At 44.0% G+C, this 72,089-nt stretch overlaps 1 protein-coding gene and 1 long non-coding RNA gene across 5 annotated transcripts; one reads left to right on the top strand and one right to left on the bottom strand.

The window, feature by feature from the left end:
- Nucleotides 1-39,441: 39,441 nt before the first annotated feature.
- LOC115479621 lies at nucleotides 39,442-46,544 on the bottom strand. Of its 4 annotated transcripts, none has more exons than XR_003943726.1 (4): nucleotides 46,371-46,544; nucleotides 40,911-41,883; nucleotides 40,043-40,111; nucleotides 39,442-39,931 (listed from the first exon to the last, which is right to left on the bottom strand). It is a non-coding gene; the product is annotated as an uncharacterized LOC115479621 (long non-coding RNA). The 4 variants fall into 4 exon arrangements; XR_003943729.1 differs by having other exon boundaries at nucleotides 40,911-41,415; XR_003943728.1 differs by having other exon boundaries at nucleotides 40,911-41,412.
- An 8,718-nt stretch (nucleotides 46,545-55,262) lies between these two features.
- On the top strand, nucleotides 55,263-70,653 carry LOC115480681 (microsomal glutathione S-transferase 3-like). The gene is made up of 4 exons (XM_030219511.1): nucleotides 55,263-55,536; nucleotides 61,653-61,775; nucleotides 64,608-64,680; nucleotides 70,477-70,653. The coding sequence occupies exons 1-4, from the start codon at nucleotides 55,405-55,407 to the stop codon at nucleotides 70,575-70,577; spliced, it is 429 nt and encodes a 142-aa protein (XP_030075371.1). The 5' UTR covers nucleotides 55,263-55,404; the 3' UTR covers nucleotides 70,578-70,653.
- The last annotated feature ends 1,436 nt before the right edge of the window (nucleotides 70,654-72,089 follow it).

Raw genomic sequence — 72,089 nt, 5'->3', positions numbered from 1 at the left:
CTTTCCCCGCCTACCGCGGTCACCTACCCCCCGAGGTCCGCTCCTGCCGGTTTTTTTAAATATTACTTCAGCTGGCGGGGGACCCCAACCCCCACCAGCCCAGCCGAGGTCTTTAACTTCTTCATCCTCGTGCTGTTAAACCTGCAATGCATCCTTCCAGTTGGACGGAGTTTGACGTCGCAGCACGTTGACGTCCTGCACGTACAACGTGCTGCGACGTCAAACTCCGTCCAACTGGAAGGATGCATTGCAGGTTTAACAGCACGAGGATGAAGAAATTAAAGACCTCGGCGGGGGTTGGGGTCCCCCGCCAGCTGAAGTAATATTTTTAAAAACCGGCAGGAGCAGACTTCGGGGGTAGGTGACCGCGGTAGGCGGGGAAAGGGTTGGCAGTAGGCGGGGGAGGGTTAACGGCGGTAGGGGGGTCCAGGGCAAAATCTGCGGGGGCCCAGGCCCCTGTGGCCCCATGCAGATACGCCCCTGGTCCAAGCACACAGGAGCAAGAGACAACAGACCAAGGGAGGAGCAGTCAGACACAGGAAGGGAAGGGGAGGGGTGGGTGTGGCAGCCCAAATGTAGGGGGCGGCCCGAGTAGGTGGTGCGGCATGGCGGCCCAGGTGGGGGAGGGGCAGCTGGCAGTCCTGCGCTGGGCCCAGCTGTGTCTCTCGGTGGTTCTGACTGGAACCACACCAGGTAGAGGGATCCCACAGGAGCTCCGTGCATTGAAACTGCAAGAAGACACCTCGTTTACTCAGGTGTCATTGTTCCTTCATAAATGTAATCTTCCCTCTGAGTTTTCTTATTTCACTCTAATTACAAAATATATAACTACTTCCTCAAAGTAACCACACTTATTTTAAACTACAAAATTCTTTTATTCATATACTTTTATTTAAATGCCTAAAATATAACTGTGTTTTAAAACTTGTCCCTAATCCTTACTCTCATTCGCTCCATCATACACTCCTATCTATCAGGCTCTCTCTGTCCATGGTACAGTTTTACAATATTCTCTTTGTTTAAACCCCACAGGGGGGCCACTGTACGCCATTCAAATATTAACCTTTGTTCCAGCCTTAACATTTTACGTAAGGTGTTACCACCCTGATTATTAGCGAATTCAGCCAGAAGCACAAATTTTAAGTCTCGCATAGAATGATTTTCCTTCACCCAATGTTCCACAAGGGCATTTTTTTTGATAGTCTGGCCAATATACATAAAAATCACATGGGCACTTGATGCATAAATCACTGCAGAGGAGTCACAATCAGTTCTAGATCTTAAATTTATCAATAGAAATCAAACAAAATAAAACATGGAAAAGAAAATAAGATGATACCTTTTTTATTGGACATAACTTAATACATTTCTTGATTAGCTTTCGAAGGTTGCCCTTCTTCCTCAGATGGGAAATAAGCAAATGTGCTAGCTGACAGTGTATATAAGTGAAAACATTCAAGCATTACTATGACAGTAAAATAGATACTATTGGAGATTCTACATAGAATGTTGCTACTATTGGACATTCTACATGGAATGTTGCTATTCCACTAGCAACATTCCTGCGCAGGCTTCTGTTTCTGTGAGTCTGACGTCCTGCACGTACGTGCAGGACGTCAGACTCACAGAAGCAGAAGCCTGCGCGGCCACATTGGTGATCTGCAAGGGCCGACTTCTACATGGAATGTTGCTAGTGGAATAGCAACATTCCATGTAGAATCTATAGAAATCAAACAAAATAAAACATGGAAAAGAAAATAAGATGATACCTTTTTTATTGGACATAACTTAATACATTTCTTGATCAAGAAATGTATTAAGTTATGTCCAATAAAAAAGGTATCATCTTATTTTCTTTTCCATGTTTTATTTTGTTTGATTTCTATTGATAACCTTAAGAGTGGACTAACACGGCTACCACACTCCTCTACTTAGATCTTAAATAAAATCTGCCAACCTTCCTCTGATTGGGAATCTCTACCCATTGAGTCTCTATTGCATGTTCTCCTATAACCAGCGAAGGTTCCTCCAGGGCCTGGCAAAGAGATTAAGAATTTCCAATAGGGTTAAAGGTAAGATACCATTAATAAGAACTGAGAGATTGTAGAATGTTGCAATGGGTTGGTAAGATTTCAAAAGTCCTTACTCGATTGTTGTGTTGTAGTCATAACCCCTGAAGACGCGATACAGCGAAACACCAATTTGTGTAGGGTGTGACAGTCGTTTGGCGAGGACAGGACCGTGAATAGGGGAGAGGAGACTCGAGGAGAATAATTTGAAGAACAGATAAGAGATATATGTAGTTGAAACCTGATGTGACTCAGTTTTATCACAAGCTTTGAATGTTGTGGCACAGACATGTGATCAAGTGTAAGATGTGAAGAAACAACTTTCGCCTTAGAAGATTGAAGAAAGGAACAAGGACTCTGTACATTGATATAGATACATATGGACTGATGCTGCAGAATAACGTGGTGAACATTCAGATAAGTCCGAAAATAATTGATAAAAATTATTGTACAAATTCCTTGGAGAATATTAGTGCAAAACTGTGCCAAGGACAGACATAGCCCGATAGATAGTAACGTACATAACATAGTAGATGACGGCAGAAAAAGACCTGCACGGTCCATCTAGTCTGCCCACGATAAACTCATATGTGTATACCTTACCTTGATTTGTACCTGTCTTTTTCAGGGCACAGACCGTATAAGTCTGTGCAGCAGTATTTCCCGCCTCCCAACCACCAGTCCCGCCTCCCATCACCGGCTCTGGCACAGACCCCGTATAAGTCTGCCCTCCCCCATCCTAGCCTCTCAACCACCAACCCCTCTTCCCCCCGCCACCCAATTTCAGCTAAGCTTCTGTGGATCCATTCCTTCTGCACAGGATTCCTTTATGCCTGTCCCACGCATGCTTGAATTCCGTTACTGTTTTCATCTCCACCACCTCCCGCGGGAGGGCATTCCAAGCGTTCACCACCCTCTCCGTGAAGAAATACTTCCTGACATCTTTCCTGAGTCTGCCCCCCTTCAATCTCATTTCATGTCCTCTCGTTCTACCGCCTTCCCATCTCCGGAAAAGATTCGTTTGCGGATTAATACCTTTCAAATATTTGAATGTCTGTATCATATCACCCCTGTTCCTCCTTTCCTCCAGAGTATACATGTTCAGGTCAGCAAGTCTCTCTTCATACGTCTTGGAACGCAACTCCCATACCATCCTCGTAGCTTTTCTTTGTATCGCTTCCATTTTATTAACATCCTTCGCAAGGTACGGCCTCCAAAACTGAACACAATACTCCAGGTGGGGCCTCACCAACGTCTTATACAGGGGCATTAAAACCTCCTTTTTTCTGCTGGTCACACCTCTCTCTATACAGCCTAGCAACCTTCTCGCTATGGCCACCGCCTTGTCGCACTGTTTCATCGCCTTTAGGTCCTCAGATACTATCACCCCAAGATCCCTCTCCCCGTCCGTGTCTATCAGGCTCTCCCCACCTAACACATACGCCTCCCTTGGATTTCTACTCCCTAAGTGCATCACTTTGCATTTCTTCGCATTGAATTTTAATTGCCAAACGTTAGACCATTTTTCCAGCTTCTTCAGATCTTTTTTCATGTTTTCCACTCCCTCCGGGGTGTCCACTCTGTTGCAAATCTTGGTGTCATCCGCAAAAAGGCAAACTTTACCTCGTAACCCTTCGGCAATGTCACTCACAAATATATTGAACAGAATGGGCCCCAGCACCGATCCCTGAGGCACTCCACTACTCACCTTTCCCTCCTCCGAGCAAACTCCATTCACTACCACCCTCTGGCGTCTGCCCGTCAACCAGTTCCTAATCCAGTTCACCACTTCGGGTCCTATCTTCAGCCCTTCTAGTTTATTCAAGAGCCTCCTGTGGGGAACCGTGTCAAAAGCCTTGCTGAAATCTAAGTAGATGACATCCATAGCATGTCCTTGATTTAATTCTCCCGTCACCCAGTCAAAGAATTCAATGAGATTCGTTTGGCACGACTTCCCTTTGGTGAAACCATGTTGTCTTGGATCTTGCAACTTATTTGCTTCCAGGAAATTCACTATCCTTTCCTTCAGCATGGAGTGTATGATGGAGCGAATGAGAGTAAGGATTAGGGACAAGTTTTAAAACACAGTTATTGTAGGCATTTAAATAAAAGTATATGAATGAAAGAATTTTGTAGTTTTGAACCAAAAAAAGCAAAAACACAGTGCAAGAAGGCTGCATCCGGGCCCATCATTGCAGCTTAGAGAGAACATTGGACCCAATGGGCCAAACTCAGTGAAAGGGCCCATGAGTGGACTCCATTCCCATTCCCTATTTGAATACAATTCCGCATCCGCTGTCTTAAGTGAAAATTTTAATGCATTGATGAAGTGGAGAGATGAGATCCATCGGCCCCTAGTTCTCTCTTTTGTTTCACCATTCCCATTCCAAGGAGAAATAATTTACTCTCCCAGGGGATCCCATTAACAGACTAATCTGTCTGCCTGTTCTGCTCAGTTTGCTTTCATGAATGAACCCCTTAGAAAAGAAATCAATAAAAGTGTCAGTCAGGTCAAGTAAACAGATGCGCTTTACTCTCCCAGCTTTACTTACAGGCTTCAGCCCCTTCCAGAGGGTGTTTTCCGAGAACCCGTTTCAGGATTTCCGAGCTGTTAAATTAACGCAGGCTCTCACCTAGGTAAATGTAGATTACAGTCGTCCACACACGCTACCGGAATACGTGTACCTAATTATCCTGAACCTGTTGCTAAATCAGATCTTAACGCCTTTTTCTTTCTGATGAATAGGGCTATGACCATTGGAGCTGTCTTTTTTGACTTGTAATTGCTAATAATCTGTTCTGGAGAAGGGGGTCATCTAGTGGTCTGTCTCTGGCTATCTTCAAATCTAGGCTAAAAGCCCACCTTTTTGATGCTGCTTTTAACTCCTAACCCTTACTCACTTGTTCAGTGCCCATGTTTTATCATTCCCACCTTAGTAATTCCCTTATCCCCTTATTGTACTGTTTGTCTGTCCTAATTAGATTGTAAGCTCTGTCGAGAAGGGACTGTCTCTTACATGTTCAGTGTACAGCGCTGCGTACATCTAGTAGCACTATAGAAATGATAAGTAGTGGTAGTAGTGTATGAGACTCCGGAATCTTGCTGTTCTTTGGGATTCTGCACAGAATCTTGCTACTCTTTGGGATTCTGCACAGAATGTTGCTACTCTTTGGGATTCCGGAATCTTGCTGATTAGATTGTAAGCTCTGTTGAGCAGGGACTGTCTCTTCATGTCCAGTGTACAGCGCTGCATACATCTAGTAGCGCTATAGAAATGATAAGTAGTAGTAGTAGTCTTTGGGATTCCGGAATCTTTGTTACTCTTTGGGATTCCAGAATCTTGTTAATCTTTGGGATTCTAGAATCCTGCTACTCTTTGTCCTTATCCCTTATTTGTCCTGTTTGTCCTAATTAGATTGTAAGCTCTGTTGAGCAGGGACTGTCTCTTCATGTTCAAGTGTACAGCACTGCGTACATCTAGTAGCGCTATAGAAATGATAAGTAGTAGTAGTAGTCTTTGGGATTCCAGAATCTTTGTTACTCTTTGGGATTCCAGAATCTTGCTACTCTTTGGGATTCTGCACAGCATGTTGCTACTCTTTGGGATTCCGGAATCTTGCTGATTAGATTGTAAGCTCTGTTGAGCAGGGACTGTCTCTTCATATCCAGTGTACAGCGCTGCATACATCTAGTAGCGCTATAGAAATGATAAGTAGTAGTAGTAGTCTTTGGGATTCCGGAATCTTTGTTACTCTTTGGGATTCCAGAATCTTGCTACTCTTTGGGATTCTGCACAGAATCTTGCTACTCTTTGGGAGTTCAGAATCTTGCTGATTAGGTTGTAAGCTCATTCAAGCAGGGACTGTCTCTTACATGTTCAGTGTACAGCGCTGCGTACGTCTTGTAGCACTATAGAAATTATAAGTAGTAGTAGTAGTCTTTGGGATTCCGGAATCTTGCTACTCTTTGTGCTTATCCCTTATTTGTCCTGTTTGTCTGTCTTGATTAGATTGTAAGCTCTGTCGAGCAGGGACTGTCTCTTACATATCCAGTGTACAGCGCTGCGTACGTCTAGCAGCGCTATAGAAATGATAAGTAGTAGTAGTAGTACTAGTGTATACATTATATGAAGGTACTTTCTCTGTCCCTAGAGGGCTCCCAATCCAAGATTTTATACCTGGGGCAATGGAGGGTTAAGGAAATTGCCTAAGGTCGCAAGCAGCTGCAGTGGTCATGAAAAGGTCACCAAAATTAAAGCCTACAGCACTAACCATTAGGTTCCTTCTCAACCAGAGATGCTCTGGGCCCTGAGTTCAAGAGTTTGGTCTCACACTGATTCTGCAGGACCAGAAGTAGATCACATCCTGCCAAAGGTATCCAGCATTATTTCCCATACAGAAGTGGGGAGTCATTATATGATGGTGTCGCCTATTTCATAAGGAAAGTGGGTTCCTTTTTCCCTCTGTAGAATAGTAGCTTAAAAAAAATCTTTATTAAACAAGAAAACATTTACAAAGCCCATTCTATAAAGCCAGAAAAAATGTCAGCATCATAATATAACTTTCAGTGTATAACCCCTGATAATCTTATACTTCCCAGAGCTATTTAACATCTGGGTGGGGTCAGGAGGACAGGCTAAATTATTGAGTAAATAAATAATAAATAAATAGACATGAACTCCCCACACAGACATATACTCTCCCCCCCCCCCCCCCCCCCCACTAACTTAACAGGACAAATACGAGTCCTATAATATGGGACAAGCACTTTTGCCAGCCATAACGCTTATGTAAATGCTTGAACTGATATGGCAAAGATATTTGCATAACTTATATGCATAAGTGCAAGCCCTGTCCATTGTACACCTACCTATGAAATATGCGCTAGACCATCCTGCTTATAATCGAACGAGAAAAACGCCCAAGTTCCGACCTAAATCGGGAGATGGGCGTTTATCTCACAAAACCGAATAAAGCGGTATAATCGAAAGCCGATTTTTGGACGTTTTCAACTGCACTCCGTCGCGGATGCGGACAAAGTTGATGGGGGCGTGTCAGAGGTGTGGCGAAGGCGGAACTGGGGCGTGGTTATCTGCCGAACAGAGATGGGTGCATTTCACAGATAATGGGACAAAAGTATGCGTTTTTAGCTAGAATTTAGGGCACTTTTCCTGGACCCTGTTTTTTCACGAATAAGGCCCCACAAAGTGCCCTAAATGACCAGATGACCACTGGAGGGAATCGGGGATGACCTCCCCTGACTCCCCCAGTGGTCACTAACCCCCTCCCACCACAAAAAATGATGTTTCACAACTTTTTATTTTGACCCTCAAATGTCATACCCACCTCCCTGGCAGCAGTATGCAGGTCCCTGGAGCAGTTGTTAGGGGGTGCAGTGGACTTCAGGCAGGTGGACCCAGGCCCATCCCCCCCTACCTGTTACAATTGTGCTGCTTAATGCTTAGTCGTCCAACCCCCCCAAACCCACTGTACCCACATGTAGGTGCCCCCCTTCACCCCTTAGGGCTATAGTAATGATGTAGACTTGTGGGCAGTGGGTTTTGAGGGGGATTTGGGGGGCTCAACACAAAAGGGAAGGGTGCTATGCACCTGGGAGCTCTTTTACCTTTTGTTCTGTTTTTGTAAAAGTGCCCCCTAGGGTGCCTGGTTGGTGTCCTGGCATGTTAGGGGGACCAGTGCACTACGAATCCTGGCCCCTCCCACGAACAAATGCCTTGGATTTATTCATTTTTGAGCTGGGCGATTTCATTGTCCATTATCGCTGAAAAGCAAAAACGCCCAGCTCACAACTTGGCGAATAAAACATGGACGTCTAATTTTTTCGAAAATACGCTTGGGTCCGCCCCTTCACGGACCCGTTCTCGGAGATAAACGCCCATGGAGATAGGCATTTCTGTTCGATTATGCCCCTCCATATGCACAGATAGGTACACAGATGCAATTATTCTAAGCACTATATGGCAAGTATCTTGCTAAAAAGAATTCTCCAATTTTATTATTTATTATTATTATTTATTAGGATGTATTTACCGCCTTTTTGAAGGAATTCACTCAAGGTGGTGTACAGTAAGAATAGATCAAACACGAGCAGGAGGCAATTAGAGCAGTAAAAATATTCGAACAACAATGCAAAGTATGGCATGGTCTACTACTTGCAATGATAACACAATATGTACTAGAACATTATAATTGGTAGTGAAGGGCAGGGCCGTGCCTAGGGTCTCTGGTGCCCCCCTGCAGACTATCGGTTGGCGCATATGATTTAAACAAATCTGAGCATATGACAACCAAGTACAGACTCCCAGCACCTGAATTCTGAAATTAGATTTAAGGCAAATACTTTTAAAACTTATTTTTAGCACTTTTAAAATTTCAGGTTCTCTTTAATTTGAATGCTGTTTCAAGCTCTGAAACTCACCCTAACTGAGGAGCTAGCCCCATACCGAAGCATAAATAGCAATCTGGTTGTATTCTCACGTAACTTGAAGAGCGTGCCTGCCTCAATTAAGACTGCTCCTTTGCATGAAAAGGGGAGGGCAGCGGAGATAGGAGAATCACAAGTTCAGGTGAAAGATTTTGCAAGTGAGCAGACGCAGGGCAGTGGCACCGCATCAGCACGGCCCTGGTGAAGGGTAACGCAAATTTGTGAGATATAGATGAGGAAGAATTAGAAAGTAAGGTGACTGATTTGAAGAAAGTTACACATGATGTCAGAGAGATGGTTAAATATTATCTCAGCTAGGGTAGGAGTGGATAAACATGTCCCGCTGCAGTATGTGCAGCCCGTGTCACTCCTTCTGTGTGTGAGTGAGACTAACAAGTTAGTTACTTCTTCCATTAAAAGCTTGGTTGAACAGTCAAGCTTTCACCTGCTTCCTGAAAGTGTAGGACGCACGTAGACACCTATGCAGCTTAGTAAAAGGGCCCCTGAGTCAATGTACAAGCTTGACTGCTTTTACCGATTTTACTTCATTTTATAAAAGGAAGAAAAGACCTCAGATGCTCGGCTTGTTGTTATAATCAGTTCAACAAATCTGCCATGCGAACTTCCTCACCGGTCTAAAAAAAACCTCCTCGGAATCAATTTTTAAAAAGTTTTTTGTAATATTCTTATTGATCCTTTTCTTTCTTTTCTTTAAATCTTTTTTTTTTTCTTCCCTATTGGGGACCTTAGAAACTGAAGGACACGCAGCTACTTCAGAGGAAATTCTTCTCTTCTCAGTTTGCTCCGTTTCACTACATGCTTCCTCAATCGAGACGGACCTGTAAGAACATAACTAGGACACTAAGAACGAAATACCGCACGCTATCCCGGAACTGCCGCCAGCCCAACTTGGCCGCCGGTGGTAGTTCCGGCTCAAGCACGCCATTTCTGGCACTCCGGCAAATCATTTTTTTATAGTGCGAAGCTAACCCGACGGTAATTGGGCCCTGCTCAGTTACTTCTGAATTACCATGGGAGCCCTTACCACCACCTCAATGGGTGGCAGTAGCTGCTCCCCACTGCATGGTCATGCGTTAATAGTTATCTTTCCCGCAGCTTAATAAAAGGACTCCTAAGTTAATAGGAAAGAAAACTACATTCATTCTAGAAGGGTAAATAAAACAATTATTATGTAAACACAAAATAAATTTAAATTAAATGTAAATTAAAATTAACTTAAAATTAAGAATACAGATACAAGCCCTCTAGGCCTGTCACAGGAGACACTCTACAGCATTTAGGACCCAAAAGCCAATTGATAAAAATAAATTCTCAGTTTAGATTTAAAATTGATCAAAGACAATTCATTCCGAATCTCCAGAGGGAGATCATTCCGTAATCTTGGTGGCAAAAAGAAAAAGGCAGATGATCTTGTAGACTCCAAATAAGCATGTGTAGGTGACGGCAGAGTAAGACGATTGGTACCTAAAGATCAAAGATTACGAGAAGGTGTATATGGCATAATGACATTTGACAGATAAGATGGTTCTCCGGCATAAAGAACTTTTTATGAGTTAAGAGAAGGATTTTAAATTGAACACAACAAGGTAAAGGTAACCAATGAAGTTTACTGAGAAGGGGAGAAAGAGGATCAAAATATCTAACCCTGAGAAGCATTCTAGCGGCAGTATTTTGAAGTGTTTGCAAACGTCGCAGCTGAAATTTAGGAAGCCCAGCATAGACAGTATTGCAGCAATTAATTCGTGATAAATAATCTAAATAAATAAAACAAAAGCATGAAGAAGACTTTGAACAGAAGCAAAATTCAAGTAAAATCTTACATACCAAATCCAGCGCAACCAAAAAAAAAAAAAAAAGTTTTAACAACCTGAGAAATTTGTTTATCAAAAGAAAGCTTTGAGAGATCCTTTTACTAAGGTGCGCCAAAAAGTGGCCTGTGCTGGTATAAATGTGTGTATTGAACGCACGCAGGTCCATTTTTCAGCACACCTGCAAAAAAGGTCATTTTTTGGCTGAAAACTGATGTGCAGCAAAATAAAAATTGGTGTACATCCATTTTGGGTCTGAGACCTTACCGCCACCCATTGACCTAGTGGTAAGGTCTCATGCAATATAACCCCCCAGGGTTGCTCTTGTGTGGTGAGCGCCCTCTTGTGGCTCCTCTCCAACCTCACAGGCTCCCAGCCAGAGCTCCCTAGCACCTGGTTTCTGAGAAAAGATCAGATAAGTCTCCTCTATGGTTGCCTGTAATCCCAGCCGCAAGGTTTGGGGCTCCTCTTTCACGCAGGGTGACTGTTCCCTATTTATCACCACTTCTTTACACCCTCTAGTAACCGGTCACCCTTCTGGTACTCCAGCAGTGCCCCTTGACACCTTCTTTGCCAATATAACCCTGGGTTTCTCTGCTTTCAATATGCAAATTCACTCCATGCCATATGCAAATTCACTTTATTAGCACTCTGCTCCACTTTTACAGGGAACAACTTCTTTCCAGCTTATTATTCAATTTGTTTCTTCTCCACTGAGCCCACTTACTTGGGAGACCTGGGTCTCAGTGTAAATAGCCTCCTCCCCTGGACAGGACTTTCCTCACTCACTTCAACTTTACAGTCCTGTCCTCCACTCCAAGGCTGTTAGTTACTGTCAAACAATACATAGTTCCATCAATTCCATGTGCCTAGTCCAGTAAGTACCGTCTTGGCTTCTAGAGGGATCCTTCCTCTCCCCACTTCCAGGGCATCTTCTCCACTAGACATCAGGCTTCTGGCTGCTTTGGATTTCAGGTAGCTGGTTTCAGGTCCCCATTTCATCTTCCTCCCTTTCTCATCTCAGAGGGGCTCTTTATAGGGTGGCTAATAATCCTCCCCACCTCTTTAGGTCTCTCCACCTCTTTAGGCCTCACCCCCTGATTCCCAAAAGGTCCATGCCCATAACTAATTCTACCTGCCCCTCACCTACTCTGAGGACTCCCCCTGGTGGGCTCTTCAGGGAAGGGCCGGTCCTATACTACGAGCACCCCCTAGCTGTACCTCCAGGTCATTGCGGGAACGTACCCCTCTTGGCTCCCTCTAGTGACCAGAGCAGGCATTTTCCCAACTTTCTGTAGGAGAGCGCCCTCTGGTGGCCTCCTTAGGGTAGGGCAGTCCTGTGATTATCACAGCATTAACCAGGTGGTAATGGTCTATGCACGTATAATGCTGATTACCTCCCAGTTAGCGCTGCACTGGAAAATAAAATATATTTTCCGGCGCGCTTATTGGATGCACATAAAAAATGAAATTACCACCCAGACCATGTGGTAGCCGGGCGGTAGTTCAAAAGTGACATGTGTAGGACGCACATAGGCTTAGTAAAAGGGCCCCTGAGTCAACAAAGTGAAGTGGGGCAGAAGAAGGAGCAGGAAGAGCAAAATTTATTGAAAGTTAGCATCATTTGGTTGGCGCAAGAGGAGACCAGAAAGATGTAGAAAACTGAAGGGTTTCAATGTTCGAATTTTGGGTCATCAGAACTGAGGGAGGAGGGGAAGCCAGGGTTGGTGGGTCTTTATTGAAAAGAAAATAAATGGAATTTCAGTGGCTTTGCTTTTGCTTCATTTTCAAAAAGAAGTAAAACAACATGGGAAATGTAATTGAAATTTCCCATTTCGCTTTCCAATGAAAGCACATCTCTACTGGGTTTGTTATAAAGTTCTAAACAGGTCATCCCAAGGAGGAATGCATTGAAACAGAGGTAGGAGGGACGGATGTTAGGCAGAGGGAGCATGTACTGTACCATCCTGGGAAGACAAGAATCTAAGATCACATACTTTATACATAGTAACATAGTAGATGATGGCAGAAAAAGACCTGCACGGTCCATCCAGTCTGCCCAACAAGATAACTCATATGTGCTACTTTTTGTGTATACCTTACTTCGATTTGTACCTGTCCTCGTCAGGGTACAGACCGTATAAGTCTGCCCAGCACTATCCCCGCCTTCCAACCACCAGCCCCGCCTCCCACCACCGGCTGTGGCACAGATCGTATAAGTCTGCCCAGCACTATCCCCGCCTCCCACCACCGGCTCTGGCACAGACCATATAAGTCTGCCCAGCACTATCCCCGCCTCCCAACCACCAGTCCCGCTTCCCTTTATTTATTTATTTATTTATTTATAGCCCACATTATCCCAAACAAATTTGAGTTGAATGTGGCTTACAATAAACTGTATAAGATACATAACAAAGAATAATGCACAAGAAAGTACTTTGTTGTAAGAATCCAATTTCACAATATAGCATCATAAACATACTGGGATAACGATGGATGTTTAACATTTAGAAAATCTATTATGAATGAGAAATTGTACATGAAGCAAAGAGAAAGTTAATGGTAAATAGAGTAATAACCAATTCAGGTCATAATTAGTTGTTTGCAATATGGTTGTTCTTTGTGAGGATTTGTTTGAAAAGGAACGATTTGAGGATTTTGCGGAATCTAGTATATTCCTGGATATTTCCTTTTTTGGGGGGGTAAGGAGTTCCACGATGGTTCCTAGGTAAGTGAAGTCTACAGAGTGGACAGTTAATCCAACACACACCGACCCCCCTCCCCTCCCCCAGTTGTCATTTTCAGGTTGAATTTTGCTAGTGCTGACAAATCTCCTTTTACATTGCAAAGTAAGGAATGCAGGATGAGGGCCAGTGATCTCAGAAGCTACTAAGTACCATTGTTAGATCCCCAGAAGTCAAATTAGAACCGCTTTTAATTTTCTTGCTCTTTGGCTTCGAAATTCATCAGCTGCTGATGTCTGCACAGAGAGATCATTTGTCAAGGTCAATACAGGTGTTGAGATTTGACTGTTGCACTGATCTAATGTAGGTCTCCTGTTCCAGGCGTCTGAGGCAGCTCACATTTCCTCCCTGCCTATTGAGTCTCTGTTACACCGTCCTTGTTCTAAAATTACTGATGTTGTCCTGTGGCTCTCTCTCCCTGGTTGTTTTTTGCTTTAGGTTTTCTGTGTCCAGACCTGATTATTAAGTATTAGGTTACGCCGGTGCTTGAACTGCTGCCGGAATATTTACAGAGATTGTAAACCAAGATGATATCAATTTTACTGTTCAAACAGCAGTATATCAAATAACCCATTAAACAGATAAATAACGATTGGACAGACATTTACCTCTTTATAAAGCCAATGAATATTCGACGATGCAAGCTTTTGGGACCACTGGGTCTCTTCCTTTAGCCAACCTTCATCATCCCAAACAATTGTAGCTTTTAGCCTGTTATAGATAATCAGGTCTACTCAGCTATGTGAAAAATTGTTCTCAGTCACAGGGCCAACCAAGCTGAAATGAGCTACCCTTCGAGCTCTGTCAGATGAAATCCTCTATATCTTTCCAAAAACAGCTCAAGTTCTTTTTTTCACTCTGCCATTCCCGACTAAGTTGCTGTCATTTCCTGCTGAGGGGTTGTTTTGTGTTTTCCCTGTATTGTCCATTTAGAGGATAACTTTGTAAGAGGGCGAGATGGGAAGGTAAGTGCTTTTTTATGAAGATAAATAGGTTCCTACATATAGTAACATAGTAACATAGTAGATGACAGCAGAAAAAGACCTGCACGGTCCATACAGTCTGCCCAACAAGATAACTCATATGAGCTACTTTTTGTGTATACCCTACCTTGATTTGTACCTGTCCTCTTCAGGGCACAGGTCGTACAAGTCTGCCCAGCACTATCCCCGCCTCCCGCCAAATAGGCTCCTACTCCTCTTTATGAAATACCAGGGTATGAGGCAGAGAACACGCCTTGAATGTAGGAGCAATCGCTTACACCTACTTGAGAGCTGGTGTGAATGAAGGCGCTTGGCCTGTAACGTTCATTGTTTTTCTGCATTTGGGGCAGGACTGGAACCCCAGCTCGTTGCCCGACGTGGCCACGTTTTGCCAATGGCAGGCTTCTTCAATTCAACAAACATCAAATTCAAAACAAACCTATAATGTTTGTATCTCATTATGTATTGTAGGTTTGTTATGGATTTGATGTTTGTTCAATTGACAGTTGCTGCCCCTGAAGCCACGTCGGGCAATCTTAATGGAAATATATTTTAATCTCTTCGATCCGTTGTTGTTTTTCAGTCTACGTTCTGTGGATCACAACTGCCTCTCTTATGTTGTCACCCCAGTTTGTTAAGCGTTGTGTACGACATAACAACATATTAACGACTGGACTGTGTTACTGCACATCTCAAGTGGATGAGAGAAACTGGAGCATTTGGGGGCAGCAGTGCATGCCCTGAAAAGTCTTCTGTCTGTCCTGGCAACCATCTGGATGACATCACCACCTGTGTGGCTTCATCCACCTTGCTTGTCAATGGAGAGAGCCTTTTTTACAAAGAGAAAGAGCCTTTGAAATAATTGTGAGGTGGTGTACACATGCACTAACAAACATAATAGGTCAACCATTATGAATTTATTTATTTGTTGCATTTGTATCCCACATTTTCCCACCTATTTGCAGGCTCAATGTGGCTTACAATGGTTTCGTCATGACATACGTCTTAAAGTAAAAGATACAATTGGTATTACATAAAAACATGGATAACATAATAGAATTAAGCAATCAGGTACAGATGGAAAACATTCACAATATTAGGTAAGTGGTGGTGCGTTACAGTTCCTATTGTGGATCGTTGTGGTATGCCTTGTTGGAGAGATAAGTCTTCAGCCATTTACAAAAGTTGATTAGGTCGTAAGTTGCTTTCAGATCAAGTGGCAATGCATTCCATAGCTGCGTGCTCGTGTAGGAAAAGCTGGACGCATGTGTTAATCTGTATTTTAGTCCTTTACAGCTGGGGAAGTGAAGATTTAGGAATGTGCGTGCTGATCTTTATAGCATTCCTGGGTAGCAAGTCAATAAGGTCTAGCATGTAGGCCGGGGCATCTCCGTGAATGATTTTATGAACCAGAATGCAGACCTTGAACGTAATGCGTTCTTTAAGTGGGAACCAATGTAACTTTTCTCTTAGGGGTTTGGCACTTTCGTATTTTGTTTTTCCAAATATGAGTCTGGCTGCAGTGTTTTGGGCTGTTTGAAGTTTCTTGATGATTTGCTCTTTACAACCAACATAAAGTGAATTACAGTAGTCTAGATGACTTATCACCATTGATTCTACCTGGTTGCGAAAAATATCCCTTGGGAAGAAAGGTTTTATTCTTTTGAGATTCCACATTGAATGGCACGTCTTCCTTGTTGTATTCGTCACATGGTTTTCAAGCGTGAGAATTCATTTATGATGGGCTGAAGTGGGATTTGATGGCAGTGGGGAAGCGAGGCAAGTGCCGGGCAAACTTCTATGGTCTGTGTCCTGTATATGGCAAGACAGATCAGGATGGGCTGAAGTGGGCTTCGATGGCAAATCCAGGAATTGGGAAGTGGGGCCAGTTCCAGGCAGATGGTCTGAAAATGCTCAATGTTGGTCCTCAAGGGCTGCAAACCCAGTCAGGTTTTCAGGATTTCCACAGTGAATATGCATGATATCTGTTTGCATATAATGGAAGCAGAGCATGCAAAAAGATCTTATGCGAAAGGAGGAATTAGTAGAATGAATGGGTTTGAATGGAAGGATGCGAGAATACCTTATGGAAACAATAAGTATTAGATCTTTATAATACTGCATGTGGAAAATAATAAACTGTATGAAAATTGGAAAAGTGCAGTCACCAGATTGTGGTTTAATTTTTATATAGTGACTAGATTGAAATAAGGGGAGCTCATAAGAGGTAGTAGCAGTAGCGCATGAAGGGGGGCGGTGGGGCGGTCTGCCCCGGGTGCACGCCGCTGGGGGGGGGGGGTGTCGGCTCCGCTGGTTCCCTGCTCCCTCTGCCCCGGAACAGGTGACTTCCTGTCAAGTGCTTTTTTCTGGCAAATTCTTGTGACGCTTACAGCAGGATTCCTGCTTCCCTGCCATGACTCAGCAGTCTGTAAGTATTAGCCACACAGTGCCAGAAGTTTGGGTTGTTCTTGTGGTTTCAAATCTCACGAGACTTGAAACTACAAGACCAACCCAAATTTCCGGCACTGTGTGACTCAAGCTTGCAGAGAACTGTCGTGATGGGGAAGCAGGAATCCTGCTGTTTCTTCTGTAGCTAAAGCCAGATGGGGGAAAAGAAATTTGGGTAAAGGCTGGGGGGAGTTCATGAATGAGAGTGACACTGAGTGAAGGTTGATGGGGTGTGTGTTTTAAGCCTGTAAAATGTATTGGATATTTTCCTGCATTATGCCCTGAAGTCTATTTCTCCTATTTGGCCAGCCGGTGTTGTTTCTTTGCTATAAAGCTGTTACAGAGAAATGAATGCTCTTTTCTTTAGTTTAACACAAACAGGAAGCAAGATGCATATTTTTGAAATGTGTTTTAAGCTCTGATTGATCTGGAGTTTGAAGCTAACTAGCAGTTACTGGTTTTGAATTCAGTCTCAGCGTAGGAGAAGAGAGAGAAAAAGCTCTTTGCTGAAGCCCTGTAAAACAGCTATATGACCTGAACTCCCCAGGTTCTTTCAATAAAGTAAGCAAATGTTTACTTGGTATTATAATTGATCCATTTTTGAGTTACTTGTTACTGTTTGCTGATTGCACTTTTTCTGTCCACTGTTCAAATATTTTTATGAGAATAAACATAATTGTTCACCCTGCTTGTCTGGACTGATAAAGAATCCTGGTGGTTTGTGTGTTGGGTCTGTGAGTGCTTTCTGGGAACTGTGGGAACACTAGGAGTGTGGCTCCAGTAACCTATAAATCACTGGGATAATTTGAGAGCGGGAGACTCACCCAGAGGCAGTTGTGACCCAGTTGGTGGGAGGAGGGTGCTAGTGTAGAGCACAAGTGGCAGGTGCAGGTGGACCTGAGCTGTGCTGGGAATAGACCCTTTAAATGGCCATGGGGTAACCCCAGGTGGGTGGCTAGGCATTTTGTGACATTGGTTACATGAGAAAAAGTGAGACTGGGTGAAAGCTGGTGGGGGGGTTACATGAGCGAGAATGAGAGTGGGTGAAAGCTGGTGGGAGGATTACATGAGTGAAGAAGACTGAGTGAACACTGATGGGGGGTTGCATGAGCAAGAGACACTGGGAGAAGACTAGGGGGGGGGGGGGACAATGCACCATCGTATTTTGCCACTATTTGATGAAACATGCAGCAAAATGCAATGATGTGTGTTTTGGCCCTCTGAGTGTGTGGCCCCCGTCAGAAAAAGGTTGGACAAGCCTGTTATTTATAGGATTGTTGTGGGGGGGGGGCAGTATTGGGGTGATGATGATTTTAAAATGTCAGGGGGGGGGGAGCTTGAAAAGTAATGAGGGGGCACAAAGCAGAAATCTGAAGAGACATTTTGCCAGAATGGCAGTCTAACAAACTATTAAGTAAAATTAATAAATAATTAATATTATTCTTGCATTGACCCTGCATACTACATCTGCATGACACTGTAATGGATTTCCCCTTCTGTTCCCCTTGAAACCTTCTTTCATTTCAAAGAAATAAGCACAGAATACAACGATCCATGAAAGCAACTTTGGATGTCGAGATTGGGAAAAATTAAAATCCAGCAAAGCATTAGAAAGGTAATAGGCATTAAATAACAAAATCTCCTATAGCCTCCAGCCAGTGGTTTTCATCAAAATAAAAGGGGCATTGCTTTTTATTCCTCTTTCTCATCTCCTGTCCCTTTCAGTTAAAAAAAAATGCAAAATATATGAGCACATGAAATAAAATGTATTAAGGTGAAAAGAAAGGACTCAGAGGATAATGTGAAAAAAGAAAGCTTTTCAAGTCTTAAAAAACACTGCTCAGCAGATCTGTCATGGAATGTAGCTGGCAGTCATAAGTTTTCATTTTAAGCATGAAAGATTGAAAGTGTGTTTGCTCTGAAATGTGCTTTCTCCCTCAGAAATGGAACTGCACTTTGGGAAAGTGACCCCCCAATTAATTGCAGTTGCTCACCTTTTGAAAAGAAGATGACACCCACCCTTATCCCCACTTCATTTCTTTCTCCTCTCCCCGTATCACCCCCACAAATCTCACATTATACTGTTAAACCGGCAAAGTTAGGATATTCAACGCCGAGCCATGTCCAGGCACTGGCACGCAATACCTATGGGTACGGGCAACGGCCAAAGTTCAATGCCGTATTCACATAGCTAATCGTACAAAGTTAGGACCAGTGGCGTATTTGTTCCAGGTATGTGTATTACATACGCACCCCCTGTCAGACTGCCCCCTGCCCGTGCCTTTAAATCATCTGCCTCCAGTCTTCGCCCGGGCAGCAGCAGCATCATTCATAGGCTGCCTGCGGCCTTCTGATGCAACTTCCTGTTTTGTCATGGGCGGGACAATTCACAGAGAAAGCCTCGGTGCAGGCTTAGGTAGCCTATGAGTGCCCCTGCCACTGCCCGGGTGAAAGACTGGAGCAAAGCAGGTGACTTTACGGTACCAGGGAGTCCTGAGGTGTGGGGGGTCCCTAGGGGGCACGCCCCCTGTTAAAACTTTCTGCCTACACTACACCACTGGTTAGGACTGCTATTTATACATTCCTACATACCTGGTTAGCTATACAAGCACTGAATAATGCTGGTGCCCACCCCAGTTCTGTCCCCCCAGACCTCCCCTCGACTGGCCAGTTTCATTTTACCCAGTTAGAGACAATATTCAGCTGCACTGCTCGATTAAATGTCATTGAATATCATCAGCTCAACAGGGTTTAGCCAGGCAGGAGTCTCTCCTGCACAGTTAAAACTTTTAGAATATTGAACCCATAGTGTGTGTATTGGGGGGGGGGGGGGGGGGGTTCTACTCTATTTTCTGTTCGCACTCCAGCTGTCCTGCTCCCGCTCTGATCTCACTCAAATGTACAGGGTGTTTCTTTTCATGTAGGAGGAAGCACTGTGTCGTCCCTCCTTCCCCCCCCCCCCCCCCCCCCCACACACACACACACTCACTCCCTCCAGGACAGAACAGCCAGTAAGAGAAATGAAATATTAACAGACTGCTAAAGGCATTGACGTATCCCCTGGTTTTGCTGAGCTAGTTAAGTTGCAATTATATGGTCAGGTCTGTGGGGATGTTGCCACAGGCCATAAAGTGCCAGATGCAAACTCTCTGGTTAGACGCACTGGTTTCGGCTGAGCACAGTTTTAAATGTATTATGTGGTATCCCCACTAAGTAACTGAGACCTGGGCCGTGGCTGCAGCATGGTCAGATCTAGAATCCACCAATCTATAGCATCTAACTGCACACAATGAAAGATTTGACCGTGAATACACAGCTTTCTCCGCCGCTGGGTCCGGTGAAGGCAAAAAGTGTACTCCTCCCCAGCATCATTCTGTATAATCCACATCTAAATGTCTCAGGTTAAGCAATGTAGAATTCACTTTTTTTTTTTTTTTTTGTTACATTTGTACCCCGCGCATTCCCACTCATGGCAGGCTCAATGCGGCTTACATGGGGCAATGGAGGGTTAAGTGACTTGCCCAGAGTCACAAGGAGCTGCCTGTGCCTGAAGTGGGAATCAAACTCAGTTCCTCAGGACCAAAGTCCACCACCCTAACCACTAGGCCACTCCTCCACTGTTGCTACTATTTGAGATTGTACATGGAATGTTGCTATTCCACTAGCAACATTCCATGTAGAAGTCGGCCCTTGCAGATCACCAATATGGCCGCACAGGCTTCTGCGAGTCTGACGTCCTGCACGTATGTGCAGGACGTCAGACTCACAGAAACAGAAGCCTGCGCAGCCTTCTACATGGAATGTAGAATCTCCAATAGTATCTATTTTATTTTTGTTACCTTTGTACCCTGCGCTTTCCCACTCATGGCAGGCTCAATGCGGCTTACATGGGGCAATGGAGGGTTAAGTGACTTGCCCAGAGTCACAAGGAGCTGCCTGTGCCTGAAGTGGGAATCGAACTCAGTTCCTCAGTTCCCCAGGACCAAAGTCCACCACCCTAACCACAAGGCCACTCCTCCACTCCTCGAATATTGTAGTTCCTTTCTGAATTTGTTTTGGTTTTTAGTCTGCAAACCACCCAGATCTGCCAGTTACCTTGGGCGGTGTAGCAAGTGTAAATAAACTATAAACCTCCAGATATCTTGTTTTTCTCATAGCTCATCAGTTTAGCAGAGCTGAGACAGTGTCCCTTCCTCAGAGAGCTGACAACATAAGCATGTGCCCAGAGAGGTTACACAACTTGCTCCGAGAGGGGCAGCGAAGGAGAGGTGGGGGATGAAACTTCACATTTGGAAGTCTTTCTTCTGAACATTGCGCCTTCGGCTCCAAAGCACATGGGAGAAACATCCAGCAGTTTCCTTGTATTATAACAAGATAAAGTCAGAGCCCTGAAAGCGAATCGGGCCCAGAATGTATCACAGTAGCCATACAACACTCAAAAGGTCTCGCTCTGCTCTAGACAAAACCCAGTTGCATCCTTTAGGAACAGAGTAAAGGAGAAACTGGATCTGCCAGATGATTGGCTGGTGTATATTTTCACAGTTAATTTATCTGCTCACTGATGACATCAATAGATAAAGAAAATACCATTTAAAATAATTTGAACTACACAGGAAAAGGGCATAATTTAATAAAAACAGAATAATTTGTTTTAAGGTTTCACCATTTAGGTGAAACTCAAAGCCAGTCCTGGAGTAATTTGGCCGTAAGGACATTGATTTTGGCCTGCCTCACTTTCTCATTTTCAAGAGAGTAAGGATACTAACCAGGTTAATTTCTGTTAAATACATTATGCCAGTGCTTTTGTCTTTCCAGCCAAATGATTATATGTCCGGATTTGAAGGATTGTAACTGCAACTTAATAAGGCGAGAGGTCTTATTGCAAGAAATAAAAAAATGGAATTGCTGTTTTTTTTCCTGGACCCACTCAAACATTTTCTTCTGTAGCTGGGAGGAGACGGAATGCTTCTGAACCGCGGTGCTTTCGTGCGATGTATCTGAATTATTCTTTTAAAATTCTCTTCCTCTTAAACTTTAGGAAGCTTTACGGAAATGAACGGGCCAACTCTTCTGAAATCATTGTGGGATGAATCGCAGGTCTTTAAAGACTTGCTGTCAGGTTATAAACAGAGGGAGCATCAGTTTCTAGGTTTTAGCTGATAAACATCAACAAAACACTGCCAATGCAAAAATAAAATTAAAAAGAAAGGTGTTTGATAAAGACAGGAGGGGGCCCAATATTCAAAGGATTTATGCTCCTAACGTTGAGAGTTATGCTCATAAATTTACCTCTTTGAAAAATGTACTAGGGCTGAGTGCATAAATGATTTCTAAACTAAATTTAGAGGCTTAAAAGTGGGTGGCAACAGAAGCTGATTTAAGGCAGAAAAAAGGAATTTCAGTGCTAGCCATGTCCGGACACTGGCACTGAATTTCCAGGTTTGCGGAGTCAGCCAACGCATAGCAGGTTAAGTCTGATATTCAGCACTTAACCAGCTATGTGTTACCACATAGAGAATGACATGGGGGCAGGGGATGAGGACAGAGTCCACGGGGAAGGGGGGGCGGAGACAGAGCCTGAGGGGACGTGGGTGGGGATAGGGACAGAGCCCATAGGGATGGGGACAAACTTTGAAGCCTGTTAATGAACTGGATGTCTCTCTCATTAGCGTGTGATCGTTTTTAGCATGTGCTAAAAAGTTAGCACGCCTACTGCACAGCTCAGTAAACAGGACTCTAATTTAGGAGCATAAATTTAGGAGCTCAGCATTTTATGAATATTGGGCCCCAAAAACAATAATTAGATAAATATTCAGATAACATTGGTCAACAATTTCTTTTCACCACCACTGACCTTATGCCAGATATTCAATGCCAGACCATGTGCGGCCACCAGCAATGAACTATCCAGGTGTGTGTAGCCAGCTGGCACAACCGGTTATCTGCCCATATTCAGCCTTCACTGGTTTAGGGGTCCTTTTACTAAGGTGCGCTGAAAAATGACCACTGTTGTAGGCACGTGTATTGGATGCACGCAGGTCTATTTTTCAGCGCAGCTGCAAAAAAAGGCCTCTTTTTTTTGGGCCGAAAATGGACGTGCAGCAAAATAAAAATTTGAGCAATCTAGTTTAAAGGGACCACGTATTTATTTGTGTGGGGATTAAAGTATAGTCCAGTAATCAGATTATCCCAAACACCTAATATTAAATCATTTTAATCTATAATCGATCCTTTCACAGTGTACTCATTTATACATTCATCAATATGGCTAGTCGGGAATATTCAGAATTCTTAACAGCGCAACCATCCAAAAAATCATTTTTCGATATATTGATGGTGCTGTTTACCTCGTCATAGATCAACCCGCATAGTTTCTAGCTTCTATTTTTTTCCTTTTTTATTTTGTTTTTTCTTTTTTGTTTTTCCAATATTATCAATATTTTCTTAGGTAATAAACTTTAAAGTAAACAATTGTAACTTAGCTTTTTAGCAGCTATAAGCAGCATTAATTCTCCAGCTTCAAACCTCCGCCGACTTGGCCAGGTTTCGAATTTCTTCGTCGGCGCCCGACGCGCCTCGAGGGAAAATAAAATTTTTAAAGCAAACCTCTTCCCTGATGAAGAAATTCGAAACCTGGCCAAGTCGGCGGAGGTTTGAAGCTGGAGAATTAATGCTGCTTATAGCTGCTAAAAAGCTAAGTTACAATTGTTTACTTTAAAGTTTATTACCTAAGAAAATATTGATAATATTGGAAAAACAAAAAAGAAAAAACAAAATAAAAAAGGAAAAAAATAGAAGCTAGAAACTATACGGGTTGATCTATGACGAGGTAAACAGCACCATCAATATATCGAAAAATGATTTTTTGGATGGTTGCGCTGTTAAGAATTCTGAATATTCCCGACTAGCCATATTGATGAATGTATAAATGAGTACACTGTGAAAGGATCGATTATAGATTAAAATGATTTAATATTAGGTGTTTGGGATAATCTGATTACTGCAAAATAAAAATTGGCATGCGTCCATTTTGGGCCTGAGATCTTACCGCCACCCATTGACTTAGCATTAAGGTCTCACGCATTAACTGGGCGGTAATTGTCAGCGCGTGTACACCTGTCGATTACCACCTGGTTAGCACCACAAGGTAGAAAATACAAAATAGTTTCTGCCACATGCATCGGACGCATGTAAAAAATGGAATTACCACCCAGGGCATGCGGTAGCTCCAAATTGATGTACATTGGACACACCTATGCACCTTAGTAAAAGGGCCCCTAAGTTAAACCAGCTGTAGACAAGGATTCCTATTTATGTGGTTCTGTTTGGCCCAGGGGCGGAGCTGCTATGGGGCCACGGGGGCCTGGGCCCCCGTAGATTTGGCTCTAGACCCCCCTGCCGGCGACCCTCTCAACCCCCCCCCTCCCGCAGCCAACCCGCCGCCTGCTACCTTTGCTGGCGGGGACCCCCAATCCCCGCCAGCCAAAGTCTTCTTCCTTTGTTTGGTTTCTGACTGAGTCTGACATCCTGCACATACAACGTGCAGGACGTCAGACTCACAGAAACAGAACGAAGCCCTGCAGATCGCAAGGCTTCGTTCTGTTTCTGTGAGTCTGACGTCCTGCAGGACGTCAGAAACCAAACGAAGGAAGACTTCGGCTGGCGGGTGTTGAGGTCCCCCGCCAGCAAAGGTGGTAGGCGACGGCGGGCGGGGGGTCAAGAGGGTCATTGGCGGGGGGGGGGGTCAAAGTTGTTGGAGGTGTCGGCAATGGCGGGCGGGCGTCGGTGTCAGCAATGGGGGGGGGGGGCTAAAATGTGCCACCTCACCTCGGCTCTGGACCCCCCTACCGTTGAAGTCTGGCTACACCCCTGGTTTGGCCAGATACCTTAACCAGTTAGAAGCTGAGTATGGGCACAACCCCGACAATGCACCCCAGACCCCCACTGATTAGCCAGTTTCGGCTTAGGCAGTTAGCACTGATATTCAGCAGGTACCATCTGGTTAAGAGCCGCAGAATATCACTGGACAGCCCCACAAAGGTGATTTAACCAGAGAGAAGCCTCTCTTGCCCAGTTATATCACGTCGAATATTTGACCCCATAATTCTTATTTTACAGCACCATTAAATGTGTGCAGTGCTGGACAGTGGTGATAAGTGTTTAGGTGTAATCCCCCAGATTCTATACAGAGCGCCTATTTCTAAAACAATGCGCGTAACTTAACAAGCTTTGGAGTCCTTTTACTAAGGTGCGCTGAAAATGGACTGAGGTAGTGTAGGCACGTGTTTCGGGCATCGCAAATCCATTTTTCAGCACGTCTGCAAAAAAAATGCCTTTTTTAATTTTTCCAAACATGGATGTGCGGCAAAATCAAAATTGGTGCGCGTCCATTTTGGGTATGAGACCTTATCGCCAGCCACTGACCTTGTGGTAAAGTCTCACACGGTAACCGGGTGGTAATGACCTACGCGCGTCAAATGCCACCTGGCGTGTAGTGGACGCGTGCCAGAAAATAAAAATTATTTTTCAGACTAGTGTATTGGACATGCGCCAAAAATGAAATTACCGCAGTAGCCAAGCGGTAGCCGGGTGGTAACTCCATTTTGGCGTGCATTGGGCGCATATAGACGCTTGCACAGCTTAGTAAAAGGGTCCCTTAACAAGTTAATGAGCGCTAACAGCACTTAACTAGCAATAATGAGCACTAATTGGTACTGATTAGAATGTATAAGTACATAAGTACATAAGTACATAAGTAGTGCCATACTGGGAAAGACCAAAGGTCCATCTAGCCCAGCATCCTGTCACCGACAGTGGCCAATCCAGGTCAAGGGCACCTGGCACGCTCCCCAAACGTAAAAACATTCCAGACAAGTTATACCTAAAAATGAGGAATTTTTCCAAGTCCATTTAATAGCGGTCTATGGACTTGTCCTTTAGGAATCTATCTAACCCCTTTTTAAACTCCGTCAAGCTAACCGCCCGTACCACGTTCTCCGGCAACGAATTCCAGAGTCTAATTACACGTTGGGTGAAGAAAAATTTTCTCCGATTCGTTTTAAATTTACCACACTGTAGCTTCAACTCATGCCCTCTAGTCCTAGTATTTTTGGATAGCGTGAACAGTCGCTTCACATCCACCCGATCCATTACACTCATTATTTTATACACTTCTATCATATCTCCCCTCAGCCGTCTCTTCTCCAAGCTGAAAAGCCCTAGCCTTCTCAGCCTCTCTTCATAGGAAAGTCGTCCCATCCCCACTATCATTTTCGTCACCCTTCGCTGTACCTTTTCCAATTCTACTATATCTTTTTTGAGATACGGAGACCAGTACTGAACACAATACTCCAGGTGCGGTCGCAACATGGAGCGATACAACGGCATTATAACATCCGCACACCTGGACTCCATACCCTTCCTAATAACACCCAACATTCTATTCGCTTTCCTAGCCGCAGCAGCACACTGAGCAGAAGGTTTCAGCGTATCATCGACGACGACACCCAGATCCCTTTCTTGATCCGTAACTCCTAACGCGGAACCTTGCAAGACGTAGCTATAATTCGGGTTCCTCTTACCCACATGCATCACTTTGCACTTGTCAACATTGAACTTCATCTGCCACTTGCACGCCCATTCTCCCAGTCTCGCAAGGTCCTCCTGTAATCGTTCACAACTCACTAAGCATATTCTGTAACAAAGAGCGCCGAACTTTGAACACATGCAGGCAAAAAGGGACATAGTTATGGGCAGCGAAATGGGTGTTTCATGGGAATTCCAAAGTTTACATGCATAGTTATAGAATATGGCCCAGTGTGTGTAGATCTATGTGTCTGGATTTGTGACATGTTTTCACTGGTGTAAATGGATGCATGTAGTTCATATTCTATAATCAGTGCCTAAATCTAAGTGCTGATTATAAAATGCACTTAGTCAACACTAATTTTTTTTAGGTGCCATATTTTTTTAAATATTTTGCTCACACCTTTTTCAGTAGTACCTCAAGGTGAGTTACATTCAGGTACTCTGGATATTTGTCTGTCCCTGAGGCAATGGAGGGTTAAGTGACTTGCCCAAGATCAGAAGGAGCAGAGGTGGGATTTGAACTGGCCACCTCTGGATTGCAAGATCAGTACTCTAACCACTAGGCCACTCCTCCACCCCGACAAATCTTGTTACTCTTTGGGGTTCTACGTGGAATGTTGCTACACGTTGAAATTCTGCATGGAATCTTGTTATTCTTTAGAATTCTAGAATATTTATTTATTTAGATTTTGCTCACACCTTTTTCAGTAGTAGCTCAAGGTGAGTTACATTCAGGTACTCTAGATAGTTCTCTGTCCCAGGAGGGCTCACAATCTAAGTTTATACCTGAGGCAATGGAGGGTTAAGTGACTTGCCCAAGATAACAAGGAGCAGCAGCGGGACTTGAACCATATATAGAATCTCCCCCAATATGTCTCTGCTCTAGAGAACTTACAGTCCAACTGGCTACCTGAACAATGGAAGATGAGGTAACTTGAACAAGTAAGTCCTCAAGACACACCCAGCCAGTCAGGTTTTCAGGACATCCCCAATAAATATGCATTAAAATAATATTACACATTAACTGCACTTTTTCCTCCTTTTTCAATACAATTTTATTGCTTTTTTATTTAAATATAAATTACTATAACCCTCAAAAGGATGTATAATATTCACAATGCATAAATATGCAAAAGATAAATTTGCATTCACTAGCTCCACTGTATGCAAATCAGTTTCATGCATATTTATTTTGGTGTCCTGAAAATCTGACTTGCTCGGTGTGTCCAAAGGACAAGGTTGAGATCCATTGCTCACTAGGACACTTCCTCTTCTCTACCTTGGAGTCTCCGAGCCCCGGTGCTTTCCACAAGTTTTTTAGCAGCTGATGGATCTCCATCTTGATCCTGCTCTGCCATCTGATGGTGAGCATCAGAGCTGGTGGAAAGAGGACAGACTGCACAAGGTTGGAGAGCTGAAGAAACCCGTAGGTTTCCCGTTGCCCGTAGTAGACTCTTAAATTCCTGATTGTCTTACTCACGTTATTCAGTAGCCTTATTATACTGTTCTGTGACATCTGTTTTTTTGATAAATAAGGGGAAATATTTTTTTGTTGCCATTACCTGTGATGCTTTGTCTTAATGCTTCTTTCCAATAAAAAAAATGATCGAATCATAAAAGCCACAACCAGCATTTAAAAGAAAAGTCAACTGCAGAGATTAAATATTGACCTGGATATTTTTTTATATACTTACGTTGATAACTTGTGGTCACTTATTTTATATTTGGTGAGGGGTTTACTATGGGATCCTTTTACCAAGCTGAGGGAAAAAGGGCCCTGCGCTAGAACCGGGAGCCACTTTTCCCTACACCCCAGGGCCCTTTTTACCACAGTGGGTTAAAAAGACCCCCAGGCACACATAGCCATGCGTAAGAGAGCTCTTATCACATGACCATGCGACGGTGAGCCCATACCACCACCCATTGAGGTGGCAATAAGGGCTCCCACGCTAACCCAGCGGTAACCAGGCAGTGTGTGGTGATGCCTGATTACCGCCATGCAAGCCATTTCCGGAAGTTTTCTTTTCCCCCAACAGAAAGGACTTAACAAGGATCTGGGGTTCCTAGCCCATTATAAACCATAAAGCTGTATGTCTCTGTTGATCACCCCACCCCTCACCTATCCACACCCATCCTGTTAGAATATCAATGATATGCTTTGATGTCCCCATGCATACCTCCGACCCACCCCCATCCCCCCACCCTGTCAGACTGTCATAGTAATGCTTGAATGTTTTCACTTATATACACTGTCAGCACATTTGCTTATTTCCGATCTGAGGAAGAAGGGCAACCTTCGAAAGCTAATCAAGAAATGTATTAAGTTATGTCCAATAAAAAAGGTATCATCTTATTTTCTTTTCCATGTTTTATTTTGTTTGATTTCTATAGATTCTACATGGAATGTTGCTATTCCACTAGCAACATTCCATGTAGAAGTCGGCCCTTGCAGATCACCAATGTGGCCGCGCAGGCTTCTGCTTCTGTGAGTCTGACGTCCTGCACGTACGTGCAGGACATCAGACTCGCAGAAACAGAAGCCTGCGCAGGAATGTTGCTAGTGGAATAGCAACATTCCATGTAGAATGTTCAATAGTAGCAACATTCTATGTAGAATCTCCAATAGTATCTATTTTACTGTCATAGTAATGCTTGAATGTTTTCACTTATATACACTGTCAGCTAGCACATTTGCTTATTTCCGATCTGAGGAAGAAGGGCAACCTTCGAAAGCTAATCAAGAAATGTATTAAGTTATGTCCAATAAAAAAGGTATCATCTTATTTTCTTTTCCATGTTTTATTTTGTTTGATTTCTATTGATAACCTTAAGAGTGGACTAACACGGCTACTACACTCCTCTACTTTTCCCCCAAGAAATGGCACACGCTCAGGGCGGGACTACCTGGTTTCAAACTTGTGCTAATTAACCCCTATTTTTTCGTTTTTTTTGCACAAATCTTCCTGTGAAATAGGAATGTATATCTATGATTGCACTGGGGGAAATTCAGGACTACACTGGCCTGCTTGGGTTGATCTGGATAATGTGACAACCCCAAACAGACCTGCTAAAAAGTACCTGTACATAATATGTAAACTGCTTTGATTATAATCACAGAAAGAGTTTTTCCTCATATTTATGCAGACGATATTAATGTTATAATTTCTGCTTATTCTTCCATACCTTAGGCAGCTTCTTTGGCACAGAAATGGTTCCTGGATGCTGCAATATAAATTGAAGTTAAATACTGATAAAACCTCATTTCTACTGTTCGACAGTACCCCGGATCCATCGATAGATCATAATATCTTAGACCAGACTAGGTATCCATTCTCTCCTGTGATTAAGATCTTAGGAGTTTATTTAGATCAAACTCTGGCCCCCTTTTACCAAGTTGCGGCAAAAGGGGGCCTGCATTGGCGTCGATGCGTGTTTTATACGCGCGCCGAGGCCCCCTTTTACCACAGCTGGTAAAATGGCCAGTCTCGCTTTTCTTCAGGAAATGGCTGGGCAGCAAGTAAAGCACTTACCGCATGGCCATTTTTTTTGGGGGGGGGGGGGGGGGAGGCCCTTACCGCCACCCATTGTTGGGCTTACCGCCACTCTGTAACTGAGCTCCATAGTGCTATGTTTCACTGTCATTTCTTTATCTACAGCATTAGCAAAATTCGCCCCTTCCTGTCTGAATACGCTGCCAAAACCCTTATCCAAACCCTTGTCACCTCTCGCTTGGATTATTGCAATTTACTTCTCACTGGTCTTCCGTTCAGTCATCTCTCTCCTCTCCAGTCTGTCCAAAATTCTGCAGCACGGCTTATTTTCCACCAAAATCGTTATACCCACCCTAGCCCACTCAAGTCACTTCACTGGCTCCCTATCCGCTTCTGTATACAGTTCAAACTTCTCTTACTGACCTTTAAATGCATCCATTCTGCAGCCCCACCCCCCATTACCTCTCCACTCTCATCTCTCCCTACATTCCTCCCCGTGACCTCCGCTCACTGGACAAATCTCTCTTGTTGTCCCCCTTCTCCTCCACTGCTAACTCCAGGCTTCATTCCTTTTCCCTCGCAGCACCTTATGCCTGGAATAGACTTCCTGAGCCTGTACGTCTAGCTCCATCTCTACCTGTTTTCAAATCTATGCTGAAAACCCACCTTTTCACCACTGCTTTTGGCTCCTAGCCACTACTCATTTGCGCCCCCCCCCCCCCCCCCCTTGTTCCATCTCACCCAATACTTCCCTCGCCCTTAATTGTCTTGTCTGTCTGTGTTATTTTAGATTGTAAGCTGTATTGAGCAGGGACTGTCTCTCTGTGTCAGGTGTTCAGCACTGCGTGCGTCTGGTAACGCTATACAAATGCTAATAATAATAATAATAATAATAATAGCTGCATCAGGGAAATTTCTGCAAACAGAAAAATAGAAAATTAGTTCCTCTGGCACATAGCAATATCAAAAGATTGTCCACAATCTTACTCACATTCATTCCACTCCGACACTGTTTTCAGCATACAATGTCCCGTCAAGATGGCACCAACGTCAACAGCCACTTCTAAGTAGGTAGCAGTATTGTGATGTTATCCAATAAAATCAAATTAAAGAGAAACAATCCAATTCTTCACTGAGACCCCTAGGGACTATGGTACTTAATTCATAGATCCATCATTGTTCTTTCAAATTCAACAATCTTTCCAGATTTTCTGATGGTCCACAAAAATATTTCAATGTTTTCGAAGCACAGTTGAAGTAATCCTTTATATTGTTTTGGATTACATTTAGTATTTTGACATTTTTTTGTTTTCAGCAGATAAAAGGTGGCCAGAGTTGGTTCTAGCACTCTGCACAGGATCCATTGCTTCATAACACTGATAATCTCTGTCTCTCCCTGCCAATTTTGGGGCACAGACCATAGAAGTCTACCCAGCACCAGTCCTACTTCCCAAATACTGGAGTTGCCGTCAAAGCCCACTCCAGCCCTTGATCCTGATCTGTTTTTTTTGCCATGTACTGTAGAAGTCTGCCCAGCATTGGTCTTACTTCCCAACCTCTGAAGCCACCATCAAAGTTCACTCCAGTTATGAGAACATTTAAGTTATCAGATCAGTGTAAGCCTGCCTAATAATGTGCTAGCAGAGAGAGGTCACCAGACACACTATTTCTGTGGTATTTGCATTTATTTGGAGGAGCAAACCTGATTGTTAAGCACAGGTCTACAATAAGGTCCTAACTCCCCCTGCAGTCCCTGGTTTAGGGTCAAAATGATTTTTTTTCTCACATTCATTACTGCATGAAGAACGTGCCCTCCAATGCTCAGCATGTGTGCCTACTAGATAATTCTTTCAGGATCCGATATCAGCAGATGCCAGGAGTCACTCTTACGTTAAAGTGTGTGATTTTACAGTTATCTCTATGGATCTGCTACCAGGAAAGTCTCAGTACTATATAGTAGCTATAGAATTAATTTTCTTGACCTGCTTGAAAACCAGGGACGTTTTAATCCCTCCAGTTTTGTTTTCAAAGGGGAAACTTGATTCCTTCTCTTGAGACTGGGGACCACCGATCCTACAGTTATCACTAACTATGAACTTGCCAGATGTCCACAACTTTTTAGGGATTGTCCCTAGTGGCAGACTGATGGGGAGTCATGATGGGACCATGGCCGTGGTCACCAGCCTGGATGACCTTCTTCTTGACCACCATCACCTCAGCCAGAAGAATCAGGGAACTTCAGGCCCTTGTACAGTACCATCATTGCACTCAGTTCCACCCTAATCACGTAGACTCTTTCAAAAAGTACAAAAACCAGGGGACAATCAACAAATAATTAAGTCTGGAACTCGCTGCCGGATGATGTGTTAATAGTGATCAGCCTCTCTGGGTTTTAAAAAGGTTTGGACAAGTTCCTGGAGAAAAGGTTCTGCTATTGAGATGGACATGGGGGAAGCCACTGCTTGCCCTGGGATTGGTAGCATGAAATGTTGCTACTAATTAGGCTTCTGCCAGGTACTTCTGATTGGCCACTCTTGGAAGCAGGACTAGATGGACTATTGGTCTGACCCAGTATAGCTATTCTTATGTTCTTATGTACTTTGCACGATCAGAAGTTTCTCCTCAAGGTTCCATCTCCATCAATCCATTGTACTACCTTCTTCATTCCCAAACCACACACAAGACAGCCCTTCACACTTTGATCTGTAAATGAGCATTGCTATATTATCTTCCACGACTTTTACTCTCTGTTAACAGGTTTGGGGACCAGTTCACCAAGCAAACTGTGTCCAGTTGGATATCAGATTATATCGCCTTATCACAAGGCAGATAGTTTGCCTCAAGCTAAAATAAAAAAAAAAAAAACACATCAGCCTCTATTGCCAGCTTAACATAGCAAATGACGGCAGATAAAGACCTGAACGGTCCATCCAGTCTGCCCAACAAGATAAACTCAGGTTGCCATTCCTTTTAGAGATGTATAAAACAGCAACCTGATCATCTACTCAGACCTTCACTGAGCATTACTGCCTCAACTAGCCTTGACGGAAAGATGATGCCTTTGGACTGCTCTTCAAAACTTGTTTGCTTGGTAATTTGCTTCAAGTCCATCTACCTGACACCATATTCTTTTCCCCTAGGTACAGCATACAGTCACCACTCATTTGGCTGCATGAATCCTATTTATCAGTGGAGAATGCAGAATTGATATGAGGAAGGTTCTCCGTAGACAGCAGGATCATAAAGCCACGCCATTCCTCACAAGCTGATCACACACCGGCTATATTACGGACTGTGGAACAGAGAGAACTATACCAGTGCAAGAAAACCCTGTACACCCTCAGAAAAACTTGGAGGTTTTTCTGGGCTCTAGAGAACAGATCCATCTGCCATTTAGTCTGATGACATCACCACTCATGTGGCTGTATGGTCTGTCTACAGAAACCCCCATTACATTGTAAGCAACTGCACAGAGTGTGAGGTGGACAGTAAGAAGAGAGACTGAGAGGTGGTATATAGAACTTGGGCTTTCAACCCTACTAGTTTATCCATTTTTCACCTCCAAAGCACCGGATGGTACACAATGCTCACTAAAGGAAGTTTACTCATCCTGCAGACAAGCGTCCTTCTTCATTCCTATTACAATTTTAAAATATAACTCTCAGATTGCACTAGTATTACTAACCACTAGCAAACATTAAAAAGGCACCAAAATCACTCTTGAGTCCAAACAACAAACAAAAGGATTTGTATCCAGGCCAGAGAATTTCTCTCCCCAGGTGATATCAGATTCATTCATGCAGCCCTCAAGGTTACAGTGGCTAGCCATGCGACTGAGCAACTCAGCAACCTCCTCTCCCTCCAAGAACAAGTTCTAGTTTTATTTAAAACAAAAAAAGTTAAATAAATCAAAGCATTTTAACATCTTTTCAGCTGCCAGCCAGTGCAGTTTCCTCTGTAGACTGTAGAAGTATGGTATGCATTTCATGCTTCTTCCAAGGACCTAATGCCAAACACTCTGCCATGGATAAGCAGAGGAAGGTTTCATCATGACATTTCGAGACTGAAGTACTGAAATGGTTATTGGGTTTCAGGCTATTTATGGTGCGTATTTATTTACTTATTGGGATTTACTACCCGCCTTTATGAAAGAGATTCTTACAAGGCGGTGGTGCACATAAAGGAATTCAAGCCTATCAGCTTCTTCTCAGAGAAAGTTGATTGTGACCCCTGAGGCAGGCGCTTTGGCGCCGAAACACAGACCGTGTTGGGTCCTTGATATTGATATGAATATTCTGAATAAACTGGTTTTTGAGATTATCTCCCTATTGGTTTGCGCATTTGTCAGCCTCTACTTTTGCTGTTTTGCTTTGACTTTCCGTGGAGGCTCCTCCTGTCTTCTTGGATTTGCACGAGATATCCTTGCATACATTGGAAATCCAGTAGAGGCAACTTTACCTTATCTATATTCATTGTGGATATCCTGAGAACCCAACGGTCTAAGAGGCTCAAGAACTGGTTTAAACTCCATTGTTCCGAAGCAGAGGCCCTGGTGACCCGGTATATGCTGTTTCTAAGGAAATAGAGACCAATAGGATTTTTTTTTTTTTTACCTTTTACCTATGAAATACATCCAGGGTACATTAAATATTTGTACCCTAAGACATACTAAATGGATCTTTCCAAGCATAGGAGCCAACTTTTCAAAATTATTGGGGGTGCTAAGCCCAGAGAAAATAACCCCTTCCTGGACACATACAAGGAATTTTCTCAATATTGGGGGTGCTCAAGCACCCACAGAGCCGGCTCCTATGTTTCCAAGACTAGCAGAAGACAAATGAGCAAGGCTACTTCTGCTCTGTTTATTACATGTTGAATTATATACATGTGGTGTTCTTCCCAGACATTTTTGTCAGCTGGATGGTGATGGGGGGAGTACTGCACAGTATTACAAAATTTTCTGTTACATAAGCTGGGTGGTAAGTAAAATCAGCTGGGTGGCATCCCCATTCATAAGGGCCAGAGAGACCACTGTATATGTACATGGACAAACATGCTCTAGATACATAAGTCTCAGTTCCTTCTGATCTATAATTACAACTCCAGCTTACGCTTGCCGTTTTCTTTGCATTAACTTGTGTAGTAGTAGTGAAGCTTGAATGCTGTTTTGATATTTGGAATCGCTCAGGATATGTCAGCATTTGGCAACAGAACAGAGAGAACTTGAAAGGAGATAGAGAGATTCTGTCTGCCTGGGCTGTTTGCATTTTTACATTTCCAGAACCTGTCATCGGGCCCTTCAGCACTTCTCTTTCATTGGAAACTCATTAATTGGAAACAGAAGAGCTATGTTTTCCAAAACAGGTGATTGAGTAAAGATGCTTGGTTTAAATGGTTCTTTGCAAATTCTTTTTATGAAGAGTAGCAGTTGTGTAAGAAAATGTTTTCAGAATTTTATATAACTCCATTATCTGCCTACACCCTGTTCGTGCCTAACTTTGCCGGACCAAGCAAAGGCATGCCCAGGAGCAAGTTTGAGAGAAGTTTGCATTTACACACATTCCTTTGAAAATTCAAGCCTATGTGTGAAACATAAGCCAAAAAATTAATGCATGCGAAACAGCAGTGTAAATGTAATTTTCAAACAGGAAAGATGCACATACTTTTGTTTTGAAAATCTACAGAAACCTGCACGTAACTAAACTTATTACTATTATTGACAGATGTTACTGCAAGATGTTGTAAAAACTGGATGATCCCTGTTTTCAAAAATTCAGGAAGTGACCATTAAGATCCATTTCAGCAGAATGCATTTAGTGAAGATAAACTAAGGCATATAGGAGCCCTTTTATAAAGAGGTGGTAAGCCTAACACGGGCTTACCGCACGCTAAAACTGTCAGGGTAATGCAGCCACTGGTGGTAGTTCCAGGTTGAGCATGCGCCATTTCCGGAACTCCCCGTGAATTGTTTTTTATCTAGTGTGGCACCAAACTGGCAGTAAGCAGGCATTGCCACACACTGCCCAGTTACAGTAGGAGCCCTGCCACCTCAATGGGTGGCGGTACGTGCTCCCCACTGCATGGCCATGGGGGGGGGGGGGGGGTTACCTGCTGTAGTAAAGACAGCTACCACAAGGTCCTTTTTCCTGCAGTTTAGTAAAAGACCACAGTGCGAAACATTTGGTAAGGGAGTTTCCTAATAAAGGCTATCAATAGAAATCAAACAAAATAAAACATGGAAAAGAAAATAAGATACCTTTTTTATTGGACATAACTTAATACATTTCTTGATTAGCTTTCGAAGGTTGCCCTTCGTTGTCAGATCGGAAATAAGCAAATGTGGTAGCAGATAGTATATATGAGAAACATCAAAGCATTACTTTGACAGTCTGACAGTGGGAGGGTGGGGGTATGCATGGGGACATCAAAGCATTTTATTGATATTCTAACAGGATGGTGTGGGAAGGTGAGAGGAGGGTGATAAACAGAGAAATACAACTTTATGGTTTATAATGGGCTAGAAAACCCAGATCCTTATTAAATCCTGTCTATTGGGTGTCAAAATATTCAATCATTCTAACTTCAAAGGTCTTACGTTCTTTTATTGTTTTGAAGTTACCTTTCAGGATCCTTACTGTGAAATCACTGGTGCAGTGTTCTGGTCTTGTAAAGTGTTGGCCCACAGGGGTGGGGGCTTGACTGGCACCGGCTATTTTCATGTGATGTCTGTGCAGATTGAATCTTGTCTTAAGCATCTGGTCTGTTTCTCCAATATAGCATCCTTCGTTACATTTTTTACACTGAATGATATATACCACATTGGAAGATAAGCATGTGAAAGATTCCTTTATGTTGAATATTTTTCCTTTTTGAATGACTGTGGGGTCCTGTGAAATGTTTTGGCATAGCTTGTAGCTGGATGTATTGCAGGGAAATGTGCCCTTCTCTTCCCTTCAGTCTGTGTTGGGAGCTTACTCCTGATCAGCTTGTTTTAAGTTTGGTGGCTGTCGGAAGGCCATCACTGGCGGGGATGGGAATATCTCTTTCAGAAATTCATCCCCCTGGAGTAGGGGCTGTAGGTCCCTTATGATTTTCCTCAGTTTCTCCAGCTCTGAGTTGTATGTCACTACAAGGGGAATGCTGTCTGTGGCTTTTTTTTATTCCCATACCCTTAACCAACGGGTCTACCTGCTTTACCTCTGCCACTGTGGTTTCAGGAGAATCAAATTTAAGTGTAGCATCCACCTGATCAATCAATTCAGCCAGCTCATCTCTATGAAAGATCCTCACTAACAAGGGATCTTCACCTGGCAAAAGAATGTCATCTCCAAGATCACTGCACTCCTCTTCTGAGGACTCCAGACAAGGGCGCTTGGCAACTAAGGGACCTACCCCCTTCTGAAGGTCTGCCTACTGGGATCCTGATTTCCACATCTGGAACATCAACCAAACAAATCAGGTGGGAATCCCATGCCCCCTGAGCACTCAGACCAGCCTACGTTCTGCCCCTGAAAATCCTGCAACGTCTGAGGCAAAACAGCAGAGGCGGAGGAATCCAATATGGCGGCAGGTCCCGCCAAAATCAGAACTGCTGCTACAAAACCCAGGAGCAAGGACGTATCAACAGAGCCCGAGCCAACCCCAGAAACCTCTGCGGACAATACCAGAGGCGAAGAGGCGGTTTCGGCTCCCCACAGAGCCTGCATTGTGCCCCCAGCACGTCCACACCTCTGCGCGCACAGAACCACCGACATCCCTCAGAGAAGAAAGGAGGTAAGCAACCCAACAGGCAGCAGCGCCCAGACTCACTCTGTCTCACAAATGCACTGCAGCTCTCCCAGTCAGCCCCAAAAACAGAGCTTTTCTTTTTTTCAACTGGCTTCTTACCTCCCAGCCTGGTTGCTAAAAGCTGACAAGGGCTATGGCTCTCAAGGTTCCTGCAATCACACAGGAGCCGAGGCACAGCAGGGGGAGGGACCCGATCACTGGGTGTGGCACCCCAGGGGAAAAAACGGAGCCCCACCAGACCCACTTCCCAGAAGCACACAGGGTGCTAACCAACAAAAGGCCTAAAAAATATCCCAGGCCTACCAGACCTGACTGACTGCTCAGGCTGCACGTCTACCCTCTGCTGGAGACAGATTTACTGGCTGCTTGGGGGTCGGCAGGTGGCTTATACATTATTACAGTTTTAGTGTTCTCAGTCTCCCTCTGCTGGTATGAGTGCATAACCCAAGTGTCTTGACCGTTCTGGAGGGTCACTGAGGAATAAGGAGATACAAGGCTGGTCCAAACGATCTGTAGTTGCCTTGGGCAACAAAGAGCAACTGCAGTCAAAAGCCATAGATTTTGACAACCAAACGCAAAAGAATCATCAGAACTTACTGTTACTGCCCTTGTAAACAGCCTTTGGAAATGTACATACTGAGAAAGTAACATTTAAAATAAATATGATTTTAAGGCTTACAGAATCAATCTTCCACTGTATCTTTCTTCAATCACTATCCCATATTCCCCAGTTCTTCACTCTCTAAACAACCACTGCTTTGGCTTACCTGCATCCAAGTTTGCTAACTAGAGTTGACTAGACATCATGCTTTCCTTTCGCTGGACATCTTTTTGGAACTCCCTCCCCTTAAGAATCCTTCATTTAAGAGTTTAAAATCTGAATTAAAAGCCTGGCTTTTTACCCAGGCCTTTGACCCACCTTGAGATATAATTACTAGGGTTGACCGCTGTTACCTTGCCAATTCCCCTATCCCTTCCACCATCTTGTATTACCTGCCCTGTTCTCACTCCACCACTCCCTTCACTGCTTTACAGATCCTTTCCTGATGTTTTCTTGACTATTGTAAAGCACCTAGAGCTCCCAGACAATCACGACAGTATCGCAAATTTTAATAAACTATATCCAAATGTATGATTGCATTCTATTTAGACAGCGTTGCCCCTCTCTCTCTCTCTCCAAACGAGACTCAATCAACCAATTGTCGAGATGCCCCGATTCCCAAGAGCTGCAGCCATAATCACCATGACCTTGGAAGAAGTCCACAGTGCAGCAAAGCGAAGAAACCTCCGATGAGTCACGCAAATGGGAATTTAAAAATAAGCCTCCATCAAATCCAGGAAAATGATAAATTCCCCTTGCTGAACCGAGACAACGACCGAGCACAACGTCTCCATTCGAAAAGATGGAACCTTCAGAGCCCGAATGACTCGTTTTGAGATCCAAAATGAGTCAATAGGAGCCCTCCTTCTTGGCCAGACACCACAAAATATATGGAACAGCCCATCCCCTGTTCTTCACTCAACGTGTAATTAAACTCTGGAATTCGTTGCTAGAGAATGTGGTAAAGGCGGTTAGCTTAGCGGAGTTTAAAAAAAGGTTTGGACAGCTTCATAAAGGAAAAGTACATAGACCATTATTAAATGGCCTTGGGGAAAATCCACTATTTCTGGGATAAGCAATATAAAATGATTTGTACTTTTTTGGGATCTTGCCAGGTATTTGTGACCTGGATTGGCCACTGTTGGAAACAGGATGCTGGGCTTGATGGACTTTTGGTCTTTCCCAGTATGGCAATACTTATGTACTTGTTTGTCTGGCAAGATTGGTATTCTTTTGGGGGGGGGGGGGGTGGGGGCAGTGTAATGCTTGTGCTGGATATTTGCTTACAAACTATTCTACCATACAAAATTCACAACACAAATAGGAAATTAATAACTTTATTGATTATAGAAAGGCTACTTACACTTCAAGGTATTCTAGGGGGCAGTGTAATGCTTGTGCTGGCTATTTGCCTCCAAACTATTCTCCTACCATAGAAAATTCACAACACGAATGGGAATTTAATAACTTTATTGATTTTAGAAAGCCTACTTACACTTCAAGAAAAATACATACAGCCAATAATATTTACAAGCAAGTTTCAAAAAAATTCCCACCTGCCATCTCTTCCTTTTGTTCAATGCCATATCTGAAAAATAACTAAAATTCAGAAACACAAGCATTAATACAGGTGTAGTCAATCTACAATCCTAACTCTTGATGCCACTAAAACAAAATTCTGAACATGCACTTTTTATTAATCTGAAGCATAAAATGGCATATCATTAAGAATATAAGACAGAATATACACAAATATTACAAAGTTTCATCTTGATCTGCTGCTCCGAGAACTTTTAGGAGACAAACTGGAAGATAAACTTTTGTGTACTGAAATAGGAAGCCACTGCCCATATGAACTCCCTCGTTTGTCCACATCATCTGTTCTTGAGAATGCAGCTGTAACATTACTGTTCTGTTTCTGCAATACTGGCTTGGCCACAGTGTTCTTGGGGAGGGAAAAAAAAAAAAAAGGTCACGTTCATAAGTAACTATTTTCTAACAAAAAATTAAAGCGATATGCTGGGTCGTGAACTTGCCAGCTAATAGTCATACTTACATTAGAGTTAAACAGAATGTTTTTCTGTGTAGGACCAGCCACAGGATCTTCTATTGTCTGTCCGGTTAGCTATATGGAAATGCTTATGCCAACATGTTAAATCTAATTACACATGCAGTTGCCATTATGTGGCACTTACCAGAACTACACTACACGTTGCACACCAAAGTGCTCAGTAATTTCTTGGCAACAAATTAAAGGTTTATCCAATGAATTAGGGGCAAAAGTGAAACTTCTAAAACATTTAAGTCAAAGGCTTTAAATGGTAAGAAAAAACAGGGTGTCCAGGCTATGTAAAGCATCCTTATGAATTCCTAATTGTAGGATCCTGCACATCATATCATGACAAAATTGAAACATGGTAAGAAAGTTAAGAACTATTATTTATTGAAATGAGAAATTTAAAATGGATTAATTTGATTCTAGGAAGCAACTGAGCTGACTTGTGCATTCCACCCTGCACTAGTTTGGAGTAGAACAAACTTATCTGCTAGTGATGCAGGCGTCGTCTTCTGTAATCTTTCAACATCTGGAATATAGTTAATAAGTTGTAAGGGTCACCTGAACCAAACTTCATTTTTTGTGTGTTTTTTTTAAGGTTCTTTGTGGCTTCCATAATCGACTGAAATGTCAAGTGTTAAAAGCTACAACTAAAAAAAAGTTTCCCCACTAACATTTCTACAAATCCCTAGGTTACACAAGCTATGAATGAGCTTAAAAAGCTCTCCTTCCCACAACAGAAAACCTATTGCCACAATTAGTGTTACCATTTACTTTCTTCAAAGGCAGGAAATCATTCATTTCTATAAAACAGAAAAGCACATAAGCTATACTGTGTCAAACACACAACTTATCAGGGAATACAAACCACTTTTCCATGTGTCAGTAGGGACTCAGATACATTCTTTAGTGGTTTCTTTACGGTGAAATAAGCTGTGGGAAAGTGGGACAGAACCAAACTTTCAATACTACAGGTAAAGGACAAAAGCTCATGTCATATGTAAATGTGCATTGAGATGCATTATTGGTGTTCCTGTGTACAAGATATTACATTGATCAATGCAACACTGTCCATGACAACATCAAAAATGTTACCAATATAACCAGGTGGTAAAAAGTTTTGGAAAAACCTGAATGTGTTTTGGTTTGTTGTTTTTTTTTTTTTTTTTTTGGGGGGGGGGGGGTAGTTTCACATTTTATTATTGGCTTGAATATCTTATTGTGTTCATACCCTTTGTTCCTTTTCATTCATTGGTTGCCATGACAGCCACCCCAGAATACTACTTCTCCCATCCATGGCATCTTTCCTAATTAGAGTCTTCTTTTCCTCCCAATGATGCTGGGTCTGGATGCAAGCACCAGGTGATAAGCTGCTATCAAGAAAGTTTACATATGCTAAAATTTAAGTGCATGAACCACAATATTTATGTTATAAACTAGATGGGTGTATGATACAAGTTGGTCTGGCATAAAATGGAGCAAAAAAAAAAAAAGCCTGTCTATGCTTAATAGGAACAGCAATGGTAAGAGCAAAGAAGGGTTATGGGAGAGAAAAGATCAGATGGGGGGGGGGGGGGGGTGGAGAGAAAAAGACAAGTGGGGGGGGGGGGGGGAAACAGCTGCTAATATGTAGCTATTCCAGGTCTAATCTTTACAGATTACCATCAAGCAATTACAAGGTAAACCAGTTGCTTACCTCTAGACAGCAGGAAAGGAAGCCACACTTAGGCCCTGATGCTCAAAGCTCCAGCCTCAAAGCAAGGAGAAATTAGATCTTATCTGGTAATTTGTTTTCCTTGATTCTCTCCAGATCATTCCCAGCGAGTGGGTAATATGCACTCCTACCAGAAGAGGGAGACCGAGGACTACTGAGTAGTGCACATGTATAAGGCACATGTATAAGGGACGGTCCAACTCTGACCTGCTCAGTATTTCAAATAGCCAAGCAGAAACTTCCAGACTAGAAAACAAAATATCTAACTACAACAATATACCTATAAACCTATACACTAAGCTCCTGGAGGAAACCCCAGAAGGAAGAGAGCACCATAGCAGTAACCAATATGTGAATTAAGAAATCACTTATGCTGTTTGCCGTTTCCTCTTCTTCTCCTTTTCTATTTTCCCCTGTGTAGTATTCTTTATGTGAACGTAATTATTTAAATGGGAGATTCGTAGCAGATTTATACTAATGTCCTGACAAACAGGTCTGGATAAGGAATGAGGTGGGACCCCAAAGCCCACTACCAGGCCATGCCTTTTTCAGCTTCCAGCAGGCTTAGAGCTCTTTGGCCAGGAGACAGTTGTCCTAGTTTTACACTCCCCTGGCATGTGTGATCTTTACATTTTGCACGGTATAGGAGGAAATGCATAATTTATTTCTGTGGTGTGGCTTCTTATTATTTTAGGTTAATAATGTTTTTTGGTCAGCTATTATGTATTTAGCATTTGTGTTTTGTGTGTGTGAGCGAGGTACTGTTAGCTATGTAGCATTCTGTAGTAATTTAGCTGTTCAGTCTTTCTGATAGTGGAGGAGATATTTGTGAGGGGAGAAAGGGATTTTGTTGATCCTAGATTTATAAAACAGTTGTAAAGATTGTTTTTGATATATAAAATCAAAAAACTGTTTGAGGCTTGTGTGGATGGGATCTGACAGTTTGCGGGGACGGGGACAAACTGTCATTCTCCAGGCCAGCATCCACTCCCCGGATCCAGAAAACGACAACTGAAATAGTTTGCCTGCAGATTGCTGGCACCCGTTACATGCACCGCTGAGAGTAACCGGATGTTCTGCTCTGCCCAGACCAGACCATGATCAACGCTGCCTCCTCTGCCAAAAGACAGCTCTTAGTACCCCCCTGGCGGATTGACGTATGCGACCGCTGTCACATTGTTGGAGAGCATATGAACATCCCGGAAGCACAACAGCTAAAATGCCAAGAGTGAGACAGACCGCTCAAGTCTCCAGCCGGTTGATGTGGATCAACAGGATTTCACCAACTTCCCTGGGCCACCTGCCCCTGACAATAAGCACCCCACCCGGCTGGTATCCGTTGTCATCAGAACCCAGCCAAGCAAGTCCAGAGGCACGCTCCAACTTGGATGATGCTGGTCCAGCCACCATCGAAGGCTGAGGTGCACTGGCTGACAGAGCTAAACCCTGCAAGAGCGCCTCCATCCAAGACAGCAGTTTGTTAGCCCTCACCCATAGCACCTTGATGGAGCCAAGAGCCTTCAAAATCTCCCACACGAACAGACTCCTGGCCAAAAAAACAGCAGCCGAATCTAGGATGACTTTTAGGATCTGCGATGCCAGAAGATGGAGCATACTGCCCCGGGCGTCGAAGCACAACCCCCCTCCCCCCCCCCCCCCCCCCACACACACACACACAGATACAAGGACTGTTTGAGGGAAGAGAACTCTTGGGCACATTGATCACCCAACCTAAATGCTGGAGTAGATTAACAACCTGATCCGTACCTCTCTGACTCTCCTCCACAGACTTTGCCCGGACTAACCAGTCGTCCAGGTAGGGATGCACTAAGATACTCTCCTGCTGTAGCCGGGCTGCCACTACTAACTGTTACCAGGCCCAAGGCATCGCCCAAAATTGATAATGCTCTCCCAACACACAGAGAAACTTCTGATGATGCCAGAGAATGGGAATATGAAGATACATCTCCCACAGATTGAAGGATGTCATAAGTACATAAGTATTGCCATACTGGGAAAGACCAAAGGTCCATCAAGCCCAGCATCCTGTTTCCAACAGTGGCCAATCCAGGTCACAAATACCTGACATAATCCCAAAAAAGTACAAAACATTTTATACTGCTTATTCCTGAAATAGTGGATTTTCCCCAAGTCCACGTCAGAAACTCCCCCAGCTGTACCACCAAAACTCACCCACTCGAGATCCAGAATTGGATGTCAGGAGCCCTTTTTGGGCACAAGTGAAGAGAATACCTCCCAGAATCCCTCTCAGCCAGAGGAAACGAACTACCGCCCACAGCAAAAAGTCTTCCCAAGGTCTGATGGACAGCTCGTACCTTGAGGAGACTTGCAAGGAGACACAAGGCCTCTGAAAAAGGATGATGAAACTCCAGCGTATAACCGTTCTCGATAACATCTAGAACCCAATGATCCGAAATCATGCGGACCCACCTTGGTAAAACAGCTGCAACCTGCCACCGAGGGGCACAACCAGAGTGGCAGACGTGCCCACCAATGCTACAAGAGGTGCACCACACGGTAGAGCAGAATCCCCAGAAACAGCCACCTTACTCAAGCAATATGCCTTTGCTGAGCCCCCCCCCCCCCCCCCCCCCCCCCCCAATTCCAGCTCTATGCCATGCTCCGGCTCCGCCTCATTGCGCGCACAGCAGAGGCCGCTGTGCAGAGAACACGCGGAACAGGTTGCACAGCAGCATGCCTTCTCTGACTGCGCCACCATGCAGTGTGCCACCCTCGCGGTGTCAAGTCACCGGCCTCCCACCACTATTAACAGTCCCCCGGCCGCCAAACAAGGCCTGCAGCTGCAACCGGCACTGTCCATAGTAACATATAACATAGTAGATGACGGCAGAAAAAGACCTGCATGGTCCATCTAGTCTGCCCAAGATAAACTCATATCTTGAATTTGTACCTGTCTTTTTCAGGACACAGACCGTATGTCTGCCCTCCCAACCACCAACCCCTCTTCTCCCCATCTGCTCCACCACCCAATTTCAGCTAAGCTTCTGAGGATCCATTCTTTATGCATATCCCACACGTTTGAATTCCGTTACCGTTTTCATCTCCACCACCTCCCGCGGGAGGGCATTCCAAGCATCCACCACCTTCTCCGTGAAAAAGTACTTCCTGACATCTTTTTTGAGTCTGCCCCCCCTTCAATCTCATTTCATGTCCTCTCTCGTTCTACCGCCTTCCCATCTCCGGAAAAGATTTTTTTGCGGATTAATACCTTTTCAAGTATTTGAACGTCTGTATCATATCACCCCTGTTCCTCCTTTCCTCCAGGGTATACATGCTCAGGTCAGCAAGTCTTTGGTCATACGTCTTGAAACGCAAATCCCATACCATTCTCGTAGCTTTTCTTTGCACCGCTTCCATTTTTTTTTAACATCCTTCGCAAGGTACGGCCTCCATCTGCGTGATGCCGGTGCTGCCTTCGGGGGTTTTTTTTTTTGGGGGGGGGGATCTGTGCTGTCCCCCCCCCCAAACAGTAACTTAAGTAACTTGAGACATAATGCGCACAAGGACAGGGGCCCGAAGCCCACGACCAGAAGCAGCTGCTCTCTCCTTAAGAGCTATACAAATTACTTTTTAAGTATAAGAGCCAAAACTCACAAGGACCTGACCTCACAAAGGAGGTCCAGACAAAAAAAAAAAAAAAAGCTAACACTAGGCCAAAACCAGCACACCCGCTAAAGCTGAGCAGATCAGGGTTGCATAGTCCCTTATACAGGTGCACTACTCAATAGTTCAGTCTCCCTCTGCTTGGTAGGAGTGCATATTACCCACTCATCGGGAATGGTCTGGAGCAGAAAATGACAGTGCTGATCCCATACTGCAGGGACAAAGAGCTATGCGCATGCCACATGCGCAGACGAATTTCACAATAATCGTGGCTCTTGGGCACATGCAGCAGGCAAACCTAAAGCCAAGAACACATTGGAACCATTCAGAAACCTTTCAACATAAGCTTTTCAGGTTATTTCACTTGAAAAGCTTATATTTAAGCACAGGAAACAGGTGCCAATGTGTACTTTCACTTTTGGGTTCACACACTTTAGAACCAGTGCTTAGAAGCTTGTACGGGCTTCCTTCCACTGACAGAAAAAGTCAAAGCCAGCAGATTTAAACAAAAAAAAAAAAAAATCTTAATAAATCCCCTCTTCAACCCTTCCGCCCCAAGCTGCCATTTTTCCAGCAGTTTGCTTGTGCACTGTTCTGAGAGTTGGGAGGGAATATCTTTACATCTGTTTGACTATAATACAATTTGCAACCATCTCTGGCATGCATGCCGTTTCCTGCGCTAGAGGCCTCTGAGCATTCTGGCACTAGTTCATCGCTAGATTTTAAGCATCGGGCCCTTAGTGTGCCTTCATGTTCCATGTCTGTTGGAGGAGAAATTTTCTTTTCTGCAGATAAGCCATCATTAAGATTTATTGTAATATACTAGCATTCCCTTGTTTGTGATTTTTTTTAATTTAATTCTATCAAGTTGGTAATATTTCTCAATAATTTTATTAAGTGTTGCTTCATGTTTGTTTTGTTATTCCCTTCCCACCCCCATACCACATTGGATCCCCACATCATACGTACCTCAGATAGTTTTAAGGCTGCTACATTTTTCTTTTCTTTGACCCAGGGGTTAGTTCTCAGGCTGGCAGGCAATTCAATCTCTTTCCCAAGAGCCTTTGCAGCATTAGCTTTAGCTATTTCTAACAGCTCTCTCTTGTCTAAAGGGAATACAAAATACCTGTGAATTACAAAACTGAATCCTACAAGTTCTGCACAACACCAAATGCTAAATAAAATAGTATGGAATATTATAACATGAATAGCTGAATCTAAGAAAAGTACCACCGTGAAGGAATAGTGTGTTTTAAGCCTGTAAAATGTACTGGATATTTTCCTTATCAATTATGTTCTAAAGTGTATTGCTCCTATTTGGCCACTAGGTGGTGGTCCTTTGCTATAAAGCTATTAAAGAGAACTAGGGGCCAGATACACTAAACTTTACGAGCCAATAACAAGCAAGTAGTAAACTCTGGCATGCACTAAATACTTTTTTCCAACCGTAGCAGCTAACGAAAACGGAATGCAGATGAGCAAATTGTGTAGAAACCCTATTGTAATGAGATGCACTAAGCTTTTCCGATTGCCTTCTCGCTGGGAAATCTAACGAGAGGTCTGTACGTCTCGTTGGGGCTGCGCGGGCTTGGAAAACTTATAAAATGTTTTAAAAAAAATACAGGGAGGGGGCAAAAAAGGACGCTTGTCACTGTAGTGTATTATAAAAAAAAAAAAATCACAGGCTCCGATGCTGCAGGCTGTCGGCTGAGAGACCTGGAAGAGTAAGATATCCAGGTGAGAAGCACAGCAAACCCGTGGTGAGTGCTCGTCCGTTCATTGCTGCTACCACGGTCAAATGTCCATCTTTTTCCCCCCTCCTGCGAGGTAACCCTGGCTCCGATGCTGCAGGCTAAACATTGGCTCAGAGACTTCAGGGTCTCTCAGCTGAGAGCCTGCAGCATCTGAGCCAGGGTTACCTCGCAGGAAGGGGAAAAGCGTTTAGCTCAGCTCGGTTCAATGCTTCCTTCGCTGTGATTGGGTGGAAGCTGGCGCTGGGCAGATGGAAATCCTAATGACAGTCTCCAGAATTGCTTCTATTTGTACCATGGTAGGTGCAGCGGATGCCTGCATCGGAGCCTGTGATTTTTTTTATAATACGCTACAGTGAAGAACGTCCATAAAGGACGCTCCTGATGAGCACTTGAGACGTATTTGGCATGCGCAGAGCTCTGCGCATGCTTGACCGGCCAATTGGCCGACAGTTTTACAATGGCATAGAGAATGCAAGTGAGCTAATGAGTAGCTCATTTGCATTCCCTTTCCTTGACGCATAGCCGTTCCCTACCGATTTACTATGGAATTCGGTAGGGAACGGCTCTAACGACAACTTTAGTGCATCTGGCCCTGAGTGTGTTTTCTTTAGTTTTGACACAAACCGAAAGCAAGCAGTAAATATTTTAAAATCTTGTTGACTGATTGGCCCTGGAGCTCATCACATTTGGACTTTACTGGTTTTGAGTTCAGTTTCAGCCCAGAAGAGATAAAGAGAGCTCTTTGCTGAAGCACTGTTTCTCAAAAAACAATTATTTTCAAATGCTCCTAAACTGTTTCTCAATAATATTTAACTGAAGTTTTAAGTCAGATGAACACATTAATCTGCCTTCCATTCCAACAAGATGCCTTTAATCAATCTTCTGCATGGAATTCAGTGCAGCAGCAAAATGACTTACACGTAGCAAGGCAGCGGAATAAGTCCTAACAGAGGAAGAAATCATAAGTGTCCAGCAAGTAAAGCATAGACACTACACTTCTGTGTAGATTGCCATGCTAAAAAGCACAAGTGGACTTGCTGTGCTGACATTGAAAAGAACCAGCATTTCCATTTGTAGCTTTAAAGTTGACAGAGGCCAACCCCTAGATACCAAATAGGAATGGAAAACTTGTATCATCTTGAACATCTACTTTGCCCTGGAGCAACTGCTAAAAGGCCCGGACTGCCAGATTAACCACTAGGGACAGTAGAGCAGAGTCGTTGTCCCGCGCATCCCCCCCCCCCCCATCTCAAACGGTACTTAGTTATCACCTACTCAAGCTTTCATTCATGATCTTACCGTTAAACACAGCATCAACATTGCTTCCTTCTGCACAACGATTCTCACACTGCTTACTATAAATGAGAGAAACAACAACACAAGATATTTAAGAACAAATGTCTGCATTTAATACACGTCACCCTTTCCGTAGTAGCCCAGCGATGACGTCATAACAGTAAACAGAGGCGCCCCCAAGCAGCCACAGTGCGTCATCACCGCATGTTTTCCAGTAAGTTCCGGCCCGGTATCCCCATAAGATTCCACGTCTAGTAAACAAAACCCAGGAATGGGGGGGGGGGGGGCGTTACCTCTTTTTCCCCTCCCCCCCCAACCCTTCCAAACAAAAAAAATACGTTTAAGGGTATTCGCAGGCGAGATGTAATTACACGCCTGGGATTCTGGTCTCGAAGTGGGATCAGTTCGAGGCATCCCGAGACAGTAAACGATGCTCTTCTAAGACACGATCTTCGGTATCTCAAAAAAAAATTTAAAAAAAGACGTTAACCCCCAACTCAAGGTCGCTCGACCTCGTCCTCCTCCACTTCACAGAGCCAGGGTCAGGAAGAATAATGAGTAATCTGCAGAGTTATTTATTTATTGCATTTTTACCCACATTATCCCACCTTTTTGCAGGTTCAATGTGGCTTACCGAGTGTTGTAATGATATAAATACTAATATTATTATTTAATATAAATATTAATGATATAAATGATGAAATATATAAATGATATAAATATAAATGTAATGTTAAATACATTAAACAAAAAAACAAAATTCGGATAGATGTAAAATGTTCATATGTAAAACGACTGCCAAAAAAAAAAAAGGTTTAAAAATTTTTTTTGATCGAATCCCGGAAGATCCCGAGGATCCCGCTGTATCCGGGTTTTACCCCTTTTTTTGCCTCTCTCGAATCAGCGGGTTCAACTTCCGTTAACCGAGAGGATTTTTACCTCAAAGCGGCTCGAGAACATTTACGTTTTAAGAATTACGTCTTGGGACGGTGTAACTTTGCCGCCTCCCTCCCGTTTTCACCGGGTGTCCGCCGGAGGAAGGGGGAGGGGGGGGTTTGGTCTCCTGATAAACACAACCAGCCGGAGCCAAAAGGGGAAAAAAAAGGCTTTTATCCGGTCCCGGCTAATTCCGGAGCGCGTCGAGTCGACCGTTAACGTACCATTTCGGCGACAGAGCGAGGGGAATTCCCCTGAGAGAAAAACAAAATACCGCGTTCGCGTTAATGAACGCCGATTCCCCGCCACCCCCAAAAGCCCCAATTCGATATACTCACGTCTGGTCGCTCCTCTCCGCCATGATCCCCATTCCCTCCTCCCCACAAACGCGATTTCAGACGGTAACAACTGACTGACAGACTCGGTCGCAGCAGGCAGGCAGCGCGCGCACTTTCTAGAAAGTTCTCGAATGCTCAGTGGAGGCTGCGCCTGACTGGACACACGACGGAGCATGCGCGCGGCAGACCGCGCCAATTTTTAGGGCGGGACTCGGGAGGGAAGCAACACAGAGAGGCAGCTGATTCCGCTGCCCAAAGACTGGTTTAATGACATCAGACGCACACGGCATGATGAGCCTATCTGACACAAGGACATTTAATAAGCAGGAGTGGAAGTTAGCCTATCTAGTCCACTGTAAATAAAGAAGCTAATTACGGCAATCTAAGTTTCCCCTTCCCAGCGAAGCCGTCATCCCTGTTCACTCAAAACAAAGCAAGCAAACCTATGAGCTGCCTGCTGCATCCACATTGTCGTTTTTTGTTTTTTTTTACTAGGACTAGGGGGCATGCGATGAAACTAAAACGAGAAAATGTTTCTTCACCCAACGCGTAATTAAACTCTGGAATTCATTGCCGGAGAACGTGGTGAAGGCGGTTAGCAGAGTTTAAAAAGGGGTTAGACGGTTTCCTAAAGGACAAGTCCATAGACCGCTACTAAATGGACTTGGGAAAATCCACAATTCCAGGAATAACATATAGAATGTTTGTACGTTTGGGAAGCTCGCCAGGTGCCCTTGGCCTGGATTGGCCGCTGTTGTGGACAGGATGCTGGGCTCGATGGACCTTTGGTCTTTTCCCAGTGTGGCATTACTTATGTACCCCTGCCTGGGAATCAGCTGTTAGTGACGTCGTCCTGGCTACGGAGCCTAGCTCAGCAACTCCAGGAGCCAAGGACACAGGCAGTCCCACATTAGAACATTGGTGGTGAGAATTATTATATAGGATTACTACTCTACCTATGAAAAGTTATTCTGTTAGTAAACTTCCTCTGTGTACAATGTTGCACAACCTGGCATGTTTGAAAATATAAATTAGATTAAATAAAAATGCTACCAACAATAAAGAACGACAAGGTGGATACAGCTCATAGGTTAGCTTGCTTTGTTTTGCGTGAATGAGGATGACAGCTGCACTGGGAAGGGGAAACTTACAGTAATCTAATTGGTTTCAGCATTCTGACATCACTTTATTTCCTGTCTATTAAACCTCCTTGATCTGTCCCATTATCTGGACTGAAACTAGTGGGCGGTGCTTGCCACCATATTGGTCAAAACAAAACAATTGCAATCGCTATTGAAAACAATAGGAAACACGTGAGGTTACTTTATATTATTTTATTAAACCTCCTAGTTTTTGCATTCTGTTAGGAGGAGTTGGGGGGAATATAAGGGGATTTGGGGGAGTTTTAGAGAAGTCTGTGAAGGGGGAGGGTTATATTCCATATGTATTTGTCAGTGCTCCATTTTGTTATTTGCAATGTTGTATTGTGAATTTCAGTGCTGTGCTATATGTCTTTATTTTTGCTTATGATGACAATAAAGATATTTATACATAAAAACAATAGCAAACGCTTATGTGTGGTGCATCTGCACTTCAGGGACACAGTGGTGAGAGCTCCAGGGTTAGGGGGAACTGTGGGTGGTGAGAGCTCTGTGGTTAAGGGAAACTGTGGGTTGTGAAGGCTCTGGGAACTATGGGCGGTGAGGGCTCTGGAGTTAGAGCGAACTCCATGCGGTGAGAGCTCCAGGGTTTGGGGGAACTGCAGGCGATGAGAACTAAGGTGCCCCTCAAAATGACACATCAAGTGCAAAACTTGGAGACTTGGATTTAGGAAACATTACTACTATAACCGATGAAAGGTTATTCAGTTGTGATACTTCCTCTGTGTACATCCGTAGGCTGCACAAGTTGGCATGTTTCTAGCTATAACTGCGATAAAATAGCAATGAATAACAACATGGATACAACAGCAGATTGTTTTGGTAGCACCAATGTGACATGGGAGGGGAGACGGCTTAAACCTTTTGACATCAACCCAGCTCCTGTCTTATTAAACCTCCTTGATTCTGCCACAGGGCAGGAGGCAGTTCATTGGTCTGCTTGGTTGACAATCATTTTACTGCGGACCATGTGTATGTACATATATGTTTTTATAGCCTTATGAAGCAGGCGGGGTCTATAAAATACAAGCTTCTTGGTTTCAAGTGCCCTCAGACACCTACTTCTTTGGGCTTCCCTATGACATTTTGTGGTGCTGGGCTTTGTTCCTCGACCTATGTGTGGTTTCTCATATAACTGTGAAAAAGGAAGACTACAAGTCCCAGCATGCACTGGGGTAAAACCAGGCCCAGATCATCCCTGTCCTGTGACTCATAGTAGCATATGGCGGCAGATAAAGGCCAGTATGGTCCATTCAGTCTGCCCAACATGATAAACTCATTACATATGGTATGAAGTGATACATCATATGTTGATTTATCCTTACCTTTTTTTAGGGCATAGACCGTAGAATCTGGATCAAGTTGGCAGCCTTAGGCTTGCAGCAGCTGAGCCATGTTAGAAACTGAGACAAGCCCATCCATTAATCTTGTCTAGCAAAACAGGTTTGGGTAACATGGCTACTACTACTAATCATTTCTGTAGCTCGAGCATGCTTAGTTTTATTGAAACAAGAGCATGCACAGCGCCACTGAAAACAGGAGAGGCAAAACGAGACAGCACGGGACAAGACAACACTTCAGATGGCGGGGGTTGGGGATCCCGCCAGCCAAACCAGGGGCCCCAGAGCCAATTTGGAGGGGCCCAGGCCCCCGGTAGCTACGCCACTGGCCCAGTTTATGTCTTGTTGTCAGAGCTGCCAAATTACCCAGTTCCAAGAGAAATACTTCTTGGCCAATTGGTTTTAAACGTACATTCCAAAGCAACTGAGATTTGTAGTTTCTGAATTCTGATTCTACCCACTGAAATCAGTGCTGCAGGCATCAAAATGGCGTTGTCAGAAATGCAAGACTGGCTTAAAATCTCCCAACTGGAACTGGGTAACGACAGTTCAGAATGGTGAGTACCAGTTGCCTATACTATTGCCAGGCAGCAGATTTGGCAGTTCTTCAGAACCTTACTGCGGCTTTCAGGAAGCGTCTGGTACAACTTACCTAGGACTCGAAAACATTTTAATCGGAACCTCATTACAGATCTTGGAATCATTAGGTACAATCAGATTGAAACTGCAATTTTTTTTTTAAGAATATTTATCTCGACCCCTGAGGCAGGCGCGATTCAGCGCCAAACCACAGCCCATGTTGGGTCAATTTTATTAAAGATTGTACCATTGTTCCAGTTCTACAAGCCCTTTTGTGTGCTTCTTTTTGTTTGCTTCTACTAACTGCGTCATTAATATTATAATGTCATATCAGGAGAAATACGTTGTAGGCTCCATTCCTTTTATCTCGCTGCACCTCACGCCTGGAATAGACTTCCCGAGCCTGTACGTCTATTATTATTATTAGCATTTGTATAGCACTACCAGACGCACGCACGCACGCACGCAGCGCTGAACACCTGATACAGAGAGACAGTCCCTGCTCAAAAGAGCTTGCAATCTAAAAATACAGACAGACAAGACAATTAAGGGCGAGGGAAGTACTGGCTGAGAAGGAACAAGGGGAGGGCAATTGAGTAGTGGCTAGGAGCCAAAAGCAGTGGTGAAAAGGTGCGTCTTTGGCTGTTTTCAAGTCCAGAACCACACCCACCTCTTTGACAATGCTTTTGACTCCTAACTACTACTACTATTTAACATTTCTAAAGCGCTACTAGGGTTACGCAGCGCTGTACAGTTAACAAAGAAGGACAGTCCCTGCTCAAAGGCGCTTACAATCTAATGGACAGTATGTGCGGACAGACAAATTGGGGCAGTCTAGATTCCTGGGTAGAGTTGAAATGGTTAGGTGCCGAAGGTGACATTGAAGAGATGGGCTTTGAGCAAGGATTTGAATATGGGCAGGGAGGGGGCTTGGCGTATGGGCTGAGGAAGTTTATTCCAAGCATAGGCAGAGGCAAGGCAGAAAGGGCGGAGCCTGGAGTTGGCGATGGTGGAGAAGGGGACAGAGAGGAGGGATTTGTCCTGTGAGCAGAGGTTTCGGGTAGGAGCGTACGGGGAGATAAGGGTAGAGAGGTAGTGGGGGGCAGCAGATTGAGTGCATTTGTAGGTTAGGAGGAGAAGCTTGAACTGTATGCAGTACCTGATCGGAAGCCAGTGAAGTGACTTGAGGGGTGATATGAGCATATCGGTCCAGGCGGAAGATAAGATGCGCAGCAGAGTTCTGAACGGCAGTGGCGTTCCTGGCCTGGATGGCACCTGGGGCGGAGCGCCGATGCGCCCCCCCCTTCTAGATGACACCTCCCCCCCCTCCGGCAAAATGACACCCCCCTGAGTGCACACCGCTGGGGGGAGGGGTGTGGCGGCGCGTGCCTGCTCCTCCGAGTTCGCTAAGCTTCGTTCGTTCGCTGCAGCTCCCTCTGCCCCGGAACAGGAAGTAACCTGTTCCGGGGCAGAGGGAGCTGCAGCGAACGAGCGAAGTTTAGCGAACTCGGAGGAGCAGGCGCGCGCCGTGGCACCCCCCAGCGGCGTGCACCCGGGGCAGACCCCCCCCCCTTGGTACGCCACTGCTGAACGGATTGAAGGGGGGGATAGATGGCTAAATGGGAGGCCAGTGAGGAGTAGGTTGCAGTAGTCAAGGCGAGAGGTAACAAGAGCGTGGACGAGAGTGTGCTCAGAGAGGAAAGGGCGAATTTTGCTAACCTTTACTCACTTGCCCTGTACCCCGCCTCTTTAATTCCCTTACCTCTTAGTTGTTCTGTCTGTTTACCTGTCTTATTTAGATTGTGAGCTCTTTGAGCAGGGATGCTGAGTAAGTAGCAGTAGTAGTAGGCAGCATATTAGGGGTTAAAGCAAGTATTTCTCTTGCTCTAGGATCGTCTCTGGCAGTGTGCCGGTACTCAAATGCCAGGCCACCCTTCAGGGATGGGATGATCACTTAGGGACCCACCCCACAATAGCCAGACCCCCTGCAACCAGTCACAGAATCTATGACAAGGCAGAACTGGTGTGCAGAGCCTGAGCTCTTTCATTAAGATTTGGGGACCATGGGTCAATTTTAGCAGACAATGGAAAAGGTGCTGGTACTCAGTACCCCCAAGTACCCCCTAAAAAAAAAGCCCTGGTCTCTGGTATCCTCAACCATTATCACCTGATTCCAAGAGCATCCTGGTTGTGGGCTGCACTCCGCACCCCCCCCCCCCCCCAACCCAACCCAACGCTTCAGGCGATCACGTGACCCGAGGCAAGCCAAGCCAAGCCAAGCCTCACTACACGCGGGTGCGCGCACTGTTCCCGCCCACCACGCCCCGTTCCAGCCAAGGGGGAGGTTCTTATCGTCCAGACAGTGTTGGTTGGTTGGAGGCGCAGAGTAGTTGGTCCGTCCACGCCCAGGTAGCGTGACTGCGTCCCGCGCGCGCGCTCTGGACGGGGTTGGGGGGGTGTGCGTGCGTGGTTGAAGTTCAGTCTTCAGAGCGCTGTCGCGTGGTTGGGTCTGTGTTGTGCAAGAACCTGATCTAACCTTCTTCTTGTGTAGGAGACGCTTTCTGGAGTTTGCCGGTGCCAGCCTGAAAAGTTGAGCAGCCATGGTCAGTACGATCCGTGACATCCTACCGGAGAACTTTGCATATGTCATTCTTACGTTTTGCTATGCTCAGTTCATGCTGTTCTATCTTGGAGCAAAAGTGGGGGCTGCCAGGAAAAAGTATGATGTTAAGGTAGGTAAATCTACTGACAGGGGTTATTGGGCATGTATGTTAAAGGTTTACGTTGTTGCCATGCGGTTATTGACAGACACATTGCCAGAGCTGCCAAGTTACCCATTCCAGCAGGGAGACCTCTTGGGCAAGCCTAGATTTCTGCCAACCTCATGCTGATGCATTATGGAACCTGTAGCACTGATTTCGATGGATAGAATCATGGACTACAAATACTACCCCACGTTTATTTATTTGTTACATTTGTATCCCACATTTTCCCACCTATTTGCAGGTGCAATGTGGTTTGCATAACGATTGCCAAATCCGGTATGGAAACAAATACAATTTGATATTAGGGTCGGGTAAGGTTAGTATATTCAGGTACATAGGGATCGAAGATAGGAAGGAATATATAGTGTCCAATACAATTTATGGTTTTGCTGTGTTGCAGAGTTGAGGCATCTAAGTTAGGTCGGTGGGGAATGCTTTTCTGAATAAGTAGGTCTTTAATGATCTCCTGAAATTTAGATGGTCGTAGATTGTTTTCACAGTCTTTGGCAGTGCATTCCACAATTGTGTGCCTATGTAGGAGAAGATGGATGGATAGGTCAATTTGTATCTGAGTCCTTTGCAGCTTGGGTAGTGGAGATTCAAGTAGGTACGTGATGTTCTGTTTCTGGTTGGGAGATCGATCAGGTCGACCATATATCCTGGGACTTCATCGTAGATAATCTTGTGGACCAAGGTGCAGATTTTGAAGGTGTTACGTTCCTTGATTGGGAGCCAGTGCAGTTTTACTGGGAGGGGTTTGGCACTTTTGAAACGTGTTTTACCGAATATCAGCCTGACTGCTGTGTTTTGGGCTGTCTGGAGTTTCTTTGTGAGTTGTTCTTTACATCCCGCATATATTCCATTGCAGTAATCTGTGTGGCTCATTACCATTGATTGTATCAGGTTAAGGAATATTTCTCTCGGGAAGAAAGGTTTTATACGTTTAAGTTTCCACATTGAATGACGCATTTTCTTTATAGTGGAGTTTACTTGGCTCTCAAGTGTTAGATAGCAGTTGTAACGCCTAGTATTTTGAGGCTACCTGAGATAGGGAGGGTGTGATCTGGGGTGTTTAAGGTTGTGGGTTTATAATTATTGTGTTGGGATGAGAGGATGAGGCAGTGTGTTTTCTTCAGTGTTCAGCTTCAATTGAAATGAACTTGGGATGCAAGTTTAAAACCCCAGGGCTGGCCAAAAAGAAGTCTCCCTCCTGGAACGGGTAGCTTGGCATCTCTGCATTGCGGAATGCGCATTGGTTTCTTATGTGCTCTGCACCTTACAGATTCCAGGACTAAACTCCAGTGTATGAAGCAGGACAGCAGTTTACAAAACTAGGGATCTATTAAATATCTTTCCCAAAAAGAGAAAAAAAATGGGAGAAAATTGTTAGTGGTTTTGGATACCGTCCCAGAAGAAACGTTGGGAACGACGTGTTTGGTTACTTTACTGATGCATCTGCCAAGTCCTGTTATTTATTAGAAAAAGTTTTAATAAACATAATGTGGTCAAAAAGTCAGAATAAATCAAAATCTAGAGATTGTCACGAGCTGATTTTGAAATGCAACAGGATACCCAAACAGCCTTGTCCAGGATACCTGGCTGGCACTCCTCCCATCTTTTGCCTTTCATTGCATTCTCCCACCCATCATTCTTTTGTGTGTCTGTTCTTTGTATTTATTGTTATACATGTATTTTTACCACACCACTCATACATGAGTAGCCGTTGCATACAATAGTTTATATCCAGAAATGTGGAAATACTGAATGTGATTCACCTTGAACTACAAGTGGAAAAAGTCAACAGAAAACATTGTTTTCTGGAGAGTGGCAAAAGTGACCACCTGCAAGGAAGGTACAGTGAGGAGATGCTGATCTGAGGAGCCAAGTACCTGGGTGGGAAAATAAGGTAACAGATACTGAGACAGAATGGAGGGTTTTGTGAATTAAAATCAGAAATTTTGTATTCAGGACGTGTATGCGCAGGAAAACAGTGTTCTTGTCTTCGGAGGGGAGTGACACGGTCATATTTATGGCCAGCAGTAATCAACTTGACCGCTATGTTCTGTATTATTTGATGCCGCCATAATTCTGTCTGCTGCAAGCCATTAAATAACGTGTTGGAATTGTCAGTGTTGGTAAGAACGAAGTCATGCGTCAGAATAGGAAGGGCATTAGCCTCCGGGAATGGGCAGACCTTATTTGACGAAGTTTATAGAAACACTTGGAAATTACAGTGGAAATGTGGGCCGAAAAAGTAAGGCTCACATCAACGGTGACCCCTAAGATCTTAAGGGAGTCAGAAATAGAAGTGGAAACGCATCTGTTTACCAAAGCATTTTCTCCGGGAACAATGTAGGACTATAGCCTTTGCCAGCTGGCATACAATGGATCCTGTTTCGTCCTATTCTTATGTACTGTTATATGTATTCTTTCTTTCTTGCCCTTCTACTCTACTATTCTCATTTGTATCTGATATCACCCGGAGTTCTCTCTCTCTCTCTCCGGATTATGTAAGCCACATTGAGCCTGCATGTTTGTGGGGATAATGTGGGGTATAAATACATTAATAAATAAATTACCAAGAAGATGTACTTTATATATACCAGTAGGAACAGGGTTATGGAAAAAATATCGTAGCCTTTGATTTTGAAAGGTTCGACTTAATTCTGTTAGTTTCAATCCAATTTAGGATCGCTTCCAATTTAGGCAACAAAGCGGATTGTGCTGATGGGTCAGTAGGACCAAAAGGTGCTAAAATTTGTAGGTCCTTGGCGTAACTAAAAGGTATAAAGCTAAGATCAGTGATAAGCATTGCCGAAGGAGCCATAAAAATGTTAAGCAATAATGGGGCCGATAAAGACCCAAAATGTATAGGGAAGGGATCGGATAAGGTTTTGCATGAAGGGACACGGTAGGAACGATCGCTCGGATAAGATTGGATCCATCGCCACGCTGTACCAGTGACTCCAATATGCTATAACCTCTTTAGAAGTAGAGTGTGATCTACAAGATTAAACGCGGAAGAAAGGTGAATAGACTGTAATTACACGGTACGGTTCTGAAACGTGGCAGTCTGCACTGCAATAAGAGCTGTCTCTGTACTGTAAGAAGCACAAAATCCCGTCTGATTGGGGTGGAGAGCAGACAGCATTGACGTAGTCTGAGTAGCGATACAAGGGATTCTGCCGCTTTGGTGAAAAAAAAAAAAGAAGCTTGGCTGTAGGACGATAATTAGATGCGTACCCATCTGAAAGTTTGATATCCTTCTGACTAGGTCGTACTACAGCCGTCTTCCAAAAGGATGGAAACTGACCTGAAGTAAAGCTGCAAGAAAGAATGGTAGTGACCAGAGAATGAAGAGTAGAAGGCGATAGGGCAATCGGACTAGAGGGACAGGGATTGTGTGATGCAGAAGTGAGTCTTAACAGGTCAAATGTCTTTGGAGTCAGAAGACAAAGAGGGAGGGTCAAAAGAAGAAAGAAACTACATTGACCTTACTAGACCCTGAAGTATCATTGAGATCCGAATCTGGGGACAGCCCAGAGGGGGCGGGAAGGTGACAGCAGGAGGCATCAGTGAACAAGCTGATTCAACTTTCGAGGAGAAAAATAGGTGGTCAAATCTGACATTGTAATTGCATGTGGAGGAAGGAGGGTCATGTGGACCTGTTTAAAATTAATTAGTGTATAATGAAATACTTCAACATGGCCTATGAGTTTTTCCACTTCCAATGGCGAACATTTCCTTGGCCATTTGGCACTGCCGTGCGTTGGGTAGGTTCAGGTTCAGTTTATTATAGCATCTGTAACGAAAATCTAAGCAGTGTACAAATAGTTCTGTGAACGGTTTGTACCCTTGCTTGGGAAGCAAAATAATTTAATCCAGGAGCCTTTTTAGTGAGGACATGGGGAGCCTATTTTCATAGAAGAGACTGGGTACTTTTGAACAGCTGGTTTTCTAATGCTCAGATCATTGTTGGCTCTTATTGGCAACACTTTTTATAACGCCTTGTGTAATACAGGCGACCTTTAACTCACATGTGGAGAGAACAGACCTGAAAATATGCTTGTCATGCTGACTCCTGCAGATAGAAATCAGATATGCTGTAGCCTTGGGTCTATGATGCCTATATCTCTTAGGGTGCGTCTTTCAGAAATAATTTGGCTTTGTCTGCAGGAGGGGTTCTGAAAGGTCTAGCTAGTTCAAAATGTCTGGAACAAAAAGCTAAACAAAGATGTCTAGTTCTGTGCTGTTCTACCCCAGTAGGAGAAGAATTCCTTTTACATTATTTATTAGAATGTATTGACCACCCTTTTGAAGAAAATTGATGCCCTTTGTGTATGGATTGTGCTCTGGGAATGCGATTCCTCCTTAACCTCTACAGGGGGCTGCGATCTTATGGACAGAGCAGAAGATTCCCTTGAAGAAAGTTACTTAAAAAGTGTATTTTTCTTCCCATATTGTTTTATGTTTTGAATTTCTACGAGCATTGTATAGTCATTTTTTGTAGTTTTTGTGGAAGGAGGGGAGTATTCAGGGATATAATAGGGCAAACCTTAGTGGCATGGCCATCCCTACCATTGAGCCGTTGTGTATTTTGTATACGACCCCTTATCACCTCTTGCCGACCTATGATGAGGCCATGTCCCATGCACATGACCCAGTATCCCCCATAGGCCACCCTTGCCTGGTACCATATACAGTGCTTCATTTTGTTTTTTTCAGAAGCTTGTAGGCTGGCCTTAGGCCCTAGAGATTCATTTTGTTTCTGTGGAGGAGTTCTTTAGTGATTCCAGGAGCCTTACAAGGAGATGTTGAGTGTCTTGGGTTTCTATGAACGTAGCATCAGGGCTGTGGAGTCCCGAGTTTGAGTCGGAAGCAATTTTGGGAGGGTCTGAAGTTGGTAAAAATGATTCTGACTCTAGCTTCAAAATAAAAACTTACAACGGTGTATTGATTATTTTCATTTGACATCCTTTTTTTTTCAGGATCTTTGTTCAAATTTCAAATTTGTTTTGTGGTCTATTCGTCCTAGTTATGTACATAAAGAAATACCCTGTTTTAGTAGTTAATCAAATTTCTTTTATATTTACGATACATAGTAGGAGTCGGAGATACACAAACTCTTTTGTTACTGATCAGCTGATCCAAAATGGAGTTCCTATGTAATGGCTGCTTTCTGTGTCCGTACAGAACTGTTGTCTCAAAGGAATGAAAATCTGTGCCCAAGTGTAACACAAGAGCCGGCTGATGCCACATTTCAAATGTGTCAAAAAAAATCTGGAGTGGCTGAAATGACTTGACATGGATGGAAGTTGGGGCAAAGGAAACAGAGATGTGCTAGGAATGTATTCGGAGGCCAGGGGCACACTGACAGGGCAATAAGAGGGTCCTGGGCCCCCGCCCCTGCGTCACATATCCCTTCTCCTTTGCCCTTGGGTCCCACATCTCTCTCCCCCCCACCCCCCAGAGGCAACTTCTCTCTGTCTCATTCTTTCTCCCTCCCTCCCCCTTAATACATCATCTCTCCCGCCTCCTGAGGCCAACATCTGCCCCTCTCCCCTTGCATTTACCTCAAAAATCCCTATCTCCGTTAGGGGCCCTGACTGTATGCCGCTGACTGGAAACTCTCTGCTGCGGCCTACCCTTGCGGAAGCAGGAAGTTAAGAAAGGGGCAGACTACGGCAGAGAGGTTCCAGTCAGCGGCAGACAGCCAGGGCCCTGTATGGAGAAAGGGACTTTTGAGGTGGGTAAGAGAGGGGAGAGAGAGCTGTCGAACGTATAGAGAGGATGTGCTTGGCCCTCAGGCACTGCCCAAATGGTCAGTCCACCCCTGTCGGAGGTTCAGGTAACAAGTTATCTTATCTAGTCCCTGGGGGGGGGGGGGGGGAAGGGTGAGAGAGCAGTATGGTTATGATCTGGAAATGTGCAATGAACAGGAAATCTCTGCAGGCAGAGATCTGTATACCAAAGCTATTAACCTCCATAGTAGAGTGAGCACATGGTGGCAAAAAAACAGTACCGCACATAATAGCTGGAATGTTGGGTGCTAACCTTTGAATTTTGTTATTTTCAATTTGCAGTACCCTCAGATGTACTCCGATAAGGAGAACGTGTTCAACTGCATCCAGAGAGCTCATCAAAATACTCTTGAATTGTTTCCATCATGGCTAATCTTTCAGCTGATATCGGGGTTCGCCTTCCCAGTAAGTACAGGCTATACCTCTATATTTCTCATTGCTATACAGCACCACTTACAAACAACTGTTTTTATTAGGATGTTCTGGTCCGTTCTGCCGAGGCCAGTAGTTCGTTTTACGACAGGTTTCCAGTGCTTAGATACACCATGCGGTCATAAGTACTACTACTACTTATCATTTCTATAGCGCTACTAGACGTACGCAGCGCTGTACACTTGAACATGAAGAGACAGTCCCTGCTTGACAGAGCTTACAATCTAATTAGGCCAGACAAACAGGACAAATAAGGGATAAGGACAAAGAGGAGCACGATTCCGAAATCCCAAAGAGTGGCAAGATTCAATGCAGAATCCCAAAGAGTAGCAAGATTCCGAAATCCCAAAGACTACTACTTACCATTTCTATAGCGCTACTAGACGTATGCAGCGCTGTACACTTGAACATGAAGAGACAGTCCCTGCTCGACAGAGCTTACAATCTAATTAGGCCAGACAAACAGGACAAACAAGAGATAAGGGAATATTAAAGTGAGGATGATAAAATAAGGGTTCTGAACAAGTGAACAAGGGTTAGGAGTTAAAAGCAGCATCAAAAAGGACCCTGAACTAGATGCATAAAATCCATGCAAAGTGAATCCCTTCAGTGATTGTCTTACATCCAGAGGAATTCTACACATAATAGAGGAGATTCTATATATGGCGCCTAAAAAAATCGGCACTGAAATTGTTGCCGACTAAGCGTATTTAGGCGCCAATTATAGTATACGCTTAGTTGAGATTTCAGCACCTAAAATCTAAACGCATCCATTTACACCAGTAAAAATGTGGCGTAAATCCCAACACGGAGATTTAGGCACACTGGTCCATATGGGGCGCGTAAATTTTGGAACACTCACGAAATGCCCATTTCGTTGCCCATAATCGCGCCCCATTTTGTCCGCGCACATTAGAAGTTCAGCGCACATTTTTTTTTTTTACTCTGATGCACAGACAAAACCAAAATATTAAAACCAAGAACTAAGCAGATCTAACTATAGAACAATAATGGAGAAAGAACAAAAGAATGAGGCTCAAGGGCTCACCATCTTCCACCTGCTGGAGACTAAGAATACTGGATCTTTCTCTGGCTGGCAAAGGCTCTTATTGGCTGTTTCTCTAGAGGCACAGTTTCTCAGTCTCCACCTGCTGGAAGGTCACATTCTGGGCCGGTCCAGAGGGACTAAAAGAAAGCAAATTAACAGGTAAGGTTTAATTTCTCCTTCCCTGCCCATAACCACGCCCCTTTTTGCCGTGCATGTTAGAAGCTGAGCGCACATTGTTACAAAATACGCTTAGCAAATTGTGCGCCTAAATTCTAATCAGTGCCTAGTGGCCTAGTGGTTAAGGTGGTGGACTTTGGTCCAGGGGAACTGGGGAACTGAGTTCGATTCCCGGCACAGGCAGCTCCTTGTGACTCTGGGCAAGTCACTTAACCCTCCATTGCCTGCCGCATTGAGCCTGCCATGAGTGGGAAAGTGCGGGGTACAAATGTAACAAAAAATAAATAAAAACCCGTGCTGATTTTGGCGTGCTATATAAAATCCGGGGAAATATTTTTTGAGCTCTGTAAAATTGTACAGACTATTTGCCTGTATAACACAGTACAATTACTACCATTTGAGCAATAATTCATTAAAGATGAATATAGAAAGGACTTAATATTCAAAGATACAGAATTTCCCCATCATGTTGCAGGTCTTCCCCAGGCTCCCCACTCCCATCTCTCTCCCCCTTGACATGAGTTCCCTCAAAACACAGACACACACTCCCACGTTACCCCTTACCTCCAGTTATCTCTAATTCTTTTTATTTTTTTAATTGCTTTTTTGAAATATACGTTTCCCAAAAGTACAGAGGAAAATTAACAGATAATTTCAGAAGGAAATAATCAAATTACAAGTTAAAGAAAACAACAACAAAAAACAAGTAAACCTAACAAAATAAATGCCCATATCACGGGAGAAGTAGAGAAAGCTTAGGTACATGAACACACAGGAAAAACCAGATATACAAATCTTTAATTAAGAAAGACTGAATTCTTCATATAACCCCAATAAACCAACTCAGCGAGGGAGTCGAATCACCATGTTCTTGCAGAAATTTCTCAAGGTGCAAGGATTCATAAAATACTGAGTCCCTTGAAAAATAATATAACATGTACAGGGGAATTGCAAAAACAAAAGTAGCATTATATCTCATTCTTCACCCCCAGAAAGGCCCCCAACTCACTTTACGCAGGCAGCTTGTGAGAATGGCTGCCGCACCGGGACCCCTCTGAGAAGGGAAACACATTTTTAAAGCAGATTGGGAAGGGAGGAGGAGATGGACTGTGGTAGGAAGAAGGGGAAGAGATGCCTGGACTGCAGGGCCCCCTGGAGCTGTGGTGCCTAGGGCAGCTGCCCTGTTTCCCACCCCAACGCCAGCCCTGCACAGCTGACACTGCCTCTCTTGCTGCATGTTGCTTTGGGACACAAAGAGCCAGAGACCGACACTGCAGCTTCGCCCTGTGGCCCATGAGGTTGTCGATGTGCAGGGCCATTTTCCAAATTCTGCATTGAGCGGTTGTACAGAATTTCCCCACTGCCTCTGTGCTAGCGAGCAACCAATCTGGTTTAATTTCTGAAAATTATCACTGAGGCCGCCTAACATCTTCACCCACTCGCCTTACAGCCCTGTATCAAATGCCTCAAAGAAACAATGCTGTTATCCTTAATGTACTCAACATGGAAAGATCAGAGAATTGACATTTTAATTGAATAGAATAAGATTTTGGTATTTACCAGTTTTGTTTGCTATCTAGGTAGCTGCCTCTGTACTTGGAGCCATCTGGGTAACAAGTCGATTCTCCTATGCATGGGGATATTACACCGGAGGTACGGTGCTGCAAACCTTGTTTCTTATTTATGATAAATATAGCTTGCTAGTAATATGTAGTTGTCGTTTTGATGAAGTCTTTGCTCTTTTATCATTGCATGCTTACGTAGATTGTGGTGGGGGAATGGGGAGGGAAATTCTATAAACAGCACTCAAATTTTGGCAATGGAAAAAAATCGACGCTAAGCACAATTCTATAAAGAGCTCGTGCCGTTTATAGAATTATGTTTAGCGCCAGACTTGCGCCTTCTGAAACCCTGGTGTATATCCCGGTGCCCATGTTAAGTGTGCTGAGACAGTAATCTGTAACAACGCGCATAACTTTGCAGAACACCCCTGACACGCGCCTGCTCCTTCCATGTCCACACTCCCTTCTTAGTTATTCGCCATGCTTTATAGCATAGCCTGCAACTAGATGCACGCAAATTGTAATGAATGCCAGTAATTGGTTATTGAAGTTAAATGGCTTATTAGCCAATTAATTTCTGTTCACGTCTCGGGAGCACGGCCAAATTTTGAAGCACAAATCTATTATAAAGCAGAGCCACCAAGAAGGGGGAGGGGGGCAAGATTCCCCAGGCCTGGCCTCTTAAGGGGGGGCCTGGTGCCAGGGTCTGTTTCTGTCCTGCTTCTGTGTTTTGGGTGGAGCAAAACAGGAAGGTAAGGGGGTGGGGTGGCGGTGGCCCAAGTGGGGGGAGGCAGCAATGGCCCTGGTCCATGGCCGGCTCTGTGTCTTAGAGGCCCTATTATAAAGAAAATTCAATAAAACTAATTTGAACTAAAAAAGAATCTGGGGGGGATACTGACCAGTCTATAAAGTAGAGACATTTTAATTTGCTACTTTGTGATGTAGCATACATGGGAAATTTACCCCGAGTATGTTGTAGGGTTATTGCTGATGTAACTGGATTTCTTTTCAGCTTCTGGTGCATTTGACTCTTTTAGACATAGAGCTTTATTTAATGGTTGGCCGTTTATAAATAAATCGGGCCATGTGGTGCCTAAAAGTATGTATATGTAATTATTTTTTTTAATTGCCACTTTTGAACCAAGCCACCCATGTGTTTTTCCAGGGGCATGAGAGCTCCATGTCAATGGACTAATCAGACTTAGATTTGGAGAGGGGAGGCGGAGCATTGTCCTAACACCTACCCTGTTGCAACTTCTCAGTCTGATAAGGGTGAGGCTCTTTTACTAGGTTGAAGGCAGAAAGTGCTCTGAATTCATGCATCTGCTTGACTTTGTCCTCACTTATTTTATGATTTGCTTTAGATGGGATTTACTACAAGCAAAAAATGTGATAAGAAATAAATCTCATGTATCCGAGGCAAACTTATTTTGTACCTTCAGTGGAGGTTGTATTTGGCAAAACTTTGAAAATAAAAAAATACCATTCTGGGTCAGACCATTGGGTCCAGCATCCTGTCTTTTATCAATGACCAGTCCAGGTCTCATGGATGTACCCAGCAAGTCAATTCACTGTAGATTATTCCCTAAAGTATAGCTGCAGTAAAAGGGGGCCTTAGGAAAGGTATGGAAAACAGGTGTGAGGATGTTATAATGCCGTTGTATCGCTCCATGGTGCGACCGCACCTTGAGTATTGTGTTCAATTCTGGTCGCCGCATCTCAAGAAAGATATAGTAGAATTGGAAAAGGTGCAGCGAAGGGCGACTAAAATGATAGCGGGGATGGGACGACTTCCCTATGAAGAAAGACTAAGGAGGCTAGGGCTATATAGCTTGGAGAAGAGACGGCTGAGGGGAGACATGATAGAGGTATATAAAATAATGAGTGGAGTGGAACAGGTGGATGTGAAGCTTCTGTTCACGCTTTCCAAAAATACTAGGACTAGGGGGCATGCGATGAAACTACAGTGTAGTAAATTTAAAACAAATCGGAGAAAATTTTTCTTCACCCAACGTGTAATTAAACTCTGGAATTAGTTGCCGGAGAAAGTGGTGAAGGCGGTTAGCTTAGCAGAGTTTAAAAAGGGGTTGGACGGTTTCCTAAAGGACAAGTCCATAAACCGCTACTAACCGGACTTGGAAAAATCCAAAATTCCAGGAATAACATGTATAGAATGTTTGTACGTTTGGGAAGCTTGCCAGGTGCCCTTGGCCTGGATTGGCCGCTGTCGTGGACAGGATGCTGGGCTCGATGGACCCTTGGTCTTTTCCCAGTATGGCATTACTTATGTACTTACAGTGGGGGAAATAAGTATTTGATCCCTTGCTGATTTTGTAAGTTTGCCCACTGACAAAGACATGAGCAGCCCATAATTGAAGGGTAGGTTATTGGTAACAGTGAGAGATAGCACATCACAAATTAAATCCGGAAAATCACATTGTGGAAAGTATATGAATTTATTTGCATTCTGCAGAGGGAAATAAGTATTTGATCCCTCTGGCAAACAAGACCTAATACTTGGTGGCAAAACCCTTGTTGGCAAGCACAGCGGTCAGACGTCTTCTGTAGTTGATGATGAGGTTTGCACACATGTCAGGAGGAATTTTGGTCCACTCCTCTTTGCAGATCATCTCTAAATCATTAAGAGTTCTGGGCTGTCGCTTGGCAACTCGCAGCTTCAGCTCCCTCCATAAGTTTTCAATGGGATTAAGGTCTGGTGACTGGCTAGGCCACTCCATGACCCTAATGTGCTTCTTCCTGAGCCACTCCTTTGTTGCCTTGGCTGTATGTTTTGGGTCATTGTCGTGCTGGAAGACCCAGCCACGACCCATTTTTAAGGCCCTGGCGGAGGGAAGGAGGTTGTCACTCAGAATTGTACGGTACATGGCCCCATCCATTCTCCCATTGATGCGGTGAAGTAGTCCTGTGCCCTTAGCAGAGAAACACCCCCAAAACATAACATTTCCACCTCCATGCTTGACAGTGGGGACGGTGTTCTTTGGGTCATAGGCAGCATTTCTCTTCCTCCAAACACGGCGAGTTGAGTTCATGCCAAAGAGCTCAATTTTTGTCTCATCTGACCACAGCACCTTCTCCCAATCACTCTCGGCATCATCCAGGTGTTCACTGGCAAACTTCAGACGGGCCGTCACATGTGCCTTCCGGAGCAGGGGGACCTTGCGGGCACTGCAGGATTGCAATCCATTATGTCGTAATGTGTTACCAATGGTTTTCGTGGTGACAGTGGTCCCAGCTGCCTTGAGATCATTGACAAGTTCCCCCCTTGTAGTTGTAGGCTGATTTCTAACCTTCCTCATGATCAAGGATACCCCACGAGGTGAGATTTTGCGTGGAGCCCCAGATCTTTGTCGATTGACAGTCATTTTGTACTTCTTCCATTTTCTTACTATGGCACCAACAGTTGTCTCCTTCTCGCCCAGCGTCTTACTGATGGTTTTGTAGCCCATTCCAGCCTTGTGCAGGTGTATGATCTTGTCCCTGACATCCTTAGACAGCTCCTTGCTCTTGGCCATTTTGTAGAGGTTAGAGTCTGACTGATTCACTGAGTCTGTGGACAGGTGTCTTTCATACAGGTGACCATTGCCGACAGCTGTCTGTCATGCAGGTAACGAGTTGATTTGGAGCATCTACCTGGTCTGTAGGGGCCAGATCTCTTACTGGTTGGTGGGGGATCAAATACTTATTTCCCTCTGCAGAATGCAAATAAATTCATATACTTTCCACAATGTGATTTTCCGGATTTAATTTGTGATGTGCTATCTCTCACTGTTACCAATAACCTACCCTTCAATTATGGGCTGCTCATGTCTTTGTCAGTGGGCAAACTTACAAAATCAGCAAGGGATCAAATACTTATTTCCCCCACTGTATGTACTTATGGCATGCCTCAAACCCCTGCACCGACACCACCTCAGGGGGTCTTTGTGCCACAGCTTGGTAAAAGGACCCCTAAGTGACTTGCCCAGTATCAAAAGGAGCTGCAGTGGGAATTGAAGCCAGTTGCCCAGTTCTCAGCCCACTGCGCTAACCATTACTACTACTACTACTACTTAGCATTTGTATAGCGCTGCCAGGGTTACGCAGCGCTGTACAAGTTTAAACATAGGCTACTCCATCTTTGGTCTGACCTAGCATGGTGTGTCTTATGTTTTGATGTAGTGAATCTGTTCTCTAGAAACTTGTGTATACATCCTATGGCTATATATTTCACAATTTGCGCATGGGAAAAAAAAAAGCTTTAAAAAAATTCAGCAGATAACGATCATGCAGCCTATCTTTTCTTATCCTTACCAACCACTAAGCTCTACAATTCCTTCCTCTCTCTTCGAGATCCTCTGCCAATCTAGTAGTACCATAGAAATTATTATTATCCAGTACCATCTCTATGCTGATGACACCCAGCTTTACCTCTCCACTCCCGACATCACAGTCGAAACCCAGGCCAAAGTTTCGGCCTGCCTCTCCAACATCGCTGCCTGGATGTCCAACCGGCATCTGAAACTGAACATGGCTAAGACTGAGCTCCTTGTCTTCTCCTCTTCCCCCACTCTCCGTCTCTGTTGACAATGCCCTCATCCTCCCCGTCTCCTCAGCCTGCAATCTCGGAGTCATTTTCGACTCCTCCCTCTCCTTCTCTGCCCATATCCAGCAGACAGCTAAGACCTGTCGCTTCTTCCTCTATAATATTAGCAAAATTCGCCCATTCCTTTCTGAACAGACCACCCGAACTCTCGTCCACTCACTCGTTACCTCTCGTCTTGACTATTGCAACCTTCTCCTCGCTGGCCTCCCGCTTAGCCACCTATCCCCCCTTCAATCTGTCCAAAACTCCGCCGCACGTCTTATCTACCGCGTGAACCGATACTCTCATATCACCCCTCTCCTCAAGTCGCTTCACTGGCTCCCGATCCACTACCGTATACAATTCAAGCTTCTCCTATTGACCTTCAAGTGCACTCAATCTGCAGCCCCCCATTACCTCTCTACCCTCCTCTCCCCATATGTTCCCACCCGTAACCTCCGCTCTCAGGACAAATCACTCCTATCTGTACCCTTCTCCACCACCGCTAACTCCAGACTCCGCCCCTTCTGCCTCGTCTCACCTTATGCCTGGAACAGACTTCCTGAGCCCATACGACGTGCGCCCTCCCTGCCCATTTTCAAGTCATTACTCAAGGCCCATCTCTTCTCTCTTGCTTTTGGCGCCTAATCACCTTCCCCATTCCAGATACATACACTTACATAGCTTATTACCTTTAGATTGTAAGCTCTCTTGAGCAGGGACTGTCCTTCCCCTTGTCTAAACTTGTACAGCGCTGCGTAACCCTGGCAGCGCTATAGAAATGCTAAGTAGTAGTAGTAGTAGTTATTAGTAACAGTTTCCTGGGGTATAAAAAAAAAAGCTTTTTCTATTTGTAAAAAGTTTACATTTAAACCTTTTTCCCTGTGTATTCAACCATTTGCATTAAAATGTTGGTGAAGCTGAAACATATTCTGTCTGCCATGTTAGTTTTCTTGCGTATCTGCAGTAAATCACATTTCAAGGAAAGAGAAGTTGACTAAATATTCATTAACCAACCTGACAATACATTTTGTTTCCAAAGGTTTTTATAAAATAAACACACATGCGCACACAAACTTTGGAATCAAATGTATTGTCAGGTTGGCAAAGGAATGTTGTCACTGTCCTTGGAATGTGATGCACCATAGATAGTGTTCTTGTGTAGTAGGACAGTATTGTGATGTCATCAGACATTCTTAAAGTAGCCTTCCTATTGGCTGGTGTCTCATAATGTGCTGATTGTGCTTTGATGATTGTACTTTACTGCTTTATATATAATACCCCGTACTATGGTTTTTTTCACAGATCCACACAAAAGGATAAATGGTGCATATGGGTATATTGGTTTGTTTGGAGTCCTCATCCTATCCATAGTTTCAGCTCTGCAGCTACTGGGTGTCATATAAGGGTGTATGTTCCTTGTACCACACACAATTACTTAGATTTGTTTAATGACCAAATGAAAACCTACTTACAGATTTTCTACTTTGTACTGACAGTTCATTGTTTTGTGCATTAGTTCAGCTTGTTTTGGTAACATGTTTAACACTTTAATGTTGGTTCATGTGAGACATTCCATCTACTGCAATTTTTGATATATTAATTCTACCACCTATCTTTTTGTCAATTCCTCATTTCATGTTCACAATTTAATGGCCCATTTGGACCGTGTTTTATTTTCCATTTAAGCATCTTGAACACCATTAAATAAATGATGAAACATTAATGGGAAAATGTTCTCAGCACAGAGTGGGCTAGGGGCCCTGTTTACTAAGGTGCGGTAGTGTTTTTAGCACGCCTACACTTAGCGTGCGCGCTAACCATGTAGGCATCTATAGGGATATTGTAGGCACATACATGGTTAATGCGCGTTAAAAATGTTAACGCGACTATAACGCTGCTTAGTAAACAGGGCCCTAGGTGTACTAACAATTTTCTTCTATTTTGTGTCTGTGGAAGAAATACTGAGTGCATCTGGCTTACGGGATGTTTTTCAAATGTTCGGGTACATAACCCCCCTACATCAGTTTTAAAAAAGTGTACTGTTAGATCCTGTTTGAAATTGTTTAAAGAGTCTGTGTGAAATTCTTCTGCATCCCTGGAACCAGTCCTGTTTTGACAGACCACTAAAACTGTCCTGTTGGATCCAGGATGGGTATTTTGAGGAGTCCTGCGTTCTTCCGGATGGGGTTTGTCCAGAGAGCAGCTTCTAAAGTGGTATTGCTTTTTACACCCAAAGGTGAAACCTAAGGGTGGTTGAACAAGTGGGTATAAACTGTGTTGTTTCTGGTTTGGGTCTTACTGATCTGTACATCTGCTGTCTGGAATTTTGGAAGATGGAAAAGAGGAAATAAAAAATAAATAAATAAATTTTGGATGTACTCTGTTGAAGTTGTTGTTTGTTTTTGCAGTGTGTATATGGATTCCTGTTCTGTTGTGTGTATGTGATAACGTTTGAATAACTGTGTAATGGCTATGATTTCTGAACATGCAGCATCATTAAAGAGCAGAACGTAAACGTAGAAAACAATTTATCCAGATATGGATGCCTTATCTTCAGATTCTAAGCCCAAGGGGTCGGAGTTTACTTATTAATGCTTGTTGATTTTGGATGTGGAGTGGGTGGGGGGGGGTTCCATCTCCTCTCTGCCCCGTAGTAAGCTGCTTTTCCTAGTGTACAAAGGTAATCGCGTAATCTGTGGGCTACCAAACAGTTCTGGATTACTGGTACTGTTGTACTTCCTTGAATTAACACAGATAGCAACAGGAAGGTTCCTGAGACTTTGGAAATTGAGTGGTACAGGGGTTGGGATGGTGGGGATGGGAAGGGGAGGGGTGGGATGGGGGGAAGGGCGGTTTACAAGCTGTATGGTTCATGCATAGTATCTTATTGTTTGTAAGCTGGCAATATTGAGTAT

This window comes from Microcaecilia unicolor, chromosome 11, assembly GCF_901765095.1.
Source record: "Microcaecilia unicolor chromosome 11, aMicUni1.1, whole genome shotgun sequence".
NCBI lineage: Eukaryota > Metazoa > Chordata > Amphibia > Gymnophiona > Siphonopidae > Microcaecilia > Microcaecilia unicolor.
This window is presented reverse-complemented; position numbering and strand designations above follow the sequence as displayed.

What these genes read in the sequence shown, in the direction of transcription:
- LOC115480681 (XM_030219511.1), top strand. Translation starts at nt 55,405, where the DNA reads ATGGTCAGTACGATCCGTGACATCCTACCGGAGAACTTTGCATATGTC. An exon ending in GGAAAAAGTATGATGTTAAG is followed by an intron (nt 55,537 to 61,652) that starts GTAGGTAAATCT and finishes TTCAATTTGCAG; the next exon opens with TACCCTCAGATGTACTCCGA. An exon ending in TATCGGGGTTCGCCTTCCCA is followed by an intron (nt 61,776 to 64,607) that starts GTAAGTACAGGC and finishes TTTGCTATCTAG; the next exon opens with GTAGCTGCCTCTGTACTTGG.